The sequence below is a fragment of the Pinus tabuliformis genome, chromosome 7, assembly GCF_031772625.1.
Source record: "Pinus tabuliformis cultivar Carrire ecotype Pingquan chromosome 7, CPIR1, whole genome shotgun sequence".
Lineage (NCBI taxonomy): Eukaryota > Viridiplantae > Streptophyta > Pinopsida > Pinales > Pinaceae > Pinus > Pinus tabuliformis.
This window is the reverse complement of record NC_142293.1, coordinates 1,747,745,775-1,747,817,863: the sequence shown is the minus strand read 5'-3', so window position 1 is coordinate 1,747,817,863 and position 72,089 is coordinate 1,747,745,775. Positions and strand designations below refer to the sequence as shown.

At 36.0% G+C, this 72,089-nt stretch overlaps 1 protein-coding gene and 1 pseudogene across 2 annotated transcripts; both read right to left on the bottom strand.

Annotated features, from left to right (window-relative positions):
* Positions 1 to 42,337: 42,337 nt before the first annotated feature.
* On the bottom strand, positions 42,338 to 59,019 carry LOC149255320 (uncharacterized). Of its 2 annotated transcripts, XR_016267224.1 has the most exons (5): positions 58,855 to 59,019; positions 52,755 to 57,055; positions 49,787 to 52,614; positions 49,061 to 49,275; positions 42,338 to 43,172 (listed from the first exon to the last, which is right to left on the bottom strand). XR_016267224.1 is itself a non-coding variant. In XM_089460456.1 (4 exons), exons 2-3 carry the CDS (start codon positions 56,946 to 56,948, stop codon positions 49,831 to 49,833), a joined length of 6,978 nt encoding a protein of 2,325 aa, XP_089316582.1. In that variant the 5' UTR covers positions 56,949 to 57,055; positions 58,855 to 59,018; the 3' UTR covers positions 42,338 to 43,172; positions 49,787 to 49,830. The 2 variants fall into 2 exon arrangements, 1 of the variants encoding a protein (XP_089316582.1); XM_089460456.1 differs by lacking the exon at positions 49,061 to 49,275 and having other exon boundaries at positions 58,855 to 59,018.
* On the bottom strand, positions 43,184 to 49,050 carry LOC149255321 (alpha N-terminal protein methyltransferase 1-like; annotated as a pseudogene).
* Positions 59,020 to 72,089: the final 13,070 nt, after the last annotated feature.

Sequence of the window (72,089 nt, the reverse complement as noted above, 5' to 3'; positions counted from 1 at the left end):
TTGTACCTGTGTAATACACCTGCAGAACAGTAAAACTCAGAAAAAACGTAATAACTGAAAAACGTCAAACTTCAAACGCTTGATTTTCCCAAACGGAGGCGAATTTGAAGAAAAGAAAATATGGGTTTTTTCGCCAGCGGAGTTAATTAGATAACCCAGAAACCATTTGAGGCGATTCGTGGCGGTTTGGGAGAAATTTTTGGTTCTTTGGAGCCTCTTTTTTGCCGCCGCGTGAAGAAAAACGGAATTTGAGTTAATTAACTGATAGTTTGATGTGTGATTCAATTCCGCGTGCCTGAGGAAGAGAAATCCAAATAGGAATCAACTATGTGTTGTTATTCAAGCTTAATTACATGTCTTTAATAACTAACAGTCCCATGCAATGTGTGACTGTGTTTCAGTTTCACAACCAGCAACAAAGACGTGTTTAAAACTCATACGGCTCCTCTCCACCGTACTTTACGCAACCATTTCATCAACGTGTAGCGTCTCTCACACAGCCGTTTAGTTCAAAAATTCCAACTCCATTTCACTACCCTACCATTGTGTTAAAGCTGCACCTCGTTCGCATACGTCTCCATTTCATTTTGTGAATTCATCTCAGCTGCTCATCCTCTGTTTCTGCTTTTAGCTCCTGAACACTCTCGTTACCCGTATCCATCTTCCATTTTTAGCCATTATTCTTCCATAAACCTTGCAACATAGTCATCTTACCTCTGTTAAACCATCACATGCAGTTGAATTCTAGATTAAATTTTAAACAGAGGAAAGGATGGGTCGGTTATTAAGGGCAGAACCGGAAGGGCCTAAGTCTATGAAAGGGCCAAATAGTTATGATCATGGTTATAGGCTGTTTATCAAATTATAAGTCCATCAATAAAACTGTTTTGCTCCATTCACAGAGTTCCTAAATGCAGACAATAAAAAAAAAAAAAATTCAAAACTGATGGTTGACTGTTCCAGCCACTTTCCGCAGCTGGCTCAACTTTCCGCAGCTGGCTCAACTTTCCGCAGCTGTTTTGTTAAACTCTAGGTTGCAGGTGTCATCAAGCAAAACAAGCCACATGGGTAGCTAGGGGAATGTCAGTACATGGATGATGTCCTATTCATTTGGTCAAATTTGATGAAAAAGACCCCGGTCAAAGGGAAGTCAAGTTGAGTGTTATCACTAAGTCGCCACACTGAGTCGCTGCATGTCAAGAAAAAATAATAATTTTGAATCAATGAAATGAACAAGTTGTTTGCTCACTTTTCTGAAGGTATTAATTAATTTTGGATTGATGATGAAAAATGAATGGCTAACTTTGTATCCAAGATTTTTAGTTACAGAACCATGCACATTCCGCAGCTAAAGTCTAATTCTGCAGCCAGAAAAACCTCATTGTTCAAATCAGCCTATCTTTCTCATAAAAAATCAGATTTTGATGATTTAAGTATCGTTGGAAAGATCTCAACAAGATCTACACAATGAGAAATATATCATTAGAGTTTGAAATGGAAAATAATGAAATAAATTGCTGAAAAGAAGCAACATTCAACTTTGGCACCAATTCCAAAGCAGGTATAAATTCTTTTGATTTTTCCTTTGAGAACTTGTTTCAGTAATACAAATTCTTAGTTTTGTATGTAAATATCATAACTAGAGAGATTGATCACCTCTCTCCTTTGATAATCTTACATTCCATTACAGAAGAAGTATTAGTTTTTTTGCAGGTTCCAGGAGGAAGGACAAATGACTACAAGAGAATGGTGTCTCTCTAAGAGACCAATTTGTTTCATAAGAGGATGATCAGCAACAAAGAGGAAATATGCTAATGCAAAATCAGATCCAAACACTTGAAAAACTTTCAGATACCATTGTCTCCATCACATCCATACTTCATAATAAACCATTCATCTCATTTTCCTCCATATTTTCCATTTACATTCACATACACTTTCCATCTCTTTTTGTCCATTCATAACCCACAAATAAAAGCAAGAGGCTCATTCATATACTTATTGCCCATTTCCATTTCTACTCTCCATTGTCATCTTCCATTTTCATCTTCCATTTCCTGTCATTTTCATTCCGCAAATAAGCCCTGCTTCAATGAAAATTATTGAGTCCATAGTCCTTTGAGTCTAAGTTCTTTGTAAAAACACCTTGAGGCTTGCATGCCTTAATGGCAAGTCCTCATGCTGACAAACAATGGGAATACATTAATTTCCCTTGTTCGTTAGATCTTCTAGGTGACTCGACATCAGCAAATTCATTCGTACCTAGCAAGATGTGTTTGGGCATCTTGACTCTCATTGCCATCAATGGTGAGAGTTCTCATGTTGACTAGTGGCATCCATTAATGGCCACTAAGCCAAAAATTTCCTACTATGTTCGACATCAGAACATCTTTTCACATAGTAGGAATTGTGCCAATGAGTTTTGAAGACATGAAGACTATTATTTTCAGCATTTTGGAGCAGATTCAGCAAGTTTTAGTAGAAGCAATAAAAAGTCATCTTATCTCTCTATCCATGACTCCTCTTGTTCAGCCACTTGAAGAAGAATATGATCAGAATTTTTCAGCCACCACACATACAACTCATCCATTCCAAAGGGTAAGTGAAGGTACGTCATTTTCTAACTTTTGACCATAGAATTCCATAAAACGCTAGAATGATAATTGTTGGAAAAACATTTATCTTCCTCATTTCATAAAATTGCTAATACCATCAGTTGGGGGGAGGAATACATTCATAATCATATCTTGCCATGTCCATATCATATTCAGGAGCTCACATACTTCCAACATATATTAATTATTACATTGCTATTATGAGCATACAATGGCTTTTGAAAAAAAGTGCTTAAAGGATAAATTGGATACAAACAAAATCATGGTTGTCACACAAGAACCAACCATCATGCAATCCAATAAAGATATACTTTGCAACAATTATCAAAATATCATTATGCAAAGTTCAAAGATCAAAATAGAAGGCAACAACAACAAACAAAAAATGGTTGTAACACAAGAACCAACCATGTTGCAATTCAAGTGAAACACTTTGCAGAAATATGAAGTTATCAAATGATATCATGCAAAGTTAAGCCAAAGCTCAAGGATAAAAAGAGTTAATGTAATATATATTGCATGAGGACATGCAATAGCTTCAGTTGGGGGGTATGTTGAGTCTTGAAAATGTCATTCATTTCCATTACACTTTCACTATTATGTCCATTACATCACCTCCATTTCACTACTATGTCACCATATTCATCCCACTTTCGTTACCATTGGGCCACATTTATGTTTTTCTAATCTTTATTAATTCTAAACCTTTTAAGTGAATTTGTGGTTAAAAATTAGAACATAATGTGCATATGCTTATACCTAACAAATGGGTTGAGATTGTTGACATGTGTAGGTTGAAAGGAGGTTTCTAGAAGACCCTTATGTGGCACTCTAAGGCCAAATTCGAATTTGAGTGGAAAGAATCATGGGATCATGAGGATATGTGTCACATCTCCTAATTGTATTGTAACTCTAAGAAGACATGTGTCTTATCAATTCCTACTTTGATTAGGACTCTAGAGGTAGAGGGAGAGATTCATAGACTCTCATTAATGAGATGGGTTCTCATATTTTTGTATAAATAGGAGATATCTCTCCTTCATTGGGGAGCTTAGCTTGTTAGTCTTTTAGCTTGTGAGTTCTTTAGCTTGGAGTTTGTAGTTCTTCCTTTATGGCTTTTGAAAGCTTTGGAGAGCTTTGTTGTACTTTGTAATATTGAAGAATTTGAATAAAGCTTTGATGTTCTCAACATGGAAGGAGATGTGAAGTAAATTTCATGGAGCATATTAGAATGTAAGGTAGAGTAGATTTCATTTTGTAATTTTGATTTGATTTCATTATGTCATTTGATTGCTTTCAAGTTGATAGATTAGATTTTTCATTCATGCAATTTTAATTCATGCAAGTGTGTTCAACCGGTTGATTGTAGGTTAGTAATGCACATAGCTTTTTAATGACTAATGACATGACGGAATCATCTTGTCCTTCTGTTGATTTATTTTTTTTGAGTTCTAATTCCAGCATTGTTATTTCAATCAGTTTTGTTTTTCTCATTTACTTTCCTGCAATTTAGATATCATATTGCTTAACTTGTTCATGATTGCTTCCCATAAGGTAGATTGTGCTGAAGGGTAAAGGATCAGAAGAGTTGAAGTAGTGTGATTACTTTCCTTTATGCAATTTAATTTCTTGCAATTTAGATATCATATTGCTTAACTTGTTCATGATTGCTTCCCATAAGGTAGATTGAGCTGAAGGGTAAAGGATCAGAAGAGTTGAAGTAGTGTGATTAGTTTCCTTTATGTAATTTAATTTCTTGCAATTTAGATATCATATTGCTTAACTTGTTCATGATTGCTTCCCATAAGGTAGATTGAGCTGAAGGGTAAAGGATCAGAAGAGTTGAAGTAGTGTGAATTAGTTGCTTTGCTTTCAGTCTTTGAGTTGCTTTAAGTTCAGTTTTTACTTTCTTCAGTTTTCTTTTTATACAGCAACAAGGATACTGGGTTTCATAGTCACTAGCTCATTGATTGGTTATTGCATTCTATTTTGATTGAAGTAGCTACATATTTACACTTTTGTTTAAGTACTAATTCCATCAATAACATGTTTTAAGATCTTTTGAAGTGCTAAGTTTTGGAAGTTACCATTAGGGACATAGGCCTTGTCTTGAAATCTCTATCCATACTTGTCCTTTAAAAGTATTTTTAAGACCTTAGAATAGGATTTTCATTTGCATTAGACACTTTAAGAAACCAACAAGAACAAAACCCCCAAAACAACATAAACTATAAAACAACGAAGTAAGAAAAAGGTTAACTAAGCACATATGGTGCACCACACTTCATCAGTTTACGATACCCGGATTGATAATTTATGTAGAGAAATTTAAGACATTAAATTGACTAGACAGGGTCTACAATATTCTTTTGCTTGCCCCAGTGTTGTTCTGAAAAGAATGCCCCAGGGAATTTTGTTAATGTATACGCACCAGGGTTGTATACATTCCAAGCACCAAAGTTTTTTTCATTCAATGCCTTTGTTGATTTTGGTTATGGATACAACCCTGATGCTTTTATTTATTTAGCACACCAGTGCTATTGTTTCCATCAAGTGTGACACTAAAACCTATGGCTGCCCATATTTTTTCATTTGTGGTTTCGTTATCATCTCCACTAAAATATTTTCTACGTCAAACGGACGTTGTAGCGGAGTTTTTTTTTTACAATTTTTTCCAATTTTATAACACTAAAAACCTCTTTTATAACCTCCATAGAAGGTATTTCCTTGTAGTGTCCATAAAGAAAGAATTGATTCTTGAACTGGTCTATGTCAATATGTACACTTTGTTGCGGGAGGTGGGTATAAGTGAGTTAGCTAGATCTTGGAGATGGGAACAATAGAGAACCCTGTACCCTAGCTTTATAATGGCTATTATGGTGTTAGCACCTGAAAAGAAAGGAAATAGAAAAAAATCATTCTTCAGTAGAATGAAATCGAAGGTAGTAAGGGCAGATGCATCATCATAAGTAGATATGCTTTTCAAAAAGTGCTCAATATTGGGTTCAAAAGTGCAACCTTATTGGTTAATTCCTAGCATCTTTAAGGTCCCTTTTTGGCTCAATCTTGAAGCTTTACAATCCCTTACTAGTTTATTACTAGTTGGCTTATTGAGTATTAGATTGTTGTTAAAAATTTTATGATTCCTTCGAATAGTGTGATCTAGCGCATGGTTTCGACCTTTCTGGATGCAATCACTTTTGTCAATCTACAACACGACCTTCATTACAAAACCTTGTAAAAAAAATCGACTCAGTAAAAATAATTCAAATATTAGAACAATAAATTCATAAAACCAAATCAAGCAGTTTGCATGCTTTAAAAAAAATGTGGCCAAAAAACTATGTCCTTGGGTAAACTAAAAGTAAGAATAGATAATTGTCCTCTGCTAGCCCATGTTATAGTACCTTGACCTATAATAAACAATAGGTTATATTGGTTGGTATATTGTATATTTTAACATTGTAATGCATAGAATCATGGATAGTAAGGTCACACTAGCCAAAAATGTAATGGTTATTCAGTTGAGGTTTTCAAAATAACCTAACACTATTGAAATATCATGGACTACACAATAATTGTTTCAATTATAATTCATTTAATAAAAGAGGGGAAATATACAAGTAGTAAGAAGGAATGGAAGAAACCACGGGATGAGAAACATAAGAATATTGCTATAAAACAACCATATTTTTCCAATAAATTGAGAAAAAAAGGAAAAGGAACTATATTATACAATCCCTATCAGATGTATGCAGAAAACCCTACAATATTTGAGGTTATGTGAGAAGTACTTTGATTCATCTCCCATGGCAAGCCTTGGGATATTTAAGGTTAAGCGAGAGGCACTTCGATTCATCTCCTATCTTGTATTAACCGTGATAATCAAATATCTTGGCTGACTATTTGTATTCTTTGTATTCAATTTTTATGTCAGAGAGAATAACAAGATACTATCATGGAAAAATGATCAATATTGCATGAATGAAATGTGATGCTTGTTATATAAATTCCAAGTGAGATAACTCAAAAAACAATAATAGATCATAAATAGATTACCAAAGTCTCAACTGCCTAGTCCAAATGGCTATGAACCTTTTTTTTTTCCCTTCTCACTCTTATCTTGTAGATTCAACTCAAACAATGCACTAACAATGATGCCATTGTTGGCCAAACCAATGAAAATGGAAATGTACAAGGAATTTTCCTTTCCATTCTTCCCATCCAGATAAAAAAATATTACCCACTAATACTTTGAGACTGTGAGAGCCCATTCAAACCTTGAGATATTTTATTTCAAATGGAATGCATGGAACTGGGCAACCATTCTATCTACCAAGTGCCTGAAAACAAATCGCCTCTTTAGACAATTCAGGAGTGTCATCTTTCTACTTGTTTCCTTCAATGGTTATAAGTTAGTGATTTCCCTTTATTGAACCATTTGTTGTTTTTATTATATCTTTTGAATTAGAAACAACACTTGAACACTAAAATCTCAAATCCCTAACAAATCCATCAAAAGTTGCATGCAATCTCACCATTTGAATTTAGCCTGCATGCACAAGCTACCAGAATATTATAAAAATGTTGACTAATTCTCTCCCCGTATGAAGAAAACCTAATAAGATTCCTCATATAAGGCATGATACATATCCTAAATGTAAAATTCACCATAAACAAACATCGAATTTGTGGGAATGATAAGTGGCAGGAAATAGTTTTAGCGATAATCTATAATTTCTTAAGTCAAGCAAGGTCGAGTAATCTTCTAATTACTTTTTAATCATAATTGAAAGTGATACACAGTCACGGATATAAAAATGGACTTGCAAGGACTACACATTTCACTTATGAGTTCCACTTGTCTCATTTTTTCCTGCAAGGTGCTTCCTCATTTTGTTCTAGTTTTTATCCTCTATTCAATGCAGACTTAGAGAACACCACAAACATTTTTAAAGAACCTTTTGAATAAATATGAAAAAATTATGGGGTAGGGACTTGGGGTATCTTTAACTGTGGAAAGGGCTCAGAAACAACCAATTGGCTCTCCCGAGGTTGCAGTATGGGGACATTGTGAGTTCCTACACATGAGACAAGGGTCCTCTAGCAATTAAATTTGGACATTTCCAAGAGTACCTTGTGAAGGATTTTTCTGGAAACCTTTCAGAGTTTGTCTCTACTATAAATTTGTTGAAGCTTATGTAAGAAACAAAAATAATCAAATCCATATTAGCTTTTTGTGTATGTGTTCATACATATCTATTGTGTAGTGTTATTTGAACATGTTAGTAATAATCTTGTCTAGGCAAATGAATGGAATCTTGAACACATTTCTTGCAATTTTGTTGGCTTTGGCAGAAGATTACTTCAACATATGACAAGGGGTTTTAGTAGTTCTTGGATAGTGTCCAATACTCTCTTAATTTCATTTTGCACTATGAGCGAATTTACTGAGAAGGTTTTGTTAGTATGAAAGGAATAGGTATGAGAATATGGTTAATGTAGTTTATGAAATTAAATTAACTTTCTATGTAAATGTATAAGAAATTACTTGTCATATATGAGACAAGGATTGTTGCACAATTATGTTTAAGTATAATTGTTAATACATGCAATTGGATGGTTTTATAGCTATTACCAAACAGATAGTCGGTTACAAACTTCATCAAACAATACTCACACATCCATCTATTCCTCACAGACGCGAACTGCTTTCTTAAGGATTCTTCTATCTGATTCGAGGAAGGGTAATACCATTCATAAAAGAAAATCCACTGGTTATTGCATTTCATCCAGTTTTTCCATTCCTCATCCTTTCGTTTATTGAAGATTTTCTTTTCATACTTGGGAATAAGCTTCAATTCTTCAACATACCTATTTTCTGATTTATGTGTGAAAATGTTCCAGTTGAACATTTTCTTCTTCCACATATCATCTGGATCATATGGACTAATTCCTTTGAAGATCTTCAAGAAAGCAATAATCTCACTATCAGAAGGAATTTCCACATTTTTTGGAATTTTATTCATAGGATTTTTTCTGTATAATGGGATTTCAGATCCATCATTAAATCCTAGACCTTTATGAGAATTCTGTTGTATTGACTGTATGATTATCTCTTCATGAATATTGAAGAGATGACTTTTAGTGTAATCCTCTTCAGACTTACTTTTATCTTGTTTAAAAGTAATCATGTTTATCCTATTTTTGCCATCTTGATTATCACCATGTGGGGTAGGTGGCTGTGAAGAGAAATGACAGTATGTTTTGGAACAATGAGGATGATCACAAACAACAACTCAAGGGTTGCTAGATGAGGCAACATGATTCATGACCAAATTTTTGATTGATTCTAAAAATGCGGGATCTACTTAGTAAATAAGAGGCTGAGTATTTACAGAGTTGGAAATAGTTATAGACAGTACACCACGCTCAGCTTGTGACTCTGGGAAGATGGTCTGAAGTTTCCATCTTTAGAAGTAAAAATTGTAGAAGAATTTACAGGTGATGGTTTGGTAGGTTTCCTAAGAGATTCCCATTTTGTAATCCATTCTGCAGGAGGTTTTAAGGCGACTCTTGGAATCATCTAAGGTGCTATGAGATTCATTCCATAATCATGAGTGATTAATGTAGTGAATTCTGACTGTGAGGAAACCGATTTTACTACTAAAGGAGTGGTTTTTTATAAAATTTTACAACATAAGACCACTAGATGGCAATAATTTTGCTATCATCATCAAACTCATCATATCCATGTGTCTGTAATCCAAGCATGAGAGAATTTCTTGCATTTGGATCTATAAGGGCTATGGAAAAACCAAGGACACAGGACCATGATGCAGGGCCATAGGCAAGAGTACCTTGGCAACCACCGATGAGAGCTTTGGGAAAATCTCTCCATCGTCGATCAAATATACATGAGAAATAGGCAACATCTTATCCTTTCCTCTGTATAGGTTGGATTCCCACTTGAACATGTCCAAAATGGGAAAAATTATATCCCGCTTTCCGGGCAGCATCAAATTTGGCTTGATTGATAATGTTTAAATAATGAAGGATATTATTATTGGAGGTAGTTTGCAGTACTTCCTCTTTTACCTTATATCTCCAAAACTGGATAGTGTCTAGTAATCCTAAATTCTTGTAAATGTTTTTCAGATCCATCTTTAGAAGCGACCAAGATCCAGAAGGAATAGGTTCAGAAAATAAATTAACAGACTTTTCTTGTACAACAGATGCATGTGTAAGAGAGTTTTTCCTTTCAATGTCTACATCCTCATGTTCCTTTAAAATTTCTTCGAATGGCTTATCACCAAATTCATGACATGAACTAGTAGAAGGACGAGAATCCATAATATAGAGAAAATTTAAACAGAGTAATATATATAAAATAACTTGCGTGAAACAGAGAACTGTGAGTCTCAAAAGTAAATATTGATTATCGCTGGAAATATGATCGAAAACAAAGTTGGTGGTGTGGCCTTCTCTTAGAAAAAAATTTCAAGTTCTACATCCAAGTCCTTCAATGTCTTCAAGCACCTTCCACATGGCATAAAAGACTATAGACCTATTCAAAATATCAACAAACGCAAAGAGTTATGCTCAGACAAAGTACAACCTGGCCCTGGTACCATTCTTTATTACTAAACAGATAGTCGGTTACAAACTTCATCAAACAATACTCACACATCCATCTATTCCTCACACACGCAAACTCCTCTCAAATGAGTTCATCTTCACCTTTTATAGATAATTCTACCCCCCACCATCTAACCCCATGACCAAAGGTTTTGATGACTCAAAAGAAAATATATGTACTAAAAGATTGTCCAGATTCGGGTGTGAATTGACAATTCACATTATCTCGTCCCTTTTCCTTTCAGAAATCCAACTGGCATATGGGGACCAAATCAAGGACGACTCCACTATCAAAATACAAAGTAGATGCTTTTACTCAAAAGCCTACGAGAAAAGAGAAATGCACAGACGAATATTTCTTTTTACGAAGAAATATACAAACAAACGTCCTTGCACCACTGTCGGCAAGAAAAGACATGATATTCTAGAGTACAAAATGAGTGATCTAGGGATGTGTATAATGCTGATGTCGAAATCTTTCCAAAAGATAATTTGTGAAGTACTGCACATGGACTTCTTTTTTGGATTCCCAAATCTCATCCTCGTGATTTTCTGGTGGTTGTAAAAAGTTAATAGATATGAAAGGATTTTGTTCTGGATCGGATTGCTGATGGAATTCATTATATTCCATTTGAGTCCCATCTCCATTAGTTGTCAGCTTTCGTGCAGTGAATTCAAGAGTGACAAACCAATGAGTATGTCCACATCTTCTTAGTGCGTTGATAAAATCAGCATCTTCGATCATGGTGATATCTTGGACATGTTTGTACAAGATTCCTGTCAAGTGTGCATGTGGTTCTGAAAACCCATCAATATTTAGTCGACATAAAGCATATGGCTTTATCAAGAGAGCACTGAGTCCGTAGATATTCCACCATCTGAGAAACCAGGCTGGAAAAGGATCTTCATGATTCATTCTTGTTGTTGGCCAATCTTCGTACCTGAAATCAAACTGTAGATGATAGAAGAAGTTAGAGGAAATATTTTCTAAATTCATGCATTGGAAAAAGGCGGTCTCCTGCCTTTCAGGATCAAAATCAGTCCTCCTAAGAGGATTATTGAACTGCTTGATAGTAAGCCTGCAATTTCCAATCCTGTTATCTTCTTCATAAAAGAGTTCATAGGAAATATTGCCAATATGGACCAAATAATCTAACTCACTGATAGCCAGATCATTCTCAATCTCTTGATCATTCCAAGTCCAAAGAGTAGGAACTCCTTCTCTCCAATGAATTTCAGATACTGGGTACCATGTTTCATCATGATCTAGAATGCTTTCTCTTTTATCATATCTGACCCATCTCTGTCTGCCTTCTATTTCAACATGTTCTTCAGATCTTCTAATAAAATTGCATTACAAAGAGTCAATGGAATTTTTCTCTAAAAATTCCCTTGACAACATGTCAAAAAAAGAAGTTTTATGTCCAAGAATGAATTCTATTTCAAAATCATACTAACTCAAAGTCATCACCCATCTTACCATAGCAGCATCTTCAAACTCACATTTATGAATGGCAAACTTTAAAGCTTGACAATCTGTTTTAACCAAGAATTTGGTGTAAATGACAAAGTCTTTAAATTTTTCAATTCCCAAACAAACAGCCCTGAGTTCTTTCTTGAGATTGGCCTAATTTTCTTGTGATGTAGACCATAGTCCAGAAGTGTATTGGCAAATTTCAAGTGAGTTTTTCTTTTTTGGGTTTTCTTGACAAAGAACAGCTCCCCATCCAATATTGTTGGCATTAGTCATAATCACTTTCTTCCATTGTTCTTGAATTGGGCACAGGGGTTGGATTCTGCGAATCCTTTCTTTGATTTTCCTAACTGCCTTTGTGCATTCTTCATTCCAAGGAATGGGATATTTCTGTAATCTCTTATTTAATAATTTCCTCTCTTGTGCACAATGATGAAGAAATTTAGAGACATAATTTAAACTCCCTAAGAACCTTTGCAACTGTGTTTTGTCCAAGATTTCATCAGGAAAGTTATCTATGAAATCTAGACTTCTTTGGATCACTTGGTATGAACCAAACTGGATATTGTATCCAAGAAAATCTATCATTGTTTTGAACAATTTCATTTTAGTTTCAGAGAGGACTATCCCTTTTTCTTTTACTCTTTGGAGAAATAGTTTCAGATGTTTAATATGAGATGGTATATCATCTGAATGTATCAAAATATCATCAATGTATTTCTTTAAGAATTCCTCCATACCTTCAAATGTTTCATCCATTATGCGTTGGAAAGATGATGGAGCATTGATGAGTCCAAACGGCATTATGTTCCATTCAAAATGACCTCCAGGAATAGAAAAAGTTGTTTTCCATTTATCAAATTCTTTGATGCCTACCTGCCAAAATCCTGATTTCAAATCGAATTTTGAGAATATCTTTGATTTGGAGATCTGTATTAGGATTGTGGAGGGCTTTGGAAGAGGGTAGGCATCATAATCTAATAGATTATTCAGTGGTTTGTAGTTTACCACTAACCTTGGTTTTCCCCTAGCAATTTCTGCATGCTTATTTACATAGAAAGCAAAGCAGGCTATTGGACTTTTACTCTTCCTGATCAAGCCTTTCTGTAAGAGACTCTTGATCTCTTCTTTACAAAGAATCATCTGTTCTTGATTCATTGGAATAGCCTTTATCTTCTTAATTTACCACTGAAGTCATTTTTCAATGGTAACTCAACTTCATGTTTATGCACATGCCAAAAGGCATTTGGGTCTTTAGAGTAGCATTCCAGAAATTTATTTTTTAGATTGGCTATCTCCCTGTCAAATTTTCGTTGTTTAATGTTTTCATCAATTTTTAAAATTTCCTTTTTCTTCTCCATTTTTGACAATAAGGTTTCTAGCCTTTCAATCCTTCTTATTCTATTGGGAGAGCTGGAATTTATAAAAGGGAAAAATAGCTCTTTACCTTCCAGTTCAAGAAAATAACCATATCTCTTTGTTTGTTGATCAAATTTTGCTCCATGCTTTTGGAAGTTCTGGAAGAAAGGTGTTCCCAAATACATTGCGCAATCCATTCCTGTAACAATGGGGCAAACAACATTTATTCCAATAGATTCAGTTAGGAAAATATCAACCAGAACCTCTGAAGTTGTAATGATGTCTCCACTGGCTGTTGTAACTTTTGGACAAGTAGTTGGTCTCCTGAGATGAGTATCAACCACTATATTATTTACAATGTTTAATCTTGAACCAGTATCCATAAGGATTTTCCAGTATTCTACCTTAGATCCAATCCTGACTTTTAACTTGATGTAATACATAACATATCCATTAATCTGATTGCATCCTAATCCTATGCTTCATCATCATTCTAATCATCAATGTTGGGTTCTTGAATTTGTATACCTGGAAAAGGTTTCTAATGGAATGTCCAATTCTGTGTCTGGGCAGAAGTTGAAGGCTATTCTGCTTTTATTTTTCTGAGTTAACAGTCTTGGTGACTTTCAATACAAATCCTTCTGATCTCTTTTACTATCTTCCTTAGATCTTTTATTGCCTGGTGGATACTGGGCAAATTCCGGGGAAGATCTTTCCAAAATTTTCTTGTCTGAATTGCCCGGTCAAGGCTTCTACTGAAAAAAGAGACTCTGGAGAGACATATCCCTTGTTAGGATTGCTTTTCTTGGTTGTCTTGGAACTTAAGTGATTTATAAATAGTTTTTCATACATTTCTTTCAATTGTGGATCTATTGTTGCCATCACTTGCGTGAAAAGATTTCTAGTATGTTCATCAGTTTCTGCATTCTTCATCATATTCAAGGAATGACATTGACAGACATCTGGGTCACTGCATTCACAATTATCTCTGAAACATTCTGCACAATGTGGATCATTGCAGTATTCTTCTTCGGAGTCATATATACTGGAATCAGAATTAAATTTGTTAATGTAATCTAATTCTTCTTCACTTTTAATTTCTTCACAGCTATCAAGAATATTTAAACAATTTATCTTACTAGATTTGTTTCTATAAAAGACTTTCTTCTTACCTTTCTCTAGTTTCTTCTTACCCTTTTCTTTCCCCAACTCTAGACAATTTGGAGAAATGTGTCATTTTTTGTTATAGTGGTAAAACTTAACTTCCCTATTTCTTGAAAATAGTTGTGTTTGTTTGGAATCTTTTGGCTTCTTTTGGTGGATGACCTTTTTGCCTGAAAAATGCCTTGTTGTGTGCTTCTTTTTCTTGTAAGCACGCATATCTTTTATAGAATTATTTATAAAATGTGAAGATGAACTCATTTGAGAGGAGTTCGCATGTGTGAGGAATAGATGGATGTGTGAGTATTGTTTGATGAAGTTTGTAACCGACTATCTATTTGGTAATAAAGAATGGTATCAGAGCCAATTTGTATTTTGTCTGAGCATATCTCTTTGAGTTTGTTGATATCCTGAATAGGTCTGTAGTCTGTTATGTCATGTGGAAGGCGCTTGAAGACGTTGAAGGACTTGGATGTAGAACTTGAACTTTTGTTCTAAGAGAAGGTCACAAAACTAGCTCTGTTTTCGATCATATTTCTAGCGATAATCAATATTTACTTTTGAGACTCATAGTTCTATGTTTCACGCAAGTTATTTTGATCCGCTGCTTATATATATCACTCTGTTTAAATTTTCTCTATATTATGGATTCTCTTCCTTCTATTAATTTTCATCATGAATTTGGTGATAAGTCATTCGAAGAAATCTTAAAGGAACAAGAAGATGCAGATATTGAAAGGCAAACCTCTCTTACACATGCATCTGTTGTACAAGAAAAGTCTGTTAATTTATTTTCTGAACTTGTTCCTTCTGGATCTTGGTCCCTTCCAAAGACAGATCCAAAAAATGTTTACAAGAATTTAGGATTACTGGACACTATCCAGTTTTGGAGATATAAGGTAAAAGAGGAAGTACTGCAAACTACCTCCAATAATAATATCCTTCATTCTTTAAACATTATCAATCAAGTCGAATTTGACACTGCCCGGAAAGCAGGATATAATTTTGCCCATTTTGGACATGTTCAAGTGGGAATCCAACCTCTACACAGGAAAGGACAAGATGTTGCCTTTTTCTCCTGTATATTTGATCGACGATGGAGAGCTTTTCCCAAAGCTCTCATCGGTGGTTGCCAAGGTACTCTTGCCTATGGCCCTGCATCATGGTCCTGTGTCCCTGATTTTTCCATATCCCTTACAGATCTAAATGCAATAAATTCTCTCATGCTTGGATTATAGACACATGGATATGATGACTTTGATGATGATAGCAAAAATATTTCCATCTAATGGTCTTATGTTGTAAAATTTTATAAAAAAACCACTCCTTCAGTAGTTAAATATGTTTCCTCACAGTCAGAATTCACTACATTAATCACTCATTGTTATGGAATGAATCTCATAGCACCTCAGATGATTCCAAGACCCACCTTAAAACCTCCTGCAGAATGGGTTACAAAATGGGAATCTCTTAGGAAGCCTACCAAACCATCACTTGTAAATTCTTCTACAATTTTTACTTCTAAAGATGGAAACGTTCATACCATCTTCCCAGAGTCACAAGCTGGGCGTGGTGGACTGTCTATAACTATTTCCAACTTTGTAAATACTCAACCTCTTATTTACTCAGTAGATCCCGCATTTTTAGAATCAATCAAAAATTTGGTCATGAATCATGTTGCCTCATCTATCAACTCTTTAGCTGTTGTTTGTGATCATCCTCACTGTTCCAAAGCATACTGCCATTTCTCTTCACAGCCACCTACCCCACATGATGATAATCAAGATGGCAGAAATAGGATAAACATGATTACTTTTATACAAGATAAAAGTAAGTCTGAAGAGGATTACACTAAAACTGGTCTCTCCAATATTCATGAAGAGATAATCATACAGTCAATACAGCAGAATTCTCATAAAGGTCTAGGATTTAATGATGGATCTGAAATCCCATTATACAGAAAAAAATCCTATGAATAAAATTCCAAAAAATGTGGAAATTCCTTCTGATAGTGAGATTCTTGCTTTCTTGAAGATCTTCAAAGGAATTAGTCCATATGATCCAGATGATATGTGGAAGAAGAAAATGTTTAACTGGGACATTTTCACACATAAATCAGAAAATAGGTATGTTGAAGAATTGAAACTTATTCCCAAGTCTGAAAAGAAAAGCTTCAATAAAAAAAAGGATGAGGAACGGAAAAACTGGATGAAATCCAATAACCAGTGGATTTCTTTTTATGAATGGTATTACCCTTACTCGAATCAGATAGAAGAATCCTTAAGAAAACAGTTCAAAAATCAATGCTGTCACAATTCCATCTCCTTTAGTAAGCCCTGATTTTTCTCCAAAAATACAGAAAATGATGACTAAACCAAACCTGCCCAGGAATCTACAGGTCATAAGAATAAAGGGAGAAAAATTAGTGAAAGAAATTTGCAGCAGTCTGCAAATAACCATGATTAGATCTCGTTCTCCTCCAAAACATAAATGGGAACTTTTTGATGGGCAGATCTGTCAAACAGAAAATGATTTTCCACCACGGAAAAAAAATTTCATCAGAGAACAGGATGGGAAAATCTATAAACTTTCTCCAGTCCAAACAGAAGATTCAACCAAAGAATCTGTCTTAGCTACAAATTGGACTAATCTTGCTCTTTCCAGTTTGGAAAATTTCTAAGAACACAGCATAAATCTATTGAAGAAATGAATAGTATTCTGAAAGAAATGATGATTAGAATGCTTCAAAAACAAGATTATGCTATTGTATGTTTAAATGAGAATGTCAAGACTCTTGCAGAAAATGATAAACATATAGCTGAAAGTCTGGATAACCTCAAGTTATCCACAGAAAAGAAAATTCAAGATGTAACAATTATCCAAGGAAGAGAAATTGTTAAGGTCAATTCTAGTCTTGACATACTCAAGAGGCAAGTCTCGAATGTCTCTAATTCTGTTGACTCACTTAAAAAGAGACATCCTACAGATTCATACAAAACCACTACTCTCTTTAGTGAGCCTCACTCTCAGATGCCTTATACTATTTCATCCTCTGTCTCTAGTCTCATAAGACAGCCAACAGAAATTGAGTTTCCAAAACCAGGGGCTTCATATTCCTATACACCGTTTGTTGCACCCAGTTTCTTTGGCCATCTAAAGCCAAATCCCTTAGCTTCTTCAAAAACAAATCCATCAGCTAGCTCTTCTTTCACTGAATGGATAAAGAAAAATGCTTCAAAAGATGAAGAAGACAAAGAAGAAAAGAAATGGTATGGAGACTTAGAAGAAAGTAAAGAGACAGGATTGAACAAACTTGAAATAAACAATGATGAGCCATCACTTGAAAATCTTGAGGATTTTGTACAGAATTTTTCCCCTCAAGATAAGGCTCATTTTAATATTCCAAATGAAGAAGCAATTCATGCAACTACTTCCAGGTCTACATGGAATTCCACTTGGTCCCCTGCTCCAGACAGAAGGGACATGATGAAATCTGAATATCACAAAGATTGGTCAGCTTCCTCGACATATTCGTGGAATATTGATAACTGCACAGAAGCAGAAGTGTTATCAGTCATGCACTCTATGTTGGTATGCTACAGGACTTATCTGGCTCATGACATTGGACCCATAAATTCTACAAGAAGAATTATTGGTGGGTTTGAAGGATCTTTAGATTCTTGGTTAAAAGCAGAAACAATCAAAGATCCCCTATTGCTGACCAATTGGGAGAATTCACAGGTAAAGAATGTTGATGGAAGTACTTATATGGACCTGTTTACTTCACTTCCAGTAAACAATATGATTGGTTGTTTACTTTATGGCATTACTGTCAATTTTATTGGCTTTCCACAGATAAATAATGATCTGACTGCTATTACTCTTGTTGCTATGAAACTTCATAACATGAAACACTTTGATGAATACTTTAATGAGTTCTTGCATAGATTGCATACTTTGTCCCCAGAACTCATTCTTGAACCCAAATGGAAGGAAATATTTGTTTCATCATTACCATTATGGGTGTTAATAGCAATAGTCAGCAAATTTCCAGGAAGTATTGGTGACTACAAATTTGGAGTAATCAGGTAGGCAGTAAAAGCAATAATTGTTGAACTCTACTCCCAAATGAAGATAGCTAGAGCAGCCACAAATCCAAAGAAGCCGCATGGCTATCAACAACTGTGCAAGCAATGGCACCTTTCTGCTCCAAAAAATTCAGAGGGGAAAGATGTGCGTGCTTACAAGAAAAAGAAGCACATAACAAAGAATTTTTCAGGCAAAAAGGTCATCCACTAAAAGAAGCCAAAAGATTACAAACAAACATAGTGATTTTCAAGAAACATGGAAGTTAAGTGTTACCACTGTAACAAAAAAGGACATATTTCTCCAAACTGTCCAGAGTTGGGGAAAGAAAAGGATAAGAAGAAATCAGAGAAAGGTAAGAAGAAAGTCTTTTATAGAAACAAATTTGGTAAGATAAATTGTTTAAATCTTCTTGATAGTTGTGAAGAAATTACAAGTGAAGAAGAATCAGATTACATTAACAAATTTAACCGATTCCATTATATCTGACTCCGAAGAAGAATACTACAATGATCCACATTGTGCAGAATGTTTTAGAGATAATTATGAATGCAGTGACCCAGATGTCTGTCAATGTCATTCCTTGAATATGATGAAGAATGCAAAAACTGATGAACATACTAGAAATCTTTTCAGGCAAATGATGGCAGCAACAGATCCACAATTGAAATAAATGTATGAAAAACGGTTGATAAATCACTTAAGTTCCAAGACAACCAAGCAAAGCAATCCTAACAAAGGATATGTCCCTCCAGCTTCTCTTTTTTCAGTAGAAGCCTTGACCAGGCAATTCAGACAAGAAGATTTTGGAGAAGATCTTCCCCAGAATTTTCCCAGTATCCACCAGGCAATAAAAGATCTAAGGAAGATAGTAAAAGAGAATAGAAGGCTTTGTATTGAAAGTCACCAAGACTGCCAACTCAGAAAAATAAAAGTAAAGCAGCCTTCAACTTCTACCCAGACACAGAATTGGACATTCCATCAAAAACCTTTTGTTCTCTTTTACTATCTTCCTTAGATCTTTTATTGCCTGGTGGATACTAGGAAATTTTTGGGGAATATCTTCTCCAAAATCTTCTTGTCTGAATTGCCTGGTCAAGGCTTCTACTGAAAAAAGAGAAGCTGGAGGGACATATCCAGTTATGTTTAATAACTTTAAACATATTTTTTCTCGAAATTTTCTCTTGCATACTATCGTAAACAGGGAAGAACATGTTGTGGGAACTGGGTCATTTGGTACTAGGTAAATATGAATTCTGATCAATTGTGGGCATTGGGTCGTTTGGTATTGTCTTCTATGTAAATATGAATTTTGATCAATTGTGGGCATTGGGTCATTTGGTATTGTCTTTTATGTAAATATGAATTTTGATCAATTGTCTTTTAAGAAGTGTCACTAGTGAGATCTACATATTCTATAGCCCCAATCTTTCCTTTCACTTTGAGATAGTTGTGAAATGGTTTTGTGCTTCTTGAAAGCAGAAGACTAGACATCTACGATTTTAATTGAGGTTATGATAGTCTTCCTATTTATGCAAAATCTAAAATTGTTTACAAACCACATGCTTAAAACTGGAGAGTTTGTTGTCATAAAAAATGTGTGCAGGATAAGAAATACAAAAATAGAGAACTACAAATTATTAGCATTCTTGGCCATCTTAATATTGGTCAATTGAAAAATGGTCTCTTTCCAACTATGAAAAAAAAACATAGTTGTAAACCATAAGACAGGAGGCAAGTTGTGTATCAAGTCGTATGGTAAATTATTTTTGGTTGGTGATACAATGCAATGTTTTCATATTCTAAGTATTCCTTGTTCATTAAGGAAATTTTGAGGTCTAAAATAGGCCTCCTAAGGAAAATAATAAAATATGAAATTTTAAAGAAAAAGAAAAGAAACTACATTTTTTATTGTATTTTCAGCTTAGCTCCTTGTAGGTTTACTCAAATGTCAAGTGTAGACACCCATTGGATGCATAATTAAATTCCACATCTAATGATCACCCACTCGGCATACTTTTGAGTAGAAACACACTGAAAAATAAAAAAAAAAAAAAAAAAAAATTATATATATATATATATATATATATATATATATATATATATAAAGAATAAAAAATGAAAATATTTGAAAAAACCATGTTTCAATTTTTTCGATGTGGATCTACTCAGAAGTACAGTGAGTGGGTACTCGTTGGATGTGGAATTTAATTCTACATACAATGGGTGTCTACACTCGACATTTGAGTAAACCAACAAGGAGATAGCCAAATATAATTAAAAAATGTAATTTTTTTTATTTTTTCTCCAAAATGTTCTCCCCTAGGGAATACATCATCATATTGAATCCTATTGGTTCTATTAAAGTTAATTTTTTAGTACATTTTTTGTTTTGAGGCCCTTTCTATACCTCAAAATTCTGCTAATGTGGATAGACATGTTAGTTTGGTGAGTTTGGTCACATAATTGAATTGTAAGTAGGGTATTCCATGGCAATTGATAACTTTGAACTCTACATCATTTGGTCACATTAATATGCTATGGTGTTGGTTGGGAAGGTCAAATGAATTCATCCAAAGCTCTATTTTGTGCATTTTTGGGATTAAGTCAGAAGTTACAGGATTGGCTAGATTCTTGAGAACTCTCCATTTTGTTCTCTATTTGAGAAATATTACTATTATCACTTGGGGATCCTTTTTTGTAGTTAAATTACTTATTGTAATCAAAGGATGCAGAAAAACCTTTTGTTTATCAATCTGTAGATCTTATCTTATTTGGATTGAGTATGATTATCCCTAGTCTAGTTAATGAATTGTGATAATCTAACTAATCAATATTGTATATCGTCTTTTGTTCCACAACGATCATTGAAGTGCCTCGACAAGAACTTGAATATGAAAATCATAGCATGAAACATGTGTTTTCTGTGTGTTTTTTGTTGATTTTCCCATATACTTTTGCCTGATGGTATGATAATCCATTCAACCTCTCAAATCCATTCAACCTCTCAAATCTTTCAGAAAGTCTTTACTTTATTTTCTAAATGAAAAATATATATACTTCTCTCATGTTTCTAATGCATTTGGTTGTTATGGATTTATCATTTGGTCTCGATTTAAAAAAATGATACCTTAAAACAAAGAAACTAGAGTGATCTCACTCTGAATTCTTCAATCCAAATTATACAATAATTCTCTATGTTTATTGGATTGATAGTCTATATCATTTGTTTGTGCCTTATCTGGTACAACATACATACATACATATTGCATAATGCATTTCTTGTGAAAATCCACTGGGCACATCCCCTCATTCTGAGGATGGCAAACAGGTAAACCAGATTTTGTAGACACTCAAAGCTTTGTCAACAATATACCTATAAAGAGCTCAACATGTTACTTAGATGAATTAAAATTTGGTAGGGAGGACAATACTCTCCTCTCAATTGCTCAGGCTATACCCAATTGACAACAACTAATATAATAATTTGGCAATATATTCTCAAATAATAGAAGAACTATAAAAAAAGTTGTTTTTGGTAGCTAAACTGAGCACATTCACCAAACTAAGAATATACCTCCATAAACTCGAAAACTTATTGCTGGTCTATTTCCTTCTTGCTGGCAAGTGTTCAAACTAACTCGAACCTTGTTCTTCATTATTACATTATACCCCATTGTGATATTGGAATCTTGCATTCTCCATAATTGCATTATACCCTATTATGATATTATTGTGTGATAGAAATGATTTGTTATGAAATCCTCATAGAAGTCTCCAAGTACTGAAGGCATATTCGGTAATCCATGTGAATTTTCAAAAACCAAAAAACATGAATAAAATACTATTTTTATTTTAGTTTAGGTCTTAAGAGATATTTCGTAATCCATGTGAATTTTCAAAGACAAAAAAACATAAATAAAATATTATTTTATTTTAGTTTTGCTTTGTATATACTATTTTTATTTTAGTTTAGGTCTTGAAGGCATATTTCGTAATCCATGTGAATTTTCAAAGACAAAAAAAAACATAAATAAAATACTATTTTTATTTTAGTTTCGCTTTGTAAAGGACTCTTTGTATGTTTAGTGACCAACATGGAGGTTCTTTCCACTTTAATTATTTCTAGCTGGATTAAAATCTAAATTCCAAATTTGAAATTGAAAATTGTAGCTTAATCATGTTGTTAGCTAGTGTTGGAAAATATAACTTGAACCTCTGCAATTGAATTAGTAATTCGGCAAGTATATCATATGCATTACAACCTTGTTTAATTTCAACATTTTAAAACCATACATTTTCTTAAGGAAGTAATTTAGCATCCTTGGTGCTCCATAATTGTATAATTGTATATGGAGTTAATATCATTTGATGAGGAACCCAACATGTCTTTACTCAGTGACTTCATTAGTGGTGTCCTCTTAAGCTAGGACTCAACAGGTCTCCTCTTGTGGTGGAAACATGTCTCCTCTTGGGGTGGAAACCAAAAACAGGCTAAGTTGGTTGAAACCATGCCAGACCCAGTTCATTCTTTCTTTACACAAGGAAGCGAGCAAAGCAAATAGACACCACCTTTGGCTTTCTATTAGCTTTCCTTGATTATACATTAATTTTTAACGAGGCATAACAAGAATTACAACAGGTTTTTTGTGGGAAACATTATACCTAAAGCCAAAAAAACAAAATGTGACCATATTTTAATATGTTTGCATTAAGCATTTCCATTATTGGAGGATAAACACATGATAAAATTAATCTTCACTGTGTAATTTATGGCATATTAAAGAGGAATTTACCTTTATATGAAATACATAATTGTTATATCAAGAGAAAGAGGTGGAGGTGGTTGTTATATTAAAGTGGAATTTATCTTTATATGAAATACATAATTTTTCTATCAAGGGAAGGGGGTGGAAGTGGTTTAAAGTGAAATTTGAGGAGAATCGCTTCTTAGTTCATTTTCATTTTCTATTTGTTATTCATTTATAAATTTTAAATTTTATTTGTTAATAAATTTTTAAGTATAAATTTTAAATTCTATATGTATTATGGTGTAGTTTAAGTATTTTATATTTTAGTATTTTATCAAAATTTGGTGATATAATATTTGACAATATTATGGTTTTTTTTTATTGTTTAAAAGACATTTTTGAATATATAAATAGATTCATTATCATATAAAACTTTTGGAGCACTTGGATTATGTAAATTTCACAATTCAAATTTGAGATTTCAGCAAATCAAAGTGAAACTTTGAGTTGTATCGACTGAAAAAAGTTCAAAAATTATTCAAATTGTGGGAGTTTGACAGTGACTAAGACTTTCATTATAGCATAGTGTAACTATTCTATGTTTTGAATTTTATTGTCAAAATCTAACAATACAATTTTTTACAAGATCATGAACTTTCATTGCTTAAAATGTGTTTTTGAATGTATAAATAGATTCATCATCATAGAAAGCCTTTGGAGTACTTGTTCAAAATTCATAGTGTGTGGTTGGGATTCCAATTCTAAAATAGTCAAAACGTAGAATATTCATTATGTTGTAGTCTAGCTATTCTATGATTTCTTTTTTATTTGGTTGAAATTCGATAATACCTATAACAAATCATGTTGTATTTCAAGTAAATTTTACTAGAAAAAATGGTCAAAAAAAGCCAAAATGTAGAAGATTTAGACTATGACATTCATTATGATGCATTTAACTATTCCATGTTTTGACTTTGCCAAATTCTAGTGATATAATTTATGATAATATTACAATTTTTTGTTGTTTAAAATGCATTTTTGAACACATAAATAGATTCATCATTATGAAAAAACTTTTGAACACTCAAACTATTCAAATTTTACAGGTCAAATTTAGACTTCTAACAAATTCTTATCAAAATTTCAAATAAAATTTAAAAAAAATGGTTAGAAAAATAAAATAAAATAAAAATAAAAATAAAATTATAACATTCATTATTACTTTTTATACATCAAAGAACCTAAATCTTTTTGATGCAATTGAATTGAAATATACTTGAACAATCAATGCATACAAGAACATTTTCTTTGGTGTTGCTTATTTTAAGTTTCGTTAAATAGATATGAGGATGATATGTCTTATCTAAAGAAGATGATGTAGAAGTATCCCTCGCTCGGTAAAAGCTATCTTGTGTTTAGTTATTTAATTATATTGAAGAAGGTATTGTGTTTTTCAAATAAGGCAGATTTTAGAAATGGAATTATGGTAAAGGGGAAATGTGTTTATAAATAATTGAATAAGGAATTTACAAAATATTTCATAACAATGTTTGAGGCCTTCATTTTAGTGGGAGTGATTTGGATATCCTTAAAAATGTAAGATTAAATAAAACTTGTTTCAGATACATGTGTATTTTTATATTAGTGGCAGATTGTGGTAATATGGTATCTAGATTTGTTGGGAATTTTGTGTATCCCAACCTACCATATATGGTTTCTCTCTAACAATCTTCTTTTAGGGTTGACGTGAATTTTCCCAAATACTTAAAGTGTTGATTTTGTGAGCTTTTTGTATGATGACTATATTTTGACTTCAAAATTAAAATATAACCATGGAATGACCCATGAGACACTAGAAAACATGGATGACTCAATTTACATTTGTAATGAAGCTTGGTTATGCAATTTTGTGAACCTAAACAAATTTAGTCATGTTAGGCTTTTCGCTATTTTAACAATTTTATGACGAATAGAAAGTAATAATTTAGAAAATTCTAGAATATAGATTTTGTAGGCAAGTGCCTTTTGTTTCAAGGTGGTATGCTTTTATACACACAGGGATGCATTTCCCTTAACTATGTCATGTTGTTTTGTGCCCTAATATTATGAAACTTTAAAATTGGCTAAGCTATAAATATCACAATTGCTCCCTCAACCTATACCTATAACCATGTGGTTAATAGTTATTAAGGAATATGTAATCCTCTTCTCACATACCAATGTTGTATTTTAGGATGGAGAGGGATTTTTTTTTGATAATAGGTGAAACAAGTTTAAATCTCCTTAATGAGAAATTAATTTGAATATTAGTTATAATAATAGCCTTATTATATTGTATTTATTCAATGTAATTGAATGATAGAGGGAATGACTATGAATAGGGTCATATGGGGATATTAATAGAAAAGAGTAACCAATTGATTCAAAGAAAAACAAAGGGAGAGATGGAAAATATTTATCTTCACACTGTAATATCAATGGCTATATGTGTTGGCCTTCATTTTGTCTTCTACAAATGTTACTCTTCTATAAAGTGTGAGAGGCCCTAATTCATGGACCATTGTTATTTATAAATAAAACTATTTGTAGAAAAATGTGTGAAATTTCTCTTTATTTATATTAATTATGCAAGTTTGTCTCTTCTACTAAATAATGGTTATATATGAACCATTAGGATTTTCATCTAAGGACGTATTAACATAACAACAAAGCACATCTTAATGTGACCCCTAACATGGTAATATGCCTTAAAGGCTCAAGCACCTATTTAACATATCTTAAGATAGAATCATCATTTCCACATTGTATATCCTTATTAGTAGGTTGAGAGAGAATGAGTTTTAATATAATGTCTATTCAACATCTTATAAGAGAGACATTATCGTTGTTAATCCTTATTTGTGGGTTAAGTGGCTAATTTCCTTTATTGGACCATTTTACTTAGAATGCTTTGATCTAGGTATCTTATATATGAAGACAGATGAGGGAAGTAATTGATTGATTAAGAGGTAGACAAAGATGGTTGTATGATGCGAAGCAAATTAATGTTCCCACATTGTGCATGCCAATATGTGGTGATGTACAACAGTTGTTGTGCCATTCAAAACACAAAGCCCTTAGCTTTGTTAGTCATTAATAACAAATTAATAGAAAGCCCCAAACCCTTTACAACATATCACACAATCAAAACTCTGCAAGTCTTGCTCCAAAGCAAACATGCTTATCTCCAATCATCCAAACCCACACTCTTTAGCATTATAAAACACCAATCATACAACCAAAAATTCCAACAACGATCCAAGACCATTATGCCAATCCTTTTATCACATATGGTTGACATATTTGTATAACTACTTATGAATGTTGGAATGGAAAAGATGCACCAATAAGGAAAATAGTTGTTGGTTCTCACCATAGTTACCAATTATTGGAGTCTTATAATCCAAAGGTCACAATATAATCTTTAACCAAATATAAGGTCACTCCATTCGCCTTTTTGTTTGTAGCTGGTACATAATAAGCTTAAACATGGTTTTCTATAATTTTGAATTGGTTTTAATTTACAACATCTAAATTTTTACTGGAGAATTTCTATTAACAACGTCAAAACTATTAAACCTAAGGCATAGGCTATATTGGAATTGGGGTTGAGGAATTTATATTTTCAATAAAATGAATGGTTGAGATTGCAAGCCAAGGAAATATTCTTCATTTAATATACGATCCAATAGATAATATGAAAAATTAATTTTTATTTTATTTTTTATTTTTTTTCCTTAAGTCTTCTCCTCTCTAATTTATTAAAAAAATCAATTTGTGGAACATTGCTATCTTTGGCATGTTTTTTCCTTTGGCATATTGCTACATCAATTTTGTTCACAATCACATGTCTGCTCTGTTGCTCAAGACTTTGATTATGTTCACCATACGCCTACGTGCAAGTCGACTCCTATCCTCTATGCATTAGAGTCGATCCAACCCTCTCTCGCTTTCCATAAAGATTGAGTTATCAAAGCTCAGTGTCTAACTCGAATTTAAGGAGTCAAGTCACAATAGAACTAAGATGGCTAGGTCTACATTGCTTATCCTTAGATTGTAAATTAAATTCAGGAATGAGATCAAGAAGTTCATGCATTGTCATTGGTCCCACTCTGGTTTTGTTTGGGTATTAACTCATAGTGCACACTAGGTACAATCAGACGCCTAAGGGCAGATTTGACAGTTTAACAAACCTCCAATAGAATCTTGTGTAACCTCATGTTAAATTTTATGATATGTTCTATGTTTACAACAATTACTTGAATGTTTTATTATCCCAATAACAACTTCACTTTAGATTCCAATAGAAATCATTAAAACTTCATTGGCATTCACTTTAGATCATCATTGACAGTAATTGTAAATTGAACATCAACAATAAGTACAAGAAGATATGAAATGATAAGTGAACTATATAAAATGAAAAGTTCGAAGTGAATATTATACTCAAGATAGCCAAGAGACATGTACCTTTGTAAATTAGATCAAGTATCTTTGTAAATTAAATTCTACTAAGTTTTCACATATACATTTTTACCCTATTTGTTAAAGTGTTGAAGAATCCGTAAATAATTCCTTATACCATCTTTTACGCAAACTCTTGCTTAAATTATGGTGAGTAGTAACTTATGGTAAATATTTTATTTACGTGAATATGAGTTATTTTCAAAGCATGATCATGTCCTTAAAGACATGACTCTTCAACACTTATTATTATTATTATTATTATTATTATTATTAAGGAAATTAGCCCTTAATTGCACTCTTTAACACCTCATCAATTAATGGACTATGTTGAGGGGCTCTATATACAATTTGAATATGTACATTAACCCTTTTCCAAGAAACAACTAAGACTAGCATAGATGGTAAAAAGCCTTAACCTTTTACAATCTAAAAATAACCTATATCATATACCTCAGTTATAAAACCTTAATTAAAAAATACACCATGGAACTTCATTGATTTTACTTTAGTTTTTTATAATTTTAAGTTTTTATAATGATGTTTTAGATTTTACTTTTATAAATTTACATTTTACAATATCAGTTTTATTTTTATAAATTTAAGTTTTATAATAATATTAATGCTATAATAAATAACAGTATAATAAAACTAATAAACAATATTCAAATTAATATTATTAATAACCATATTAATAATATTGAAAAAAAATAATGTAAAGTTATTTATTAAAATAAATAAATAAAAATAATATTATTAAAATCTTGAAGTAATAATCGTATTTAATAATAAATATTAGGTTGAATAATAATATTAATATTAATTTATTAATAAAAAATCTAATATTATTAATGAAATTAATTTTTTTAATATAAATAGTATTAATATTAATAAGTATATTAAATTATGTTGATTGGTCTTACTTATAAAAATTGATTAACATATAAATGATGGAAATTGATGTTTATATCAACTATATTCATTAATGTTTGTGTTAATTTTAATCTTTTTATTTGAAATAAATTTCCTTTTTAAATGTATTTAGTATATGTGTTTTTAAATGTAATAACATGATTTTTGATCTCACACAGTTGTGACATTTAAATATGAAAAATTTAAATATAAAAATATAATTTTTTTGAAATTATTTAAATTGCACTTTTAAATGCAGAAATAAAATCCACTTTTTGAAATAAAACAAAATATGGATTTTAAATGCATTCATGTGTTTGTTTTTTTTAATCTAATAATATGATTCTTGATCTCACACAGTTCTAACATTAAAATTGCACTTTTAAATGTAGAAATAGATTCAGGGTTGGATTCAGTGCTTTGAAAAATATTGGTCAAATTCAAATGATGATATACATTCAATAACTGAAAACTACAGTTTTCCTAAAATCACTGAACTCAGCTCATTAAACTACACCAAACCATATCTTGTAGCATCTTATTTCAAGTACCGCTATTAATAAACACTATGTTGCATGAATTTGTATGGCGTGCAAATCCAATCTATGGTTACACGGAAACAATCTAGAGACAAGACCGTATGCTACCAATAATGTTCAGTGCTTGTCCTTTGAAAACTGCATTTAGGCTTCTTCCACGTCTAAGTTTTCTTGTACAAAACTTACAATTACAGTCAGCCAAGAGGACGCACATCATAACAGGTTTCAGGCACACATTTTGTCTTATCAATCACTAAATTTCTTGTTCTGTTGTTTAGCAACCATGATGTTGAGTCTCTCTAACCTTTTTTATTACTTCCGATTCCAAGAAAAAAACTCTATAACGACAAAAACGCTCCATATGTGAAACCTAAATGTCAATGAAAACCCTGGTAACAAAAGACTTCCTACCATCTTACCTTTTAAACTATCTATCTACATGGAGTCAACATACTGTCTGTTGATGGCATTTCAAGTTCAAACCTACCACCCAAGTCTAACTTAGGAAACAGGTATACAATTTTGATTTGCCCACAAAATTCTTTTCATGGAGAAGCTTTATTCGTTCATTTTCCTTTTGGGCCTCTGCTTAAATGTCTTTGCTACTATGAACAAGTCTGAATATTGTTTTGGGCCACTTGGCCAACACTTTCTAGATTACAGTGGCATTGGACTATTTCCTTTCTCTCATACAGACTAAAATTGATACTCGTTAAAATTCACATGTGGTTTCAGTTGCAAAGTCAAAATGGTTGTAGTTATATATCGATAAACACTATAATATCTATAAATATCGAATGTTTTGCCAATGGCTATAGTTTTGTACCAAGAATTACAGTCAATTCTTTTAATGAACAATTCATTTGGCAATCACATAGTCACGATTTCGTGAATGCAAGAAGATAAATATTATGGCAGGACAGTTTAACTATCAAATATCTAATAAAATTGTATTTGTGAAAGTCTATTCTTGTTTTTGTCATGAGAGTTCTTGAGATCATAGCTCACCAACAATATTAATGTTTAAGCAGAGGTTGTAAAAATATTAATTTAAAATTTTAATCTCTCCCATATGTCCATTAAATCCAAAATAAAATTAGATAACAATGCTGCAGGCAAATTTTAAATAAAAAATATGTTAATACTAAAGGAAAACAACAAGATGCTGTATGTCATTAGATGCTACAACCAAAATATTGTATGTCATTGGATGTTGTAAACTGGGTGTCTTCGTACTCAAAGAGCCCGCCCACCTGAGCTGTAAGATCCCAAACAGCAAAATATACAATAGTTGCATATTCTCGTAGTTGCCACAATATCAATAGATTGAATTCACACTACTAACTTCTCTATATATTTAAATCGCATGGTTAAACCTTTTAAATTAATTTTTTACAAAGCTCCATTAAAAATTTACCATGCCATTTGTTAATTGACACCTATCAAGATTAACCATAATGGGAAGACTACAAAATGTAACAAACAGGTGCCCATCAATTTCACCATTCCACCCATCGTTCCATTAATCCGCAATGGAAATAATAACTCCGTCCATCAATTTCACCATTCATGCTCTTAATAATAACTCTACTACTCCATGCCCCATTGTAACCTTGTGCAATAATAGAATAACACCGCCACTCCATCATCTTGAGCTTTTCAAATTGTCATTAAATATTTATTGTACTTATTATTCATTACCATTCCATATATTATAATCAAAGGCTCCGTGGATGCATGCATTTCTTTGTTAGCACTTGAGTTGTTGGAATTGTTGAAAGATTACTAGGCTTCTATATGGTAAAAAAAGTAAAAAAATATTTCATAGCCTTCATTTTCTCTACCTACCTGGTATTTTTTCAAGTTTCCATATTGGAGAAACCCTTTTGTTGCAATTGTTGAAGGAGTATTGAAAGCATAGGTGCAAGGATCACTGGAACTATTTGAAAGGGCTTCTCTCTGCTTCTATCTCCTAAGAAAGGTACACAATTTGTTACTTAAATTTGTTTTCAATGGCCATTGTTAACTAAATTTGTCAATACTCTAATGTGGAATGGATTTGTTCATTATTGCTGAATTATTGTTAAAAAATTGATCTAGCTGTTCTCTGGCAAATTCTGAAATATTTTGGAATTGAAAAACATTGAGTAATTGATCTGTTGTACCTCAAACAATTAACTTTTCTAGTGACAGTCAAGTTTTAAGATATTCCTAAAATTTGCAATCAACATAAATCCAAAACAAAAACCTTACCCTATTAAAAAAAACCAGATGCAAAACCATTGAGTTGATGATGGGAATCGATCAACTAATAAATAGACATTCAGTTTACAATGAAGGAGCTTCAGAACTAGGAAATAACTAAGTAGTACCGAGAAAAGTTTATCTGTTGGGTATTTTTGATGGGAAAATACCAAAAACAAACAAATTACACACCACAGAGACAATGCTCTGTTTCCTCTGTCCAGGATCCTTGCATAGGGAAGCTTTTAAAAACTAATTAACTCAAAACAGTCCATTACACAGTCACAAAAAAAAACTTCTATTGATTTAAAACAAAAAGAACTGATACAAACTTCATCCTCTGCGCAGAGAGGGATTCACCGGGAGAACTCTGTCTCACTTGCATCTGGTTCCACTGCTGTGGATATTACAAAAGGAATTTCATGATGTTCTTGTATCTTTCAATGGCGAACAAACATTACAGCCCTGTTCTTGTTTAATTTTTCCGCACTGCTGTGCGTTCAAAACAAAATCACACACTCATCGTGCGCAGGCACAATACACTAAAAAACTACTGCACATAGGCTCCTTTTTTTTAACAACGTATATAAAAAAAATAAAACGTATGCCCATAACCATATTAAAGGGTCTCCACCTAAATCTACGTAAAACATTAAAGATCATAAATTCAACTACGGCGGTCAACCTATAAGACTTTCAATCCACGCAAAAATGTGATTTGACGCAGGCCCGTGCACCTTCAGGAGATCGACGGCGGAGATCGCGCGCCCAGCTGATCCGACGAGGTTCGCAAGCCAACCTCGGGCAAATGAAACGACCTTTAGCGGCCGGGGAGCAGGCGGTATTGGCGTTTGTACAAGGGACGCGTGGCGGAGTTTGATTGTGTCGGAGCCCTTCATACGGAAACAACCTTTTGCCAAAGGCGGTGCGGGGAGACCGGGGCGGTTTTACCAAAACTGCCGCGCTGTTTAAAATTACAAATTTAACACTCCCCTTTAATTTTAACAGCCGCACGTTCGGTCATTCCCAAGCATTTTCTCAAAAATTCGAAACTCTTCTGAACCAGTGGCTTTGTCAAGATGTCTGCAACCTGTTCCTGAGTCCTGTAATGTTCTAGGACAATTTCTCCATTGTTCACTAATTCTCTGATGTAGTGAAACCTTGTATCAATGTGTTTCGTTCTCTTATGAAACACTGAATTCTTTGACAAAGCAATAGCTGAGCTATTGTCACAAAAAACCACTGTCGCTTTTGCCTGCTCTTGGCCTAGGCTTTTCAACATCCTTCTCATCCAAACTGCCTGACATGCTGCTGCTGTGGTTGCCACATACTCAGCCTCTGCTATAGACAATGCTACAATGGACTGCTTCTTAGAAGCCCATGAGATGGCTCCTGAACCCATATGAAAAACATAACCGGAGGTGCTCTTCCGATCATCTACACTTCCAGCCCAATCGCTGTCAGTGTATCCAACCAAATCTGAATGTTCTGAGGCATGATATAAAATTCCAAACATTTTGGTGCCTTTGACATACCTCAAAATTCTCTTTCTGCCTGCCAATGTGCCTCCTTTGGCCTCTCCATAAATCTGGAAATCAAACTAACAGCATACATTAAATCAGGCCTAGTTGCTGTTAAATACATAAGGCTGCCCACAATGCTTTTATACAAGCTAGGATCAAAATCCTTGCTGCTGTCCTCTCTGCTGAGCTTTAATCCCATCACTGTGGGAGTGATTGCTGCCTTGCACTCTTGCATGTTAAATCTGCCCAAAACTTGATTTACATATCTTGCTTGTGAAATAAAAATTCCTTTTTCATTTTGATCTACTTCTATGCCTAAGAAGTATCTCAACAAACCCATGTCAGTCATTTCAAATTCATCCTTCATGACTGATTTAAAATTCTCAATAAGATAAATATCATTTCCAGTGAAAATAACATCATCTACATACAAGACAACAATTAAAATTTTACCATCCTTTTCTTTGATGTAGACTGTGGGTTCTCCTTCACATCTGTCAAATTCATTATCCAATAGATATGAATCTATCCTGCTGTACCATGCTCTTGGCGCTTGCTTCAGCCCATAAAGAGCTTTCTTCAATTTGCACACTTTGTGCTCTTCACCTTTCTTCTCATAGCCTAGAGGCTGTTCAACATAAACCTCTTCCTTTAACACTCCATTTAGGAATGCTGACTTCACGTCCATTTGGTAGACTTTCCATTTGTTTTGAGCTGCTATGGACAGCACAGCTCTCACTGTTTCCATTCTTGCAACCGGAGCGAAAGTCTCCTCATAATCTCTTCCATACTGCTGCTTGTAGCCTTTGACAACCAGCCTTGCTTTATGCCTTTCAATCTTGCCTTCAGCATTGCTCTTGGTCTTGTAGACCCATTTCACACCAATGACTTCTTTGCCTTTTGGTAACTCAACCAAATCCCATGTTTTGTTTCTCTCTATGGCATTCATCTCCTCATCCATAGCTTCTATCCATTTCTTATCTTTAATTGCATCTTTGAAATGAATAGGATCATCAACATGACAATACAAGGCAAATAAGGAATTCATTCCTTCATCATAAATGTCACTTAGATTTCTAAATTTCTTACCTCTTTCACTTGGTGTGCAAGTGCTTGAAGATGCACTTGAATTTCCTCCTTGTGGTGTGCTTGGAGAAGCACTTTCATTTATCCTCAATGGTGTACCTTGTTGTTCTTGTGTTGGTGCTGCTGTTTGGGGAGTCATTTCAGCCACCTCCTCTTCATCCTCATCATGAGACAAACAGTTTTTAATATTCACTGTTTTCTCTATGCTTCCATCCCAAGCTTCTTCCTCAATGAATTGAACATCCCTGCTTACAAAAAATTTCTTGGTAGATGGGATATACAGCCTGTAGGCTTTGGATTCATCACTATATCCAACAAGGATACATTTCTCCCCTTTGTTGTCCAACTTCTTCCTTAGCTTATCTGGAATGTGTGCATAGGCCACACACCCAAAAACTCTCATGTGGGTGACTCCTTGCTTTCTCCCACTCCATGCCTCTTCTGGCACTTTGTTCATGACTGCTTTTGTAGGACACCTGTTCAAAATATAAACTGCACAATGTACAACTTCAGCCCAATACTCATTTGGCAAATGCTTTGCCTTCAACATGCTCCTTGCCATCTCCATGATGGTTCTGTTCTTCCTTTCAGCAACTCCATTTTGCTGTGGGGTGTACCTGGCTGTAAACTGTTTATGAATTCCATTTTCTCTACAAAACTTTAGGAATTCATTGGAGATATACTCACCTCCTCTATCAGTTCTCAAAACTTTTATATGCAGCCCGCTTTGGTTCTCCACAAGTGCTTTGAAATTTTGGAATTTCTCAAACACTTCACTTTTGTTTTTAAGGAAATATGCCCAAGTTTTTCTTGTAAAGTCATCAATGAATGTTAAGAAATATAGGCTGCCTGCTAATGATGGAGCTTGCATCGGTCCACATAAATCTGAGTGGATGATCTCTAAGGGTGCCTTTGCCCTTATGCTTTTCCCTGATGGAAAACTTTCTCTATGTTGTTTGCCCAATATACAACCTTCACAAAGGCTGTCCGACTTCTCTATCAATGGTAATCCTCTTACCATTCCTTTTCTGCTTAATAGGTTTAGACCTCCAAAATTTAGATGCCCGAATCTCAAGTGCCATAACCAATTTTCATCCTTTGGCACGCTTTGGAAGGCCTCTTGGGTGACTGCTGCCATTACATTTTTGTTTTTCAAATCTGCCCTGATCCTGAGAGGGAACATCCTGTTCCTTGTCATCTTTACTTCAGCAATGCATCTTTTGCTGGGTGGTATATCCATGATGGTACATACATCATTTACAAAAAAGACATTGTAACATTTTTGAATAAATTGTCCAATACTCAAGAGGTTACATCTCATTCCGGGGACATAGTAGATATCTGCTATGGTTTTCCTTTCTCCTTGTTTTGAAAATATTTTTACTTCTCCTTTTCCCATAACAGACACTTTACTATCAATTCCTAGTGTGACCTCTGACTTCAAGTTTTGATTTAAGGCTGAGAAGAGGGCAATGTTTCCTGTCATATGGTTGCTGCAACCTGAGTCTAAAAACCATATGTCTTCACTATGTGTTTCAGCCATGTTACAAGCTAACAGGACATTTTCATGACTGTTGTTTTCTCTTGTAACATTTGCATTTTGTTTACTGTTCATATCATGTTGTTTCTTTCTACAATCACTTGCATAATGTCCATACTTTTTGCAATAATAGCATTGAACATTAGATTTATCATACCTTTGTCCTTGAGCATGATATTGTTCTCTTTGTTGGCTGCTGCCTTGGCCTTGGTTCTGATTTGTATTGCTGTCTCTTCCTTGTGCATTTGATGGGCTGTTCCTTCCACCTCTGTTCTGGGTTCTGCCTCTTCCTCTTCGGTTTCCTCTTCCTTGACCTCTTCCTCTTCCAAAGGACATCTGGGTCTTGAAGGCTTGCTCAAGAGATGAGTTTTCATTCCTACTCAACCTCTGCTCATGTGTTATCAGTGATGCATGTAGCTCATCAACTGAATAGTTTGAGAGATCCTTTGTCTCTTCAATGGTGCTGACTATGGCATCAAACCTTGAGGGTAAGACCCTCAATATTTTCTCCACAATCCTTCTATCTTCAATGGTTTCTCCATGACTTCTCATTTGTGTGATTACACCAATCACATGAGTGAAGAATGAGTCAATGTTATCTGACTCCTTCATGTTCAAGTTCTCAAAATCCTTTCTCAGCAATTGTAGTTTTGTTGTCTTCACTCTCTCCATGCCTTGATAGGCTGTCTTGAGGGTTTGCCATGCTTCATTTGCTGTCTTAACTGCTGCTAACCTTGGAAACACACTCTGGTCCACTGCTAGATACAACAACATACGGGCTTTTGAATCCTTTTTCCTATTGCTCTTCAGTAGATCTCTCTCTCCCTGAGTTAATGCATTGAACTCAGTTTCATCTGCTGGTTCTTCAAAACCATCTTCAACTATTTCCCATAAATCTTGAGAGGCAAACAGCGCTGTCATGGTTATTGCCCAATAGTCATAGTTCTTCCCATTAAACTGTGGGAGCTGGGTGTTAAACATACCCATACTTGTGCTTGTCATTCCTTGCATTTTGAACTAAGGCTTTAAAACCTTGATTGTGTGTATAAACACTGACTGTTCCAACAGTAACAAACAAGATAGCTATGAAGAATAACTGAATCCTTCGTTGTCTGAGTCTTCTGTCTGCCTGAGAAGTTTTGGTGCAGCAACGACCTTCTCCCTTCAACTTCTTTAACTTCTTTAAAGAGCCTGGACCTGCTCTGATACCACTGTTGGGTATTTTTGATGGGAAAATACCAAAAACAAACAAATTACACACCACAGAGACAATGCTCTGTTTCCTCTGTCCAGGGTCCTTGCACAGGGAAGCTTTTAAAAACTAATTAACTCAGAACAGTCCATTACACAGTCACAAAAAAAAACTTCTATTAATTTAAAACAAAAAGAACTGATACAAACTTCATCCTCTGCGCAGAGAGGGATTCACCGGGAGAACTCTGTCTCACTTGCATCTGGTTCCACTGTTGTGGATATTACAAAAGGGATTTCATGATGTTCCTGTATCTTTCAATGTTGAACAAACATTACAGCCCTATTCTTGTTTAATTTTTCCGCACTGTTGTGCGTTCAAAACAAAATCACACACTCATCATGCGCAGACACAATACACTAAAAAACTACTGCACATAGGCTCCTTTTTTTTAACAACGTATATAAAAAAAATAAAACGTATGCCCATAACCATATTAAAGGGTCTCCACCTAAATCTACGTAAAACATTAAAGATCATAAATTCAACTACGGCGGTCAACCTATAAGACTTTCAATCCACGCAAAAATGTGATTTGACGCGGGCCCGTGCACCTTCAGGAGATCGACGGCGGAGATCGCGCGCCCAGCTGATCCGACGAGGTTCGCAAGCCAACCTCGGGCAAATGAAACGACCTTTAACGGCCGGGGAGCAGGCAGTATTGGCGTTTGTACAAGGGACGCGTGGCGGAGTTTGATAGTGTCGGAGCCCTTCATACAGAAACAACCTTTTGCCAAAGGCGGTGCGGGGAGACCGAGGCGGTTTTACCAAAACTGTCGCGCTGTTTAAAATTACAAATTTAACATTATCGTAGATTGTACTTCTAAAATGCGGAAGGGGACAACTCACAGGGCCCAAATGTTGGGCAGCATCTTATTTTTCAAGACATAATATCATGCATGTCTGATTGGTTTTCTGCCAGTACAAGAGTCGCCTTTTCAATTAAAAACATCAAGAATCGATATGGTCCATGCTGTCACGAATACTTCCTTGTCAACTATTCAATCGATTGACTGGATAATACGTTTCAGTTATTCAAAATCCCAATCAATACTCCACCGAATCCTATTGTGCTCATTTCATGCATAATCATAACTATATTAACCCACGAACGCCAAAGCGATCTATTGTTGCAAAATATTTAGTCTTTTCAATAAAGCTTCCCAAAACAATCTCTATTTTATCTCATTTTTATCATTTTCAAAACAAATCGTAATCATCTTCTTTTCTCTTTGGTCATGCATCACGGCCCAATCAATCGATTGACTAAATATTTTGCAATAAACTAAATCAATGGTCAATCCAATCAATAGATTGACTAAATATTTTGCAACAAATCAGTGGTCAACCAACCGTGATGCATGACCAAAGACAAAAGAAGATGACTACGAATTCTTTTTTGAAAATGAAGAAAATGAAATAAAATAGAGATTGTTTTGGAAATCTTCATTGAAAAACATGTCGACTAGCTACACTGCAGAGAGCAGACCGCTAGATCTCACGTTATACACTCTGTAAGCAGATCCCGGTCGTAAATAATTATAATAATGAATAAATAATCTGTTAGATAAAAACAACTGTGAGGCCCAACAAGCCATTGACTCAAAATTACACCATAAATTATTTCATATAAGCTGTTTTACATCACTGCGTGGAGAAGAGTTATGCTAAATGAGAAAACAGACACTAAGATATGAGTCTGTAGGTATTTTGTAGGGGTATCGACTTTGTCAGAATATTGCGGTTGTTATTTTGATGCAAGTTGGGTCGTTATTTTGATGAAATTTTACATCCACTTCCCAGCAAGTCACTGGATTGGTGAGACTAGTAATAGAATAGGTGATCAATAAAGTTTTAAGTAAAAATCACATTCAGATGGTTAAGTTCACTGGTATCAACTACCTAGCCGATTGTTAAGCTTAGTGGTAGCCGATTGATCTTTGTATTTTGGTTTTGGTAATTGTTTAATACAGTAATTTCATAGTTGAGAAAGAAAGAATCAAAGGCATCTCGTCCTCTGTTCCTATCCACGGTCTCACTTTTGACAGGAAGACTCTTCTCTGGTCTCTTGAGAAGAGGAAACAAGCCCTCCTTCTAAAAGAGGAAGCCGCTTGGAGACTGAAGAGCCGACTCCTTTGGCTCAAGAAAGGCGATAGCAATACCAAGTTCTTTCACCGTATTGCCAATGCGCGTCGATCAAGGAACTCAATCTGGAGCTTGAAGGACTCGATGGGTAACACTCTTGTTACTCAACATGACATCTCCGCTGCTGCTACCACCTTCTTCAGGAATCAATACAAGCGCCAGAGTAATGACATCTATGACATGCTTTGGGCGGTTAACCACCTCCCCACCATGTTCGATGATGCCGCCAACGATCTTTTCCTCACTCCTATTCTGGAAGGTGAACTTTCTAGCGTCATAAAAGGCTTCAAAAAGGACAAAAGTCCCGGTCCTGACGGCATCCCAATTGAGTTTTTCTCTCGTTTTTTTGACATTCTTAAGGATGACCTTCTCAACATGGTCAATGCCACTTGCCAAGCTGGAAGCATAAATAGCAATCTGTCGGCTTCCTTCATTGCATTAATCCCAAAGATTGAGAACCCAGCATCCTTTGGGGATTACAGGCCTATCGCCCTTTGCAATGCTCTCTATAAAATTGTCTCTAAAATCATTGCGGAGCGCTTGAAGAAATCCATCAGCTCCTTTATTGCTCCGCAACAGCATGCCTTCTTGAAAGACCGCCTTATTCTCGACGCCGTTGCCCTTGCTCAAGAAGGTATTTTTGCCATTTCCGCAAAAAACATTGATGCGGCTGCTCTCAAGATAGATCTGTCCAAAGCCTTCGACTGTGTCAGTTGGAGCTTCTTGCGAGTTCTTCTTGCCAAAATCGGCCTCTCGCCTCGGGCATGCAGCTGGATTATGGCTTGTGTTGAATCAGTTAACTATGCGGTCATCATCAACGGGACTCCTTCCTCCTTCCTCCTTCTTCCAGGCGGAACGAGGTCTTCGCCAGGGCTGCCCACTGTCCCCCCTTCTTTTTATTTTAGTCATGAATTCCCTCAGCTCGCACATCAATCTTGCTGTCTCTCAGGGGAGGTGCAAACCAGTTAAGATTTGTAAGGATGTCTCTCTATCCCATAATTTTTTTGTGGATGACATCCTCATTTTTGCTATGTTATGCAAGGCATCGTGGGCATGTTTATATATCATCTTTCAGAAGTTCCATGCGGCCACAGGCCTCTTCATCAACAGTGGCAAGTCCATGTTATTTCATAACAATTCCAACCTGGCCAATGCCCTATGGGTTGCGAATCGCTTTGGCATCAACCTTGCTCTTTTCTCTGAAGGCCTTCCATATCTCGGGTTCAAGCTTAGAATCAAAAACAACAAATTCTCTGATTGGTTATGGCTCATAGACAGATTCTACAGTAAAATATCTAAATGGGAGCATAGACTTTTGTCTCTAGCTGGACGCTTTGTTCTCGTTCAAGCGGTTCTCTCGCAATTATCAGTATACTGGGGCCATCTCTTTGTTCTTCCTGCAAAAGTCCACAAAGCAATCCAGTCTCTTGCTGCCAACTACCTGTGGGGAGGACACTCCCATCAATCAAAGCTTCATCTTGCAAGGATGGATCTCATCACCACTCCTAAAAAGATTGGCGGGTGGGGCCTTATCAACATGAAGCGTTTTGGCAATGCTCTCATCGTCAAATCTATGCACAGGGCAATATTTGGGAACAGCCCATGGTCTTCTCTTATCAAGCAGAAATATTTAAAGGGGCGCCCTCTAGATTACTGGCTCAGGAAAGATTCACTTGGGATCTGTTTTGGATCTCCCATCTGGTGCTGCTTTCGAAAACAACAGCGCTTCTTCTTCAGCATTCTCAAATGGTGCTTCTACTCTGGATCATCCATTTTCATTTCTTTCGACCCCACTCTCTACAATTTGGAATCTCACATCTCCCCGACTCTCCTCATTTTTCTTCACAGCAGGGGTATCTTCACTTGGTCCATGCTCATTGACTCGTGGTCCTCCCTATCGCCCATTTGGAAAACCAATCAACAACTACACATTCCTCCACCTCTTCGCTGCCTTTGGACCTCCGCCACCCTCCACTTCTCTCAGCTGAATATCCTTCAGATGGGGACTCATGATTCCCTTATTTGCTCGACAGACTCCTCCTCTCGCCCCATCTCTGTCAAGCGCCTTTACTCAGCCCTCACCTCCTCCTCCCCGCCTCCTCCCTCCCCCTTCCCTCTTAAGCTCTGGAAAGCTTCTTGTCCTCTTAAATCCATTTTGTTTGCCTGGCTTCTCTTTCACAACAGGAATCTTGTATGGGACGTTCTTCAAACAAAAGGATGGCAAGGTCCAAGTCGATGCTGCTTTTGCCTTACCCATTCGGAATCTAACATCCACTTGTTTTTCCACTGTTCGGTTACCTCTGCCTTATGGACCGATCTTTCATCTTGCTTTGGCTTTCCTATCACTCCTTTTTCCTCGGTCATGGAGGCCTTCACTTGGTGGTCGTCTCAGCGGCCCTTCTGGCTCGCTATCTTCCTCAACACGATCTGGCATATTTGGAATTGGCGTTGCGGCCATATTTTTCAGGACTTAACTGTCCCTCCTGCTATCATTATCTCCAAGATCATTGGTAGCCTGCCTTCGGAATGATCTTCTGATGCGCGTTGATACACAGCATTCCCTTCAGGGGACTCATCCGCTGCTGCCCATTTCGTTTCTCTATGACGCTTTAAGCCCTTTTTGATGTATTGATGCACCAGCTCCTTTCTCATTCTCATGCACTGGATGTATCGGGTTTTCCTTGGTCTCCTACTAAGGATTGTGATTCATGCAGAATCATCGACAGATATAACAATTTTCATCCTTTTTTGTAATCTAACTGATTATATGATCTCAATATAACATATTCAGATTTTTTTCTTCTGAAAAAAAAAACCAAGCAAAATAGGGGTAAAGCTGCCCAGATCTTTAGCAAATTCCATTCTGCTGAAGGCCTCCATAGGTCTTGGTCTATATCTTTGTATTTTAGTTTTCGTAATTGTTTAATAAAGTAATATAAAAAAACTTTAAAATATTAACGAGAATTATAAGAATTCAAAAATATCGCAAATAATTATTAACATAAACATGTTTTTATCTTTTTCCTTTTAAGATTTTTCAATTTCTTTGTGATATATAATCTACTATTATGAATAATTATAATATGACAGCTAAAGGATCTCAAGGTAGCCACCTGCCAGCAGCCAACAATTAACAGAATATTTTGGAACTGGAGTCAATTTGATCAAACCAAGAAAATTGATCAAGTTGTTTTCTGGTCATTTCATATTTATTCTAACATCATTCATCACATCTTTCTCATTGTAAATTAGGTTGCATTCACTTTTGCAAGGTTTATGAGGTGTATTGTTGAAATTTTTTAATAAAATTATGACAGTAAATCTGTAGTTTTATGATTTTGATAAGTTGATAAATTATTAAAATAAAATATATTTAAAATATTTTAAAATTAAACAGCCCACCCACCTGAGCTGTAAGATCCCAAACAGCAAAATATTCAATAGTTCCAGCACATTATAGTGTTCTAATTAAAATAGCTACAACCAAAAACACAGAACATAAAGGGATCTGAAAAATGCAGCCACTTATTTTATTACTAACTAGAAAAATATTACATGCCAATATAATTAATAGTGGAGCCTTTGCCAATGTCATGCGTGGCTGCTCATCAAATGGGTTATACTAAATGTTGAAGCACACTTGTGAACCCTAGATGGATCCACCAGACAGATATCACAGTTGGGTTTTTGTCTCAGGGTCAAGCTGGCACTGGTCACCCGAAGTTCTCAACAAATACACAATAAGATAGACAAACTCAGGATGATGCAAATGTCTTGCTTCTCTCCCCTTTTATAGGCTTGATGGACTCTATAAAAAGGAAGATAAATACCATGGGCAAACATCATTGTAAATACCATAGGCAAATACCATTCTTGTAACCTGGCTGCCACCAATGCTAGAGGTCCATCTTGACCACATCCGGAAAAGGGAATATTATGTGAGCTACTGTGTTAACATTTCTTTCAGAATCAATGCCAAAAGCAACTTAACAACAAATTTCTACCCACAAACAGATAACATAGCAAGATTCATTCATAAGCCAAAACATGAAACGGATATTATAGCAAGATTCATTCATTCATAACCCAAGACAGGAATAGTTACAGAGACTCCCATCCCCCTCTTGTCTATTAAAGTTTTCCATATAGATCAACATTAAATATGATGTCTAAGTAGTATTCTTGGCAAACGTTTTCTTTGACCTTTTGAAACTTTGAGAACCATATGAACATAAGCCGGAAATATCAGTCAGTCCAATATATTGTGTTGTGCCAAAACTAAGTTGCGAAAACAACTGACCACCCTATGGTTTCACAAAGCTCTCCCAACTTTCTGAACATTTCCTGCAAAATAAAATATATAATGAGTATTCTCACATATGAGCTGTTTGTTTATTAAAAACTTAAAATGCTCCAGATTTTAGAAAAAAAAATTCTGTCAAAGACAAGAAGTAAAGAGGTAGCTTGATTTTGGAAAGTAAAATGTCGAAAAAGTCAGGCAAAACAAGAGTCACTTTCTCAACAATTGCATTCAATCTGCATCTTGCAGCATCTTGAGGGTATTCACATCATGACACAACGACCATTTACTTGTAAACGTAGTCAACCTAGGCAATATACAAGTAACCTGTCAAGTTCCTCTTACAAACTAAACAGTGATGCTCATATTTGAACATTACATTGTCGGCTATATCATGCAGATCCTCACAAACCCATGCAATTCCCAAACAGAAAATGGTTCTAGTTCTAATATATATGTTTCAGACGCTAAATTAGATAAAATAGCACACACTCAAATATATTCTATTATATTGCATCAAGGAAATTACACACATATTTATACAAGCAAAAGTCTCAAGATAGGAATTCTATCTTAGACGTACAGTAGTGTGGTTGAGAGATTCTCTCAACCACACACTAAACTAGGAGAAACTATATTCTAGCTAATTCCTATTATGTAGAAACAAACTCCTCAAATAGAAAATTACAACCATAGACAAGTAGGAATTAATTATTTCTAACTCCCCCCCTTAATGACTACTTGTCATGCTAGTGATTCACAAAGTCTGGTTGTGGTCAAACATAACAAAAAAATATGTCGACGTCCATATAAAAGAGCAACCATCCACCGGAATGTATGGGTACCAACCGCTGCAACCGCTAGTCCTGTAGGATGTCCTTTGCATACATGATTTTGTCGACCATTATCACTGCATATATGTACCTACAAATCCACCACCATCGGGCGAATTGCATGTGCAGAACTTCCAAAAACAAAGAGAGATCAGTGCCTTTCTAAGCCAAATATTCATGTCCAAATAACAATCGCAAACAGTTGCGCTGATTGCGCCTTTCGACACAACTGTCAGATAGAAAAGTGCACCATCCCTCTTATGCTCAGACACACCAATATCTGAGACCGTGAGCCAGGTGTTACTGCAATCCACCTGCTCCTACGAGCACAAAGCTCCCGTGTACACGTTAGCCACTCAGGCAATATGCCACCACTGGGCAAGTCCGATCTACCACCACCGGGCAAATCCTGTAGCCACTAAGGCTCTGCCACCACCGGGCAAGTCCGATCTGCCATCATCGGGCAAATCCTGTAGCCACTAAGGCTCTGTATGTGGTTTCTGGCTCACCACGAACCAGCGACAAAGGCAATCCATTACAAAGCGGTTTTAAGATCACCACGAACTTTCAAATACCTTTAAAAGGCTTACATTCAATTCAACATTTTGGAGTTTCTAAGTACATACAATGACCATTACAACAACTGGACTTGTTTATAACATGCTAGGGAGTCTATTCCACAAACCACACTAACTTAAACAAACATCTACTTTGTTGTCCACCATAAACTTTGTCGCTGCTGCTTTACCTCATCTGTTCATTGTTCACATCTTGGGCATCCTTGTCTGTTCAAATAACTTCTTGGAACTCCATGCTTAACCTGTCATTCGTTAGAGTTGCAAATTCTAACAAAATAACTTTGCCTACATTGAGTTAGCTAGGCTCAATAAGGCTCAATAATGTTTAAACATGATTCCAAGAAACTAAATAAAACATAAATTCTTCAGGTTTAATTTCTCTATCTCTACCCATCCAAACATACCAGCAGCCATTTTTCACCAACGATACATGTGAGGGGTCTACTGATAAAGAAACGGATTGATGACTTTTCACCTGGACTCAATGTAGTGCATTCAAACACTGATGATCCAGACATAGGCACACAGCCATACGAAGAGAACACAATTTTCCCTTCAAGAACAATAATCCAGGACTCCACGGTCCATTCCTCTGTTGCGTTTCAGTATCTACTCCCCTGGAAACAATGCCACTTCCCCTACAGTATCAAGGCTAGTCACTGCTCTCAAGCATGCTACCTCATGCTCGCTACTTTCCATCACAATCTACTCCCCTGATCACACAAACGCGATCATCATGTAGCTCCAACCACTATTCTTTGATGCCATTTTCATTGTCATGTCATCATCGTATCTGGTAGTAGAACATTCCTGCAAATAAATTTGTCTATTGTTGGAATGGCAAATTCCAACATAGATTTATACTCGTGACAATAGTTTGCCAAGCTAAATGTCACAATAAATAAATTAATTCTTTCAACCAGATTTACATTACTCACATGACCATTCTTAAAACAATATACAACATGACATCATGGCAACACTTTTGATCTGCACCAAACATACTAGTGAATTGCAAACAAACCACATAGCAGACTGGCGTAGTAGCAAGGCATCAAGAACGTTGAGGAGATCCGCACTCACCAACAGCTCACCAAAAAAAAAAAAAATTACCCACGCTGCTTTCTTCTCCACGCAACAACTCTTGTTGACTTCCCAATGCAGAGGACTCGAACTGCTAACAGTTTACTTGAAGTTGATCAATGCCTGCACATCACTCTGATTGCATTGCTCTTAATGATCACTGAGCACCTTTCGCAACCAGTCCTGCTAACATGATTGGGGATTTCTTAGTTCGTCTCTTTGATCTTCTTTCATGGGAAACCTCTTGCACGATTGCAGGTGGCTCTGTTGTCAACGCATACATTTTGACTGGATACAATTCTTTGAGGAAAGCCTTTCTGGGCCTTCGTTTTGTATATATATAATCCCGCCTTGGCTCGATTAAAAAAAATGCAACGAAATCAGCGTCTGTAAGGTGACCAATACACCATTGAATCCATATAACATCATATCTGCCTTCGTCTGGGGTGAATTCCCGCAGAGAAATACAGTAAAAATTCACAGAATGATTTGCCACTGATTTGGACTGACTGCCAACCTTCATCTTTTCAGGAACACTCTTCCAGAAAATGTGAAACAGGTTCTACCAGATCCACCTCATGAAAATGCTTTAGAAGTCAGCTCTTTGTGACCCTCCCAACGCCTGCTCCACAATCCAAAGCAACCAAATGCCCATTCTGTGTTAAGCATTCACCAAGAATGTCAACAAGGAACTCATTGTTGTCTTTCACGTCTTGGCCATTGACATGCCCATGGCCCTGACAGGAACTGATCATTCCTCTGTTGGTTGCCCAGAGAAACCAGCGCTCCAACGTTCTCCAACGCTTTTTCCACGGCACTCCTATACTACCTACTGCAATGGCACAACTCAGATCGTTCAGATTTGGGCAGCGTCCATCTCCACGCAGCCAGGAACAATACAACAAACAGATCGGCGTCTTGAGATTCGATTTGTGCAGTCTTCTAAAGCTTTTACCAACAACGCTCCAGGCTCCGATGTAGGCAGTGTTACAGTCCATGTTCACGTGATTGGAATTGGAATTGCAACGAATCAAATTGAATAAAATAGTGAACCAGACAAACAACCATGTAGACCCACATGACGCAACTAACAGCGCCCTTTCCGCTAGATCCACACACAGATCCATGGCACCACAGATCTATTAGCTGGTACTATTAGCAAGCCGCTCACCAGAAGCCAGAACACCACCTGAAAACGACTTCAGATTCTGCTTTCTACGCTCTATGCGATCGCTCTGCAACACGCGTCATTTGCTATTCCCACTCAACGCGGTCGGCTCGACTATGCTGCCCCGCCGGCTCAACCGATCTACTGGCTCTTGATCGAGCTGCAGATCACCAGATCCACGACATCGTTCCACAGCTCCTCTTCAAGTTATCTATTTCAGTCTCTGCAACTCCTCCACAGATCCGGCAACAGAGATACCACGATGCCAAGCTAACAGGAACGCTACCACTGTAGCCACGTTTACTCGGCCTCAACTGTGAAGGCACCACTTCAATCCACGAGCACTCCTCTACGCAATCAGATCTCCTCCGCAGCTCGTATCAATTCCACTATACTGCCACAGATCACCTCGATGGACAAACAAACTTAACACTAATATAAATGATTTATTTTCCTATGCCCAGGAAGGGCCAGAGGCCCTTACGGGCTCTGAAGCTCTGATACCAAGATAAAATAGCACACACTCAAATATATTCTATTATATTGCATCAAGGAAATTACACACATATTTATACAAGCAAAAGTCTCAAGATAGGAATTCTATCTTAGACGTACAGTAGTGTGGTTGAGAGATTCTCTCAACCACACACTAAACTAGGAGAAACTATATTCTAGCTAATTCCTATTATGTAGAAACAAACTCTTCAAATAGAGAATTACAACCATAGACAAGTAGGAATTAATTATTTCTAACTAAATTCTAGGAATCTCTTAACCTCAGTATTGGCAGGGAACATACCCCACAGCGCTTTAGTTATATCAACTCAAATATAAAGGTCTAATCTATGTCTGCTCTATTGTATTTAAAGGTGTAGCAGCAGCTATGTATGGATGATCAGCATTCCAAATACAAGTATTCTGTATACAATTTAGCAAAAATGAAGAATTGAACAAAATAAAAGATCTACGATGGAACCTAGATAAATTTACTCCTAGCTATCATATTATGAATTGATCATCCTCTTAGTAGAGACCCTAATGAAACAGTGTGTTATGTAATGTGTTGGAAAGTTATAATTGTTGGGTATACGACCAAAGTCCCACATTGACTAGAGGTGGGGAGGATCATGGGTATATAAGGATGGACAAATATCTCCATTGGTATGAGGCCTTTTGGGGTAAGTCCAAAAGCAAATCCATGAGGGCTTAGGCCCAAAGTGGACAATATCATACCATTGTGGAGATATGTGGTGTCCAGAGTCCTTACAAGTGGTATCAGAGCCATGCCCCGAAATTAGCCAAGTGGATGAATCCTCGGATAATTGAACGAAGGTGGTGGGCCCCAGTAATATCACGATGGGATCCATGGATGAGCTTGGTTAGACAGGCGGTGTGCTCCGGATTCTTCATGGACGTGTCCTAGTCCCAACACGATGAAGAAAAGTTGACCTGGGATAGAGCAAGCTCTCGAGGCAGGTGGTGCTCCATGTAAGGCGTGTGCTTCCAACGCATTGGAGCGGAGAATCCTGGTTGGTAGAGAGTGGACGGATGGATAATCGTTTGAGGGGAGGCTCGATGGTCCTTTGTTCGAGGGGAGGATTGTTGGGTATACGACCAAAGTCCCACATTGACTAGAGGTGGGGAGGATCATGGGTATATAAAGATGGACAAATATCTCCATTGGTATGAGGCCTTTTGGGATAAGTCCAAAAGCAAATCCATGAGGGCTTAGGCCCAAAGTGGACAATATCATACCATTGTGGAGATATGTGGTGTCCAGAGTCCTTACAATAATTACTCCCAGGTAGCTGTAGTTTCTAGTAGTCTCCAAAATTAGTAACAGTGTTGGCTTCGAAACATCTTTCTAGAGAATTATCCATGATATTTCTGGAAAATTCTCCATAAGACTTTTTATCTATTTAATCATGTATCCTCAAGCAATTCAATCAACAAAAAATCAATTCGAATGTTAGAGCCGCAGCTCTAGTATGTTATGTGTGGTATTCTTCTAAGTTATATTGAGTTTGGTTTCGTGCACTATCCCATCATAATGGCACTAGTTGTAAATCTGCAATTTGCTGATGATATAGCGAATTAAATTGATATATAGGCCAATACTTGCAATACTTGATGCATGGTTATGTCCGACGTATAACTGCATGTATTTATGCTAGTTAACCCAGATCTAATAAGCACTGACTGAGATAAACGAAATGGAGCAATTCTCTCAGTTTATAAGCAGTTTACAAAGACAGATGGATCTCATTCACCTGGATTGTCGACTGCACCTTCCTTCTCTCTGTAAATTAACAGATGATACAAAAGTTAATAAGCATTTCACAGAGACCGACGTACAAGACACATCTCATTCACCTGGGTTGCAGAGTGCACCTTCCTTATCTCTGTACATCAACAGATGATACTAAGAGTTGAGTGGATAAAAGTCTAGACTGTATATCTAAAGGTCAAAAGAATTCCTGATAACCTGCAAAAATAGTCAAGCAAATTCAGATATTGTGCAGTAGAATGGAGATGTTTTTTCTTTGATATTTTAAACTTAGTAGCAGAGATCATCTCAAGGATATTCCAATACTCGTGGCAACAAAAGATAGTATGAAATAAGTCTCATCAAGAATTTCCTTTTTCCAAGAAAACTTAAAAGGCATGCTCATATCATCTGCATCTAATAAATATAAGTACAAACCACTATTTGCTTCTGTGCTTACTCAAAATAGAAAGCCTTATGTCCGGTTTCTACTCATCACACTGCAACCCTGGGTTAATGAACCAGACTCTGGGTCTCTCTAATTCATCTAAGAGAAGTACATAGTTTAATTAACTAATTTAACAAGATTGTGAAGACCACAACATCTGGATTGGAAATATTAATTGCTTTAGACCACAGCCTAGCAAAGGATAAAATTGAACTCGAAAAGACCTCTGCAGATTTTACTTTAAAAATTTTCATTTTAGAAAGGCAGAAGATTATACTAAACCTTAAGCTTATAAAGAGTGGACTCGAAGTTGGGAAGAAACATCGTCAGATTAAAGCTGCAACATTGGGCTTGAGACTAGTGGCTAAATTCTCAAAGCTTCGTGCCAACTGCACTTCATCAAGACTATGTTGGAAGGACCCGTTCCCAATTCCTGCCATTTTCTTCAAGATTGCAACTGTAGGATCTGTTCCAAACATGATTGTATGAAATATCAACCCTGGTTCTATCTTCTTTAGTCTCTTCACGAAATCAACAGGATCTTTTCTATCATTATTTCCACCATCACTCAGAAATATAATTGTTGGCTTCTTCGTATCCATAGTAGGATTATTGGAACCCCGATAAATTACTTCTTCTGCCAGTTTCAGACCAGAAGAATAACTGGTTCCCCCCGTTGCAACATATTGAACAAGTCTGTCCACTATATCTCCCTTCATCTCCTGCATTTCTAGAGCAAGAATTGCTGTCTCGTCAAACAGAACCACAGATAGAGAATCATCATGAGTAGTTCTTCGCCGAGTAGCAATGAATCGAACAATAGCCTCATACACACAACCCAGCCTACAATTGTGTCGACTCGTAAATTTCGCCATGGTTGGTTTTATGTCACAACTGGACATTGAGCCAGACTTGTCAATAACAAAAACCACATGATGCGGTATGTTCTTTGAATGGTTACAGACAAAAACATGACCATCCGCAGTTATGTGGCCAGCAGAGGATTCCACTGGGGCAGTTCTTTTCACTGGAGCATGCCATAATTTCTCTGTGCAGTAAGACCTTGAGGAACTGCCAGCAATTTCATTATGCTCCTCAGACCTGCAAAGATGATTACATAGAGCAAACTCTGTCTGTTCGTCATCAGTACAAGGATCTTCAAACCGCATTTGCTTCCAGTAGGTCTCATGGGTAAGTTCGTCTTTTGCCACATCTTCGTCAGGGCCATATTTTCTTGTTTCATGCCGAGAGCCATCATAGATACGACTTGTGCAATTATCATGCATAGGACAGCGAATGAAATGAATGTGGCCGCGACCTTGAGATTTACAATGCATGTTACACATCTCTGCCACGCCAGATTCCCCCCAAGTATATTTCCTACCTTGGATATCAAATTCTTCATTCTCTGAAGCAAAATTGACATTCCTCATGTTCCCATGAACCGTATGATGTAAACCAGAATGATTTATGGGTCTTTGACAAAAATATCCACAAGCTTGACATCTTGCGTTACAATAATGCACTGCATCTGGATTTAGTGTGTGGAGATGCTCGCCTTCATGGTATCTTTTAAAAGGTGGAATGGCAATGCAACAATCCTTCTGCAGACCATTTTGTTCAGACACATGTTCATAATCGAAAGAACCTCTTCTGCCCTGAAATGAGCGTGTCTGTCGCACAAGTTCAGTGAAAATCTCACAAATGCCATCCGCTTCACATTTCTTACGACAAGCATGTTCATTACCACAGAGATGTTCATCACTTGTCAATTCATGGAAGTGATCTTTGTGACCACAGCTTCTAGGACACCCCTCCATAATGCATTTGTTTGGACAATATCTCTCATGACAAGCATGTTGTTGATGATCCCCACGCTCAATTTCTATCACACATGGATTTTTGCAGCTTGGAAGAGAACAATTCATCTTACACATATGTTGAGGTGAATTACACTTATGAAAACCTTCATGGCCAACCTTCAAACAACAAAATTTGCTACAATTAGATGATTTATCAAATAAAGAACAGAGCTGCATACATGTATGATTTTTCTTTTTGCAGTCATGACTCCCATCATGACCCGCCAAATTTCGGCATTCCTCCACGTCATTTCCGTGGTGTGATTCAAGAGAGCAATATGTGCACTTCTCATCGCAACAATGGTTACCCATACAAGAGTGATCAGAGGAATGGCCCTTCTCTAGAACACATCGCCAAAAACATACAGAACATTTACAACCACATAGAGAGAGTCCTTGTTTCAGTTCTGCAAGAGCTAAAATTGCCTCCAGTTGCAACTTTTGTACATCAGCATTCCCAGAAAATTCTGCAGTGTTGCAGTGAAGCCACTTTTCAACACGGTGACGCCGTCTATCAGCCAATGCCACTAAGAAGTCAAGAAATTTAGAGTGCCAAAAATCACCACTTTTGCCTCTCCTTTCCAAGACACCTTCTAGTTTCGATCTGAGATGGTACAAAATTTTGTCATTTGATGTAGATTCATCCATAGCTGCAAGCTCCAAGCCAGTGTCCTGCAAATCAATAAAGAGATCCCCAATTACAATTGGAGCATCACTTACCTCTTCCTCTGAGTCAAAATTCATAAGCATTTTGTTGGCACCTGGCATAGAAAGGCATCCTGCCTTAACAGCAGAAATCAAGTTCCTGCGAAGGATATCCACCTTCATAGCAACCCGTTTCAAATCTACAGGTGTCCAATCCTTTGCTGCTATCTGGGCAATAACAAGCTTCAAATCCCTTAAGAAAGCACGGCCACTCTCATAACTATGTCCCAACTCTTCTTCTACAGTCAAAGCAATATCAGATAGACTTTCTTGATGATATTCTTGTCGAGTAAAAGGAGGCATTGCCGCAAGTTCAACCATTCCTCCATACATCTTCGTCAGAAAGTTTTCACGAGATCTTTTACAAATTTGTAGAAGTTTTACCCGAAATTCATCTTTTAAATCCTCCACATCAGAGACATCAACATCCTTGATCGCTATGTAGAATAATCCCTGGAACAACTTTTCATCATTCTTAACCAAGCTGACCCCACTTTGGAAACGCTGAAAGATAACTTCGGTCTCTTTGTCAAGATGAAAATCCTGATTAAGAAGATATGACTCACAATTGTTAATAAAATCTTTGAGCAGCTACATTAATATAAAGGTAAAGATGAGCAGATTGAAATATGATAAAATCAAACCAGGAAAACCAAACTAATAAAACAGTCCTCAAAACAAACCTTCTTATTGAATATTGTCAAATTACTCAACGCAGCATTTAGGACTGACAGCAACATATCTTCTTGCTCTGTTCTCTCAAAACTCCCTAATCCCTCAAAGTCCATCAATACATAAAGGCACTTTGAATCCATCCGAACTGTGATCCATACTCCATCAGTGCATCTCCCCCCTGCTACATCAAGGAGGGAACCAGATAGATGGTTTAGTAGGTACGACTTACCACTACTTTGTTTGCCCATTGATGAGATTACCTTGATTTTACCATCCCACTGACTCAAGACAGCATCATACAAACCAAAGCGCAACAAAGTTGCTAGGGATATGCTATCTGCATAAGTGAGGTGTGGTGGTATTTGAAGCCCATCAAGCAAGGGCTGTAATCCATTGTTTTCAGCACGAGTAATTTGGATAGGTACAAGACATATAAGTTGACGGACCCAGTTTCCCAATGGCTTTTTTAGACAGAGAGGGAATGAGACATCTATACTGTTCGAGTCCCAACTTTCGAACGGTTGAACTTGGAACTGAATCCTCAGATTTGAAAAATCCTTCCCTTTTTCTTTCTCTAACCGCCCGATAAGAATCTTCAAATATTCTTCACATTTTCTCTGCTCAAGGTCTTTTCCAAGAGTATCACTTGACTTTAGCAAAACATGGAAGTTAATATCCCTGATACTTCCTCTAAAGAGTGCAGGACTAACTGCAAACTTATCAAAAATGTGATATATGTAGTCTAAGGTAGCACAACTCTTCTGGGAGTCCTGGTCCATGTCATTCTTGCAATCTCTTTCTGAATTTGACTTTTGTTTTGCTAATTCTTGAAACTCCAAAATTTCTGTGGCCGAAACTAGATTCAATATATTAGAAGAAATAGAGCCAGGAACAACACTGGAGTACACAAGGTGAATCTGACAACCAAAATATACAAGCTTCACCTGGAAATCACCAACATTTCCAACATTTATATCCAAGGAAATATTCTTCAGAAAGGACATGGCATCACCTAACATGTAAACTTGGAGCTCAAATTCGGGTGAAACCTTGCTTTCTTGAGCAGTTTCTTGAGAAGAAGATGAGATGCACTCCTCTTTGTGATCTGAACACATTGTGCGCGCCTGAAGAACAAAGAAGAAGGAACCATCCCCAGAAATGCATGCATTTAGAAAACTTGAAGAAAGACTAATATGCTTAGGTTTCATCAAAGGCTGATGATGAAGTTCTACCACCCTAACCCTGTTTGTGTCATCAACTAGAAGCAATTCTGCTTTCCCAGGAATACACTGCATCCATCTTATACATGTACTCCCAGAAAACCAATCCAACGAAATTTCAACACCTGTCCAGTCTATTCTCCGGAATGATTCATCAAACTTGTATATTAAAACCTTGGATACTTGAGCTTCATATAATGCCAGGAATCGGGTACATTCATCAAAAGATATCAAATCAAAACCCCGTTTAAATGTTTGAATAGGATTGCTCCCATGCAGAAATGGTCCTAGCTTTGGGAACATGTACAGGTTCAGCCTATTAAGTTCTTTGTCATGGATAAAAACCAGCAACTCACCAGATCTCAGAAATGAAACCTTTCTGATATCCTGTATCTCAGGATCACAGCACAATAATTCAAATGGGTTTGAGAAAGATGGAATAATGTGATGCATGTAATTTGAATTTAACTCATCTAAATCTTTTTTCTTTGGTGCCATCTCTACAATCATCCATTGTATACTGGGCTTTTCTTCTTCTTCACTTGAAATTCGCAAGCTTGCTTCCGAATTTCCCAACCCCATATACAACTTTCTAACAGAGAAGCTTTCAATGTAAGCACGTCTTCCAAGCACTCTTCTTTGGGATAGATTTTCCTTTGTTTGAGTAACAAAAATTTTCAGATCCTCTTTGAACTGCTGCTCCTGAAGCTTTTCTGCTGCCTCTCTTTCGGATTCAATATTTTTCTTAAGCAGGAGTAGCATATCCTTCCTAATCATTGATAGGACATTTTGGCTGAATTCTTCTTTTCCATCTTTGTAGATGGATGAACAAACGTCTTTCCATGTGTTAATGGAAAAAACAGCACTGCTCAAGGTCTCATCAAGGTTAAAATTAGAAAACACTGTTTGCCATTGCAGATATGAATCTTGCAAATCTGGTGAAAGGTCTGCTTTCACAGAATCTAATTCCTTCAAAATAATATCAAGGCTACCAGAAGTAAGAAAATTCTTCATGTCAGAAATATCAAAATTATTTACTTGGTCTAAAGTGTCATCGCTCATAAGGAAAGCCAACAGAAGTTGTTTTTCAATAAAACTTCTCTCTGTGATCAAAAGTTTGTCAATAATAGCCTGACGAAAGTTCTTCGTTTGCTCAAAAATGTCACTGCTCATAAGGAAACCCAGGAAAACAATATTCTGTGATACGTTTAGCAATCTTTTAGGAACTAAAGGTTTTATCCAATCATGAAGTGCATTGTCCGAAACTTGGACGACCTTTACAATCCCTGGTAACATCTTTCCGTTGCTTGCAAATTGAAGAAAAAGCTGCTCACCTGATAGCACAGGGCGTTTCCTGACAGATCTATCGGTTGAAATGGGGAAAAGCCTCGCCTTCTGGTTTGTATTGTCACTTTCACCTATGCCCCTTAATATAATTTCTTCTTCAAACAAAATCAGGTGGGCAGATTTTTCAGATCTTTCAATGATAAACCCTGATTCCATCCCAATGGAGGGTTGAAATTTAATCTCCGCGCCAGAAAAAAGCAGTTTCTGCTTAGGCGATTTGCCACCACAAATAGTAGCCAACTGATGCTCCAATTGCTGGAACTTATTTATTTGAGTAGGAATCTCCTCATCTCCAATATGCTTCATCTCTTCAGATGCTGAGTCAGGCATATATCGAATAAAACTGCAGTAGTCAGGTAGAACCTGGAGAAAATTCTGCAAGATTTGCTGTTCTAATTCACTAAGCTTTGACTGGATGTTGCACTTCTTACTTTCCATGCGGCGACCTTGTATAGAATTCTCCAAGTCATTATAACTCTGAAACTCTGGCAATGCAGAATGCTTTAAAAGAGAAACAAAGTCATCATGGCTGAGTCTGGTGAAATCAACATCATAGTCTTTGGACATTTGCTCCAACTCAGAACGAAGGGAACTGACATTAACTTTTTTTAATTGAGTGCTAAAATACTTTCTTGACTGTTTATAATTAGCAGTGAGAAAAGCACACCTGTGATATCCTTCGGCAAAGAAAATTGTATGTTTGGGCATTGCGAGACCTTCAGGAGGAGCCTTACTGATGTACCTTTCTATGTTTACGTTGAACCCAGAAGAAACTGTGACATCATTTTCAGAATTTTGAACATGACTTATCTTGAGCCTCTGAGTTCGTCTCATTCTATGATGCGTGGTGACGACAGACGCAGCTAGAGCGTCAAGAAAGTTATGCTCTTCAACGCACACAAATATATCATCACACAGATCCACTACATACCGTATGAAATTGCAAGAAACCTGTTTCCTTGATGCATCTTTGAGATGGGTTCCTTGATGCCAATAGAAAACAATTATGAATTGCTTCAAAAAACCAACATACAAACCTGCTTCAAACTTGTCTTCCTCCATTTGCATATGAATGGAATGATCTACGACACCCAATTCTTTCAATATTCGACCCATCGTTCGCTTGTCCCCGTAAAGCCCAATTGTGGGGAAGGATAGCATATTCAAGGAGTTAAAATTGATTTTAATACCAGGATGTTGGTTTTCTGCAGCATTGGGTACAATTCTATTGCAGAGACGGAAAATCTGTTCTTCTGGTATCTGGACCTTGTCTACAAAGCTCAATTCCTGCTTGTCAGATACAATCTTCATCACTTGAAAGAGGGAGACCTCCGGATTCTTAGTTGAGACTTGATCAGTACCAGTGTGGTTCAGTAAATCAGATTTAAGGCCTTCAGAATTCAACAATGCGCTTGGTGATTGTTCACTTATGATGGCTGTTGCTGATGGGGAATCCAGCGTCCCAGAAAGGTTTTCAACTGCCAAATGCGTCATGTTAACATAATCATGCGCTAAGGATGTTGAATCCTCCTCTTCATTTGCCACCCATATGGTATCATCAGAAACGAAAATCTCAGGCACAGTGGACATTCCTTCCCTATTTGTTGGTGAAACAGGGCTATTCTCTGTTTCCATTATGCAGACTGAAATGCCGTGGCCAACAGACGTCAGGTGGACTCAGAATTTCCTCTTCCTTTATCCCACTTGGAAAAAGATATCCACCAACCAAGCAGAGAGATAATCTGCAGAGAACAGTAAATGAGAATGGTTCGGATAAATTGCAAAAGAAAACTCTTAACTAGGACAGCCATAAAGGTACTCCTATATTATATAACAAGGCAGACACGATCCTATACAAATATGGGAAAATATACATTTATGCATAAAGTAAAACCACCTTCAAACGCTAAGAACACAGCTCAGTGATTCGACTGAGCATTCTGTATCACTGGAAGCAAAATACCTTGACTACTACCTATTATGATCGCAGACGATAACAAATGAAATCAATTTTTTGAAGACACGGGTTTTATTATAAAACACAATTAATGAAATCAATTTTTTGAAGACACGGGTTTTATTATAAAACACAATTTAAAGTTATTATATCAAAATTTATTCGGGCAAAAATTGAACTTGGAGAGGATTTCAATCATTTATCCCAATCGCTAAAAATAAATCTTTTAATAAAATTATAACAATACATCTTTAACAAATTCAATTAACTAGGTCATATAACAAATAATCAAACAGAGATATATTGTCTCTACAGGGGACTTTTGTTAGTCAAAGAACAGCAAGCTGTCACACTTGCGGTCATGAGAGATTCTCTCCTAATCCTGCATCATCTGGTCAAAGGTTCTCTTCCAAAAGAGAAATCTATGAAAAACATCCAGAAAATAATCTGGAAAATTGCAAAAATATCCCATCCAAAGCATATTTACATGTACTAAGAGGCTTCAACCCAGAAAAACAAGTATGTTGAGGAAAGGTGTAAATTGAAGATAAGTGACTATTAATTACTAAATCAGGCTTGCTATAATTCTCTATTGAAAAATAAAGTTTATTAAAAAAAATCCCTAATAGTTTTATGTGTTGTAAATTTTTTGTTTTGTTAGGGAAGTTTTGTAAAGTGTTGTCTTACAAAACCTCTCTTTTTGTTACACAGATAATTGGAAAAGAAAAAACTATTGAAAAATTTTGATGAATTAACTCTGTAATTCTAAATATATTTGTTAAAAACCAAGCACAGCATTATATAATACAATTATACAAATACTCTTTTAGATTTGGTTTAGACATAATTCTTCCAGATTTAGTTTAGACACAACTCTTCCGATTAAAAGATTAAATTTAACCTTAAAATTTTCCTTCATTCTATCAACATAGCCCTAAAAATTTTCATCGCTCTATCAATATACTACTAATTAAATACCACTTCTATTCTAAACACATTCAGAATTCAACAACATATTAATTGATTAGCATTCTGTCAACAGAAGATTGCATTCATGGCCAACTAGAAAGATACTGAAAAAAAACCAGGGACTAATATTAACAAATAACAGCACCAGATAAGCTAACCTTCACAGACACTTATTAACAAATAACAGCACCAGATAAGCTAACCTTCACAGACACTCATCCAAGGGAGTAATTGCAGAGGAGAACAAATTCAAATTCCTTTAGCACCTCAAAAATACCAGACAAACGGAGACAGGGAAAGAGCGACGGTCATCTATTGAATTAAAGCAAAGCACATCCTCAAAAATACCAGACACACAGAGACAGTGAAAGAGCGACGCTCATCTATTGAATTAAAGCAAAGCACATCAAAAAAAATAAAATGTGGCACCACACAATTATATCATCCATGAATCACTTCAAGTATCATCCATGAATCACTTCAAGAAATTACCAGCTATAACAGTGTAATTGTTATAATCACTTCAAGTATCATCCATGAATCACTTCAAGAAATTACCAGCTATAACAGTGTAATTGTTATTTGTACACAGAGAGAGGGAGGGATTTCAAAAACCTGACAGCGCAAACGCAAAATTTCAGTTCGGCACTGCTCTTCCGCCACGGCGACGTATATAAACTGATGACAGACGCTGAAAACTCAACGGAAATCGCACCAGACACACGACGAGAACTCTGTTGGGGTTGATGTTGGTTTTAACTGTGTGTAGCGTCTCTGGCACAAAAGTATAGTTGACGGTAAAGCGATGGAATATTTTCCCAAGACTCATTAATGGAATCTTGTACGCATTAAAGTTTAGGGGTGGTAACCATGATGTTGATACTGGTCAAGTCATTCCATATTTTAGTGGATAATTTGATAACCACTTTTACTTTCTTCCCCATGAAGTTTTCAGCGAAACGAATGGGAAATGATAATTCCTCGAAGTGACTGGCTTAATAAAATAAGGCTCTCGTGTCACTGACAAGAATTCCTACAATTTCCCGAATCTTATGGCAAATTTTAGTTAAAATGATGAAGATATATAGATATTCTGTTTTATCCAGTAGAATGTTTTGGTGTACCTTTTTATGGTATTATTTTTAATTTTTTTTATATGGTCTTAAATTGGTAAAGATATTATAGAATCACATATATTTAAGTTGTATACTTCACAAAATTTTAATGTTTCAAAATGTTGAAAAAATATATTTTAAATAATAATAAAATCACAATTTTACTCATAAGTATTGTTGTTGTTGTTTAAAGGCAAGAGCTAAACTGCATATTACAGTGCATTAAATGCCCCGCTACATGCGCTCTCGTTAGCTATTTAATCACGCGTGGCTTATTTTTTATTTATCCATCACCTCACTCGCGCGTGTTAAATAGCTAACAAGGACATATGTAGCGGGCATTTAATGCCCTATAGTATGCCCGTTAGCTCTTGCCCTTATTTAAATAAAAGAAAGAAAAAAAAAACAAAACATTTATTAATCAAAACATTTGATTTTAATATAAAGATTGATAAAAGAAAATTTAAATTATATTATCTAATTTAAAAAAAAAAAAAAAACAATCTAAAATATTTATTAATTAAAATATTTTGATTTTAATATAAATATTGATAAAAGAAAAAAGTGAATATTTGATATCTCATTCAATCTCAATATTGTTAATTATGTTGATAAGCATGGTCTATATTGGAATTGGGGTTGGAAAATTTTGAATTTTTATTAAATGAATGGATAAGATTTCATATTAAAGGGAATATTCTTCGTCTTAGACACTATCTAAAGGATGACATCAAAAGTCTTTCAACTGTTTTTCAGTTTCATTTCAAAATATAACAAATTAAATTTGAATAGTATTTCTTTGGCCGCATGTTAAGCCGAGTCACACCATTGTCTTCTGTCACTTCCATTGTCTTTCATTGCTTTCATTCTTCATGTACATGCACTGCAATGCAATACAATCATGTATCTCTGTTGCAATGCAGTTTTGTCACAAAAAGGAAATATACACTTGATAACCTATTTCAAAAAATTATCTCTAAGTTGAATTATCTAGTGAAATGCACATGTTTGCGGATAAATTTGGGCCATTATTCTTTTTTTTTTTTACAGATCAATTCATTCTCAAGCGAAAGCACAGCGGGAATTTCGCCTACAGTGGTGAAAATCTTCCTTAAAGCTACTTGAATCTATGTAAGGTCATAAAAGATTTCTCATTTGTTCGATTCAGATTGATAGCTATCGACATGTTACCTAAAAGTATTGGGTTTGATAAATCTTTTATTTTCTTTCACCTTTTATATTTATTATTAGGGGTTTTTATTTCTAAAAAAATTAATAATTATTAGTAATTAGATATATTAGATATGATAAATTATTTATCTTTAGGGTTTTAGGCTAAGAACTATATATGCATTAGATATGATAAATTATTTATTCTTTAGGTTTTGTAGGCTATGCAAATCCACATCCAACTTAGATCGAAGTGATATACGTTGTCTAGATTGTGTTTGCCTTACTATTGCTTAATAAAAAATTTACATAAAATTTTGATATTTTGTTCGGTACTTTATATTCATGGTTTCCCTAGGAGGATCTCAGGGTAGGCGATAGCATGTAGCCACATATGCAATGTGGGTTTCAATGCACTTACCTTTAGATTTACACATTAGCTTTTCATATTTTCTTATGACAACTTGTTGGCATCAGCTTTGTTTGGTTTGAAGTTTATACAGTTTGGGAGTGATCCAGGGTTTAGAACTAGGGTTTCAGTACATTCTATATTGGAGCTATTTATTTTACTTGATATGAATGATTTGAAAGAAATTCGGATGTAATAAGTTTACTAGAAATGTATCAAATCTTAAAGATGTCTCTAGAGGTTAATCCAATTTATATGATGTTTCAACCAAGAACACAACACCTTAATTAACATGCATGAATTTGATATATAGATGTTTGCCTTGTTTTTGCCATAGACATAGCTGCTATCAACCCTTCCACCTGGATCCCACTTGATTCCTACAGTTATGCTTGAATCTGCGGTAGATGTGGAAAGATAATGGAAGAAAGGTGCAAAAATATTAAATCTACTTAAGATAGTATATTAGTGTTCTAAAACCAAAGTAGATGAAATTTACTTATGTTGGCTCACAGAGGATGGAGGTGAGCTTCATCACAAAGTATTATATTAAATATTGTAATTTACAACACTCAGATGTGGGATGTAATGTTAAGTATTGTATCATATACTAGCTTGAGAAGAGATATGGTTATGAGAAAACGATTTGACATTCATAGTGTATATCGACCACATTTACTAATATGATTGTGATAGTCTTTATTCTTTAGATTATAAAAAATATGGTAAAATAAATTCTTCCTTTTTCAATTAATTACACTGAGTAGAAAAGGTTTTGAAATAATGTTTCAACAAAATCATATGTTTTCATCTACGCATTTCACTTTTCATCCCATACAAAGTTTTATTTGAGCTTTTATTTAAAGAAAAGGCCTAATGCCTACATTGTATGGACAAATATGTTACATGTATATTTTATTAACACTTTTAATAAATGGAATAATTTTTATTTTAACATTTTTATTAGTATTATTTTTTTTAGATTACATTTTTAATATTAAATATTTTCAGTCATGGTGAATAGAGTTAATTTATTTTCCTTAGAACATAAATTTTTTGAGTGAGAATTTATGTTGGAGACAATTTTTGGAAAAACATCATGGAAATTACAATTTTTTTTCTATTTTTCTATTTTTTGTTATGATCACGAAGCACCTAGAGAAGTGGTGGTGCCTAAAGACAGGGAGTCCCACAAATCACCAAGACCAATTTCTCTGTAGTCATTACCCCTTTAAATAAGTTGTATTATGTATGAATGTCATGGGCAAGACAATGGGTTCTAACAAACCTAGAGCTCGAAAACCCTTGGTAATTTTATGAATTAAATATAGATATAAATAATAATACTACATCATAAATAATAATTAATTAGTAATTAGTTAATGAAGAGGTATGTCCCTAAGGACATGACCATTCATAAAGGGACATTTGTCTAGGGTATATAAGCAGGCCCTCACTCTCATTTGTAACATCATATTCTCATTCATACATTTTAATATATATTCTTGTTTCTTCAATGGAGATCTTCATATTCAAAGTCTTCTAGAGCGTTTAACTTCTGAGTATACGAACTTTATTCGTTACATTGGTATTAGAGCATTGCTCAGAGTATACGAACTTTGTTCGTTACATTGGTATCAGAGCACTCCTCTGAGTATGTAAACTTTGTTTGTTACATTGGTATCAGAGAATTTCTCTAAGTATATGAATTATGTTCATTACATTGGTATCAAAGTTGTTCGGCCCCCTCGTCGTTCAACCGCTACAAAAAGCCACATTCTCTAATCCATGTCTTTGGTTGTAAAAATCATCAACCTTATTTTCGTTGAAGCATTTCGCTACACAAGTATCTGGAAATTCTCCATTTTTCAATTAGGTCCTTGGCCATTAAAAAAATGACAAAAAAAACACACATTTAAAAAAAAATGCATTTACTAAAAAGAAATTAAAAATATAGGTCAAAAAAGAATATATATATATATATATATATATATATATATATATATACATATACATATACATATACATATACATATCCATATGCATATGCATATGCATATACATATACATATACATATACATATACATATACATATATATATATATATATATATATATAATAGTTATATAAAAATTATATGAAAAAAACCCCGATGGGGTGAGGAACCCAGCACACGAAGCACCACGCGGCTCATGTTTGTAAACAATTGGCGTAAGGGTGGAGGTTCGACCTCCCCACCCTCTCAAATCACATGGCGTACAAAGGAGAGTTATGACGTTCATGTGAAATACCTTAGCACCTCAACTAGCGCGAGAGACAATGATCTAAGACACATGATGGGTTATGGTGGATTCATTTGCGCTAAAGTTTCAATACGGTTTTGCGTTCCCTATTGGTATTATGATCATCAGCGAAGCAAGCGTCGCTCGCTTTTTTTAGGCATGGTGGAAACTCTGGAGTTTCTTTCCAAACTCTTAGCTCTGCAGGCTAGTATCCTTCTTATTCAAAGGGTGGTATCCCATGTTTTTTTGTGCATGCACAGTGCGGATTTCCAAGGTTCTGACTAGTTTGTATTTTTGGTTCATTTGGAAATTTGAAGTTGTGGGTTATTGCCTTCTTGGAGGTTGGTGGAGGCAGTATAGTTGGCGGTGCTTCTGGGGGTGGTGGCGGCTCTGTGCGTGGTACTACTTCGTAGGTTGTTGGGCCTATAATTGGGTGGCTCTACTTCTCAGTGTATGATTTTCTGTGTGTTGTGGGGCGAAGGGAGATGGGTCCTTGAAGGTCATCGTGGTTGCTAGTGTGGTTGGGGAGGCGCTCCTCGAAGTGCTGCGGGCAGGGTCGGGTAATGCTCGACCATTCTTCTTCTTAATTTTCAAAATTACAGTGAGTTTATGTGCCAAAGCCTAGGGTGGAAAGATTGGTGGGGTGGCGAAAGTCTGGTAGGTGTGTGTCACTGCTTCGAGGAGGGAAGTGCTAGCTTTCAGCCCTGGCTGGGTGGCTGGCAGATTCAACCTTAGGCGAGGTGGGCCTAGTGGTCAAGGGTCAGGCATGTTTAGAAGGTTGTCGATGGTTCCTGCGTTCTTCACTCCGATATCAATAGTTTCGTTGCTAGTCTAGCCAATATGTGCCCATGTCCGTGGTGAGGGAAGTCCTCACTCCCAACAAAGCTTTCCTCTACTAGACTCGGGGACCCAGAAACGCAAATACAATCTTTGGACCCGGGAGTGGAGGCGTCAAGGGCTCGTCGAGTTGGTAAGACAGCGGGGTGCTCTCGACGGAGGGTGGATGGTGTGCGAGGTGGTAGTGGAGGTGACGACTTGGTGACGTGACGTAGGGGGCGGTCGCAACAACTATAATGGAGCAGTGGTGTGCGACATGGTGGCATGGGAAGGCACGGGTTTGCAGGGCGTTCGACACCTAGTGCAAGGGAAATTCAGCATTGTTTTCTGGAGAACTATCGGAAGCTGATACAATCCCTATTGGAGCTGTTGGAAATGACTGAATGGATTCAAAGAGAGGAGCATGTTGAATTGGTAGCCACCTTGGATATAATGCACTACTTCTAGTGTCAAGTTCAAGAACGAGTGTTGGTGGTCTGGTGTGGAAAGAACTTGTTATCGAAGGTGGAGAAGTTAGAGTCCTAGATGGCTCACTTTGAAGGGCATGTCCAATGCTCCTTCCATCCTCCGCCTCCTCCTGGGACAACCTTAGACAACCCAGCTTCCATCACGTCGAATGACTAGCATGACTACAAGTGTTCTCTTTGTGTTACTTGTCTTCTAGTGTCTCTGGCCTTCTCGGTTATGGACGATGTCCTTAATATCCTTTTTGTTTTTTTTTCATATGCAACAAACGGTGGTCAACAAACCTGATCGAGGTGAGACCACTTGTTTTTTTTATTCGTAATATAAATTTTTTTACGAATGAATAAATTTTCAACTCTTATATAGATATATATATAATTCAAACTAATAAATAATAATAATTCAAAAAATATTATAAAAAAAAACGAAAGAAGCATATAGAAATAAAAAACAAAGGAGCACATGTATATTATTAAAAAACAAAACAAAAAAGCAGTTGGGTCAACTTACCTGCAACCGCCCTGTCGTGATGGTAGTTGACTAATTCCTCCATTGCAGAGCATAGTCAAACTATCCATCAAAAGTCACCAGCCGCCTGAAAAATACATAACCATCGTCAGTCCAGTTACTAGATAGCTCGACCAGCACCAACGACTTCACAGCCTTTCTGCCCCTGGCTTCTGCTACCAATCCTTCTGTTCCCAATTCACAACCCTCGTCGTTCCAACAGAGCACCACAACCCACCTCTCGCTGACTTTCGCACACCACAGAGGCTGCACGGTAAAAGTGAAAAATTTGAATCGTTGTGTCGTGTCCGTCTATAAAGTCAGACCACTCAAAATGGAAAAAAAAAGGACCACAATTATTAAAGGGTTAAAAGGGGTTGAAATTACTTTAAAGATACCAGTAAGGAATAAAGGATTATTAGTCCCTGCCAGGGACTATATGCGATCGATCAATCGCTGACCCTTGGTTGACCGACGTGATTTTTCATTATATGAACAATATAACCTAAGTCGAACCAAAGTTTTTGGGGTGCAAAGGTTTTGGTGTCTTATTGCAGGCTTCGCATCGTTCGAGGTGAAGGGCACGTGGTCCCGCGACTCCCAAGCGGACGGCATGTACTGTGGTGGTCTTATCGGCGGACAACTGTCCCTCCTCGAGATCCTGGAAAGTTACTCGGCTTGGGTTTTACCCTGTTCGCGCCCTTTGGGTTATTATTGTTACTTGGTTGTTTAGCTCTACAGTCTCTGTGATTTTTCCTTTGTATTTGTTGTATTGTCTGCGGTGAAAACACAATGCGGTTCCTGCCTGCTCGGTTAACTGTATAGTAAATGTTTCGTTGCGGTTCTGTTGTTCCGGGTCCGGCTTGTATGCCTCGACTGTCTGGTGTCGCTTTGGTAAGTTCGTCTACTATATTGTTTAGATGTTTGTTCCTCTGTCGTTTGGCGTTTTCCAGTGGCATTGATGTTTGTCACAGTATTGTCTGTTCGTTTCCCTCAAGAGTCCATGGTTATTTGAGCATTATAAGTTAATGGCATTCTGGTTAAATACTGAGGGTTTCTCTTACCTGCATGGGTTTTATGGAAATTTCCATAAATGTCGGTTTCGACCACCATGTGACTTCCTTATCATTTGGGCCGAGACGACCTGGGTGAAGCTGTGATTCTTGGTACAGATTGAGTGGCAGTCTTTTGTAGTTTGAAGTGTTTTTGCACATGAAGATCTAAATAAATTGGGGTTTTTGAACTGTTTGAACTGTTTGTGACGCATATTGGGTTTTTAATGGAATGTATTATGGTTTGGAGAAAGAAATAAAGACCTGCAAGTATTTATGTATGTATGTGCCGCATATTGGCTTTTTTTTTATTAATGGAAAGTTACTCGGCTTGGATTTTACTCTGTTCGCGCCCTTTGGGTTATTATTGTTACTTGGTTGTTTAGCTCTGCAGTCTCTGCGATTTTTCCTTTGTATTTGTTGTATTGTCTGCGGTGAAAACACAATGTGGTTCCTGCCTGCTCGGTTAACTGTATAGCAAACGTTTGGTTGTGCTTCTGTTGTTTCAGGTCCGGCTTGTATGCCTCGACTGTCTGGTGTCGCTTTGGTAAGTTCGGCTATTGTATTGTTTAGATGTTTGTTCCTCTGTCGTTTGGCGTTTTCCAGTGGCGTTGATGTTTGTCACAGTATTGTCTGTTCGTTTCCCTCAAGAGTCCATGGTTATTTGAGCATTATAAGTTAATGGCATTCTGGTTAAATACTGAGGGTTTCAGAGTTCATTTAGTTACTGTTAAGTTCATTTGCTTTGTTAAGAACTGTTGAATTTGGAGAAAGGAATAAAGACCTGCAAGTATTTTTCCAGGGGCTTCTGGAGACTTCGTTAACCAATTTCGTCATTTGCAGATTTTCTCATGGTACTCGCACAGGCTGGGTTGAGCATGAATATGGTCTAGACGAGAAGGAATTCGAACCCTCGGCTTCATTGCAGGTACGGCGTTATTTTACTAATTGTTTTTTGTCAATTTGTTAGGCTTTTAATTTTTGCATTGTGTAGGTTTATGGTCCAGTTACTCTAGGTTTATAGTCAAGTTACTCCGTGATCCCTGCCGGGGACTATATGCGATCGATCGATCGCTGACCGTTGGTTGACCGACGTGATTTTTCATTATATTAACAATATAACCTAAGTCGAACCAAAGTTTTGGGGGTGGAAAGGTTTTGGGGTCTTATTGCGGGCTTCGCATCATTCGAGGTGAAGGGCACGTGGTCCCGCGACTCCCAAGCGGATGTGTAACGCTCCTATGAATCGGACAGTATACAATTGATTTGGTAATAAATTCAGATTGATTTACAATCAACTTGGGTTACGGCATGTACTGTGGTGGTCTTATTGGCGGACAACTGTCCCTCCTCGAGATCTTGGAAAGTTACTCGGCTTGGGTTTTACCCTGTTCGCACCCTTTGGGTTATTATTGTTACTTGGTTGTTTAGCTCTGCAGTCTCTGCGATTTTTCCTTTGTATTTGTTGTATTGTCTGAGGTGAAAACACAATGCGGTTCCTGCCTGCTCGGTTAACTGTATAGCAAACGTTTGGTTGCGGTTCTGTTGTTCCAGGTCCGGCTTGTATGCCTCGACTGTCTGGTGTCGCTTTGGTAAGTTCGGCTACTGTATTGTTTATATGTTTGTTCCTCTGTCGTTTGGCGTTTTCCACTGGCGTTGATGTTTGTCAGAGTATTGTCTGTTCGTTTCCCTCAAGAGTCCATGGTTATTTGAGCATTATAAGTTAATGGCATTCTGGTTAACAGGGCGGAGATAGGAAGAAGGTTGGCATGGTTTCTGAGAAGGACAAAGAATGAGAGCTTACCAATTGAATTAGCTTAGTTTGTTGTTGTTTATATATTGGATGAAATGTTTCGTTTTCGAAAATTATAAGCTTTTCCGTGATACTGAGGGTTTCTCTTACCTGCATGGGTTTTATGGAAATTTCCATAAATGTCGGTTTCGACCACCATGTGACTTCCTTATCATTTGGGCTGAGACGACCTGGGTGAAGCTATGATTCTTGGTACAGATTGAGCGGCAGTCTTTTGTAGTTTGAACTATTTTTGCACATGAAGATCTAAATAAATTGGGGTTTTTGAACTGTTTGAACTGTTTGTGCCGCATATTGGGTTTTTAATGGAATGTATTGTGGTTTGGAGAAAGGAATAAAGACCTGCAAGTATTTATGTATGTATGTGCCGCATATTTCCTTTTTTTTTAATTAATGGAATGTGTTATGGTTTGGAGAAAGGAGCGCTGTTTGCCTGGTACTCCTCTGTTAAATTCAAGGGTCTGGTTTCACCAGTTGTCAGGCTTGAGCAGACTGCTCTTCATGTCGCTAAGTTTTGCTGTTATGCTTGCCCGAAATGTTAAAATATTTAAGATTGCAGTATGTTTTGTAACTGCACGGTTTCCTATCTTAGGCATGTATTCAAGGTTTTTCGATTGTATAATTTATCTGTATGCTTACTTTGGTGCATAATGTTTTTTTAAGTTTGTAATTCTGTTATGGATGTATGAATATTCGACTCTGACATTACTCCTAGAGCGGAAGGTTGCTTTGTTAAGAACTCTGTTAAGTTCATTTAGTTACTGTTAAGTTCATTTGCTTTGTTAAGAACTGCTGAATTGAAGGTTTGCTATACTAGTACTAGATGTTCTTCGTTTGTCGTTGTTTATATATTGGATGAAATGTTTCCTTTGCGAAAATTATAAGATTTTCCATGATACTGAGGGTTTCTCTTACCTGCATGGGTTTTATGGAAATTTCCGTAAATGTCAGTTTCGACCACCATGTGACTTCCTTGTCATTTGGGCCGAGACGACCTGGGTGAAGCTGTGATTCTTGGTACAAATTGAGCGGCAGTCTTTTGTAGTTTGAAGTGTTTTTGCACATGAAGATCTAAATAAATTGGGGTTTTTGAACTGTTTGAACTGTTTGTGGCGCATATTTGGTTTTTAATGGAATGTATTGTGGTTTGGAGAAAGAAATAAAGACCTGCAAGTATTTATGTATGTGCCACATATTGCCTTTTTATTAATGGAATGTCTTATGGTTTGGAGAAAGGAATAAAGACCTGCAAGTATTTTTCCAGGGGCTTCTGGAGACTTCGTTAACCAATTTTGTCATTTGCACATTTTCTCATGGTACTCATACAGGCTGTGTTGTGCATGAATATGGTCTAGACGAGAAGGAATTCGAACCCTCGGCTTCATTGCAGGTACGGCGTTATTCTACTAATTGCTTTTTGTCAATTTTTCTATTAATTGCTTTTTGTCAATTTGTTAGGCTTTTAATTTTTGCATTGTGTAGGTTTATGGTCCAGTTACTCTAGGTTTATAGTCGAGTTACTCCGTGATTGTTTTATAAAATATAGATATTTAAGCTGTATTGGCTCATTTATATTTTTTCTCTCATTCAATTATATTGGAATTCAAATCTGGAATCGTCATTGTTTATTTTGTGTTTACATTAATATTAATATTAATATTATTAATTATTATAATCATAACAATAATATTATTTGAGATGATCCCAACAAGTAGAAGTTGGGTAATGCATCCAACTAGCTCCCTATAATGATGTATCAAGACATTTTGTCTATTTAAACCTTAGATTAAAATCTCATGTTAGCTAGTTATAACCAGATTGGTTCTGATATGATGTTCAACTACCTTATTCTCCTCAGAGAGAAAAAATATTTTTATTATGAAAACAAAATTACATTTACTATATATGTTTCTGCATTTCACAGATATCCTTAAGCATATGAAGTGATAAAAGTTTTGCTGAGAACATATCTTGCTTCATAAACAGTTTTCAAAAATGTCAATATGACAACCCTATCATAGTAATTCTAACATATATCAGAGCTTCGAAGCCAATTTTGTCTCATAAGAAATTAGCTCCTAGTTATGTCCATAAACAGTCCCATAAAAAAATATACATATAGAGATATCCTTAAGCATAGGAAGTGATAAAAGTATGGCTGAGAAGATATCTTGCTTCATAAACAGTTTTCAAAAATGTCAATATGACAGCCCTATCATGGTCATTCTGACATATATCACAGGTTTGAAACCAGTTTTGTCTCATAAAAAATTAGCTCCTAGATATGTTCATAAACAGTGCCATAAAAAAATATACATATAGATATTCACATTTAAACAGTCCCATGATTATATGAAAAGTGTGTCAAGACATTCCATGAGCTGCCCTTCCACTTTCTCTTGAATGATCCAAGCTCGTGCTACCAAGTGTAATCTAGCTTTTGACAGTCCATCAGTTTCCATGTTCCTGTCTTTGTAGACATGTTGAAAGATAATGTGTTAAATACTCCGTTCAAGCAAGTTGAATCTCCTGAAATATAGGCTGAAATTTGTAATTATCCAATGAATTTTTTCCATTCATCCAATTCACCACAATTTGTGAATCATCAAAGATCTATAATTTTTGGGCATCTTTTTTCACATGCCACAATTGGCAACAGTCTTGGGACAATTTTCTCAGGCAGATTGTTGCTGTGTTTGCCAAAGCTGTCCTTTGAACATATTACATGTTCATCATTTATATGAATCATACCTCTAGCATCACATAATGATGGATCTTCTTGACAAGCCTTATGGAAGTACGCTTATGCACTACTCATATCTGGTTCTCAATGCCTTGTTTGGGTTCCTTGATCCTTGAATTCTGTTTAGATCCATATAGTATAACCATAGTCTGATACCGAATAGCAGGAAAATTTTTACCTTGAAATATATTGGAGTTGCAACCTAGCACAAATTGGAGACAATACTTTTTATATTTTGATAGTTGAATTGGTGCACCACTTATGTAAAACTCATAAATAGCCTCACAGTTATTTTATTTCACAAATGCAATTGACAATGATGTTAACTTTCAGAAATATTCTTAAAGTTATGCTGCATTTCTTCATTTTGTCTTTCCATTGCTTCCTTTTGTTAACTTCATTTTGTCTTTCCATTGCTTCCTTTTGTTAACTTCATTTTGTCTTTCCATTGCTTCCTTTTGTTAACTTGCACAAATATTGTTAAAATTATGCTCCATTTTTTCATTATGTCTTTGCATTGTTTCCATTTCCAATTTCTTTGTTATTTATAAATATGGCTTCTTGCTAGAAATTTGATATTTGTTTAGCAACATAATGCAATAGCCTATTTTTTTAATATACATACATTTTGTTCAAAACAATCATGTTCAGTTTTTGCTAACTTCATCAATATTTTTTGCAAAGTTGTACAAGACAATTTCAAAAGGCAACTCTGGTAAGAAATTGCAAATGATGGAAGAAATAATAGATGTTGACAATTACAAATTCAGATTGCAATGCATTTTGCCTAAGAACATTGATATTGTATTAAAAAGAAATGGTGTTTTTAGACTAAATGCATTTTCATATACTGTAGGAGATTGTCTATTTGACTCATTCGAAATGCTTCTACATTTTTGTTATACTTCAAATGAATTGCGAAATGGGTTAATAGACCACTTTCTTTTTTGCTTAAAGAACAATGACGTTGAAGCAATACAGTCATATCAGTATGAACTAGCACCTGACTTGCTATACGAGTTACATGGTGTTAATGATATTGGTACATATCTTCATAAAATGCGTTATTCTGCATCTACAAATATAAAGGAGTCTGACCGAGGTTTATGGGGTGATACCTTTTGCATACGTTGGTTAGCTAAATGGCTAGATATATCAATTGCAGTTTGGTCATTGACAAGAAAAACGAGATATTTGCTCTTTAATCAACATGAAAATGCAATTCCATATTGCATTCTCTTTGATGATGCAAATCCTGTTAGTGGTCATTATGAACCAATGGTTTACCAAAAGTTTCCAATTTGCATTTGCAACCAGTCTAATATCTACCTGTCACCTATTTGCAAAGATATTGAAAGCCATTGGATGCACATTGCAAATAATATGCTTTTAAATGGACTAACAATTGCAAAGCAAGTGACATCTAATTGTGGTGACAGTCTCTTTAATGCAATTT

Bases quoted from the DNA above. Each gene is read 5' to 3' on its own strand.
- LOC149255320 (XM_089460456.1), bottom strand. From the start codon at position 56,948: ATGGAAACAGAGAATAGCCCTGTTTCACCAACAAATAGGGAAGGAATG. The intron at 52,615-52,754 runs GTTTGTTTTGAG...CTTCTTAATCAG, and splicing joins TGACAATATTCAATAAGAAG to GATTTTCATCTTGACAAAGA.